This window comes from Tympanuchus pallidicinctus, unplaced genomic scaffold (assembly GCF_026119805.1).
Source record: "Tympanuchus pallidicinctus isolate F22 unplaced genomic scaffold, pur_lepc_1.0 scaffold3, whole genome shotgun sequence".
Lineage (NCBI taxonomy): Eukaryota > Metazoa > Chordata > Aves > Galliformes > Phasianidae > Tympanuchus > Tympanuchus pallidicinctus.
In genome coordinates, this window is record NW_026294747.1 from 30979281 (window position 1) to 31051369 (window position 72089).

The 72089-nt window shown below is 34.4% G+C and overlaps 1 long non-coding RNA gene across 1 annotated transcript; it reads left to right on the forward strand.

Annotated features, from left to right (window-relative positions):
• The first annotated feature begins 27040 nt into the window (after nucleotides 1-27040).
• Nucleotides 27041-56235, forward strand: LOC128085919 (uncharacterized). Its single transcript, XR_008209161.1, has 3 exons — nucleotides 27041-27051; nucleotides 47070-47124; nucleotides 55382-56235. It is a non-coding gene; the product is annotated as an uncharacterized LOC128085919 (long non-coding RNA).
• The last annotated feature ends 15854 nt before the right edge of the window (nucleotides 56236-72089 follow it).

Below are 72089 nucleotides of genomic sequence, written 5' to 3' on the forward strand. Positions count from 1 at the left end.
GTATAGAGAAGGGGCAGTAGAATGTGTCTGTGAACAAATCTGAAATAGCACTACAAAAAGGAAGGAGCAGCTTGGGATATAGTGCAGTAAGCAAACAAAGCACAAGACGCGCATACAGCCACGCAAAAATCCCAAGCAACAACAAAAAAAAAACTCCAAATGAAACAAAATCAGCTTCTTTTGTTTCTTTTCCTGAGTCAGGAAAAGAGGGCTAGATAGATAAATGCTCATTATCAATGAATGGAATTATATAAAGATTCTGATTTTTTTTTATTTTTTTTTTAGTTGGTGAAAAGAAAACGCACAACTCTGAATTTCTGTAAGCTGTTTGGGTAAAAAAGCAGTAATATTGCCCTAACACAGTAGCTTGTCTGTCCACACTTTCCCTACAGAGCCTCTAAATTTTTTCAGGTGAAACTTAAATGTTTACAGACTTATTAGTTTTTCTCCTAAACCTTTTCATTTTCTGGATGGTATCCAGGAAGATTATCAAAGAGACTTAAGAGTTACATTAACATTCCCCCATGCATTCTTGTGAGGAGTGGCCCTTGCAAGGCAGTTCAATAAACAGATAAATCAAGGGAAGACATTCATAGACATATCAACGGTGGGATATTTAATGTAAGTTACAACTTCCTTTCTTCACACTAGCAAGCTTTATATAGTATTTGATTCTTCTGCTGCAAAATTATACTTTAATTTTTAAAGAATGACTCTAGACAAATAAAAAAAATTGGCAATATACCATTCCAATAATTTATTTTTAAATTGATTTCACAGTTACAGAGTTAGCTGTTTTGTATTTTAATAAGCATACCATTCAAGTTAAAAAGAGTTGTATGGAACTAAATTTGGTTTTGAACAAGAAAATTCAAATGACAAAAATTGGCTAGGTTGCTGCTTGTTTTTTGTTCATCTCACCTTTACAAAGTGACCATATGTTATATCTTCATTTCTTGGCAACTGTAAGGGTTACATGCAGATACAGTCCTTCTGTTGATACTCTCTTTTTCATTGTAGTGCTTCTGTCTAGAGGCGTCATTTTGTGAACAGCTGTAATGGTGTTATTAAAAGCAATACATATATTTTAAAACAAAATAGTAGACATATGTGCCTACTGTCAATGCAAGCAAGTCTATCTAAATGTCATGTCGAGTGTTGTAATGGCTGTAAAACAAAGCTGCTTTCTCCCATTTGCATTTCTAAAATCAATTTTGTGCTGGCTTACAATCTGTCTGCTTAAGAAAAATTATTCTGGGAGATGCTCAGGTATGAACTTGGCACACAGCTATGGATCCAGAACTTGTTTCTTCACTGTCTTGCTCCCTTTTTAACCTTTTACCCCTGTGGAAAATAGGTACAAAGCACAACTGCTCATTTTCAGTAATATGGCATATTCATTTTTCATAAGTGATGACATAAGATGCAACTAATTTAAGTTACAAAGACTGATTGTATTTGATGTTTTTTTTATTAAAACTGTTTGGCTGTTCTAGCACTAACTTTAAATAAGCCCTCCTGATAATCTGTGACTGTGAAATTTCCCACAGTAAGGGTCAAATGCAATATGGCTATGATCTCTTGAAATTAATATTAAAGCCTGCAAAATGCCATTGGTTTTCAGATCAGTTTGCAGTTTTGAATATTCTTGTTTATTACTGTCTGAAAGATCTTTGACTAGAAAAACGTTTTGCAAACATGCAAAATATGTGATTTATAATCTTACATTTTTGGACAAATCATTATATGCAATTATGGAATTATAATAGGCACGCAATAGTATTTACATTTTATCCTGCCTGTCAAAGTAATAAAACCAAATGTTAGTTATATGTGTAAATTCAAATTCATTGTTGCTAGGTTAGACTGTGAACATCTGGATTATAGATTCATAAACAATACTGTATGGAAATAAAAGCATCATTTTGTAGACTTTCTTTCTGATTACTATTACTCTAGTATCTCCAAAAATGAATGGGAGTTGCAGAACAGATTTTTGAGTAATTTCATATAATTCTGCAGTTAATAAACAAAATCTGAGGATTGCCAAAAGAAAGCTTCCTTCTTGCAGAAGTTCTGACAAAGCTGTTTTGTTTTGTTTTGTTTTGTTTTTTTACATTCCCTCAGAAAAGACTGCCAAGTTCAAATTTGCAGCTGGAACAGTCTGGCTTCCTTACAGGCAAATCTAAGTAAAATCTTATGATGAGTATTTCTAGACTAAAACAATCTACCTTTGAGAACTCTCAAGAATGCATTGATTTCTGTATTACAGTATTCTTAGTGATGATGTATTAAATAAAGCTATGGATGACAATATTCTCAAAGAGAGTACACTGGAAGAAAATCCAGATATATTAAGACACCACAATCCTTCTGCTTTTGCCCTTTTAAAATTCTCAGACAAGTTAATAGCATTTATTTTTTCCTTTATGTTAAGTTTATTAGATTCCCTTCCATGTATAAATCTGGCATATCAAACCACAATTTGCATTGTCAGCTCCTATGAGTGAAATCTATTACAGTTACAGAGCTGTCCTGCTTTTGCCTTTGTAGCAACTTTCAGACCACAATAACCATCATCAGTTTAAAGCAAGCAGATCCATTACATTTCCTCTGTTCCTACAACCCCACATTAAGCTAATATTATCTATTTCCCAAGTGAAAAAAAGCCCTTCCAGTCCTATCAATTATTAATTCCTTGCTTGCAGCTAATGTTTTGTTTGAATTATTTAAACACATCTTCATTTATCAATAAACATAAAATGTTAAACAAAGAATACTGATGAAGGGCATTATTTAAACCATAACATTTTATGAGATTATTTCAAGCGCCTTTTTTGATTTATTAGGACAATATTTTTATAATTGTTTTTCCATTTCTAAAAAGAAAACAAAACAAGAAACGCCATGTTTCTGGGTATCATCAAGAGATTTGGACTCTTACTGTGTGCTTTCAGGAATGTTACATTTTGGTTTGCTTTTTCAGAAAGAATTTATAATGCAACATATACTAAATTCCCAATCCATTTGCTGAGAAAATTCAAGACATAGTTAAGATATAAGATGCCTGTGATTTATTGTTAGAATAACAGTTACTGAAGTTCACTTCAGTCTCCATTTCTTTTTTTCTATTTTCAGCCCTTGTATCAGAAGCTGACTTGAACAGCAGAGCTATTGGCAAAAGACTTAAAATTACAAGGGTTGCAGTAAAATAAAGCAGTGGCTCATCCATTTTATTACCTTCATATGCCTATTTTAAAAGAATAAGGGGAATAAAATCAATATTTTTGTATTGATTAGTTAATTCAAATTAATTCTGTCAATTTAAATAACCACTGATGAATGTGGAACATTTTTAAAAATGCTGTTTTTTTCTTGGTTGGTCATAAAATACGTTAGAACAATTTTAAGTTAATAACACGAGCATATAAAAGTAATATTACTTGAAATTTCTTAAGAATACTTGAGACTACAAATTTTACCCCATGTTCACTGTGAGGTGTGTATTTTCATGTTGCTACAAAACTTGGAAGAATCTTGTTGAAAACTGCAGTTGAATCATGACCTTCAGACAAAGCCCTTCATGATCACATACCCTTTTTAAAATAAAAGTAACCTTGACAGACTTCTCTATAATAGAGAATGACTGTATTGCTTTGACGATCCAGATTATAGTATATATACATTATGCCCATAGTCTTAACACAAATATTTATCTCTTTAGTTTATCCATTGAAAAACAATCCTTAGAAATAATTACTTAAGATCATTTTAATATCATTTTATTATTTCATCAATTTTAAGAACTCAGGAAAGGCTTCAACAACCATCAAGGTCCTTTTCAAAAATATGCTTTCCAGAGGATTATTAGTCACCTAGCAAGACAGACAAAAGACAAATTTGGGAAGCTTTGACTGCTCAATTTTATGATAGGCAGCTAGTGTACTCACTGAATAGTTTCACTGATTAAATGTGTAGTGAAAGAATTTCTTGTGACAATAGGCTGCATGGTTTGATACAAATACTGTCAGCATCTCCAAACTGTATTCATTATTTTCATTATTTTTAACCTTGTGAGTATGTGGAACAGTTGTTTCCCCCTCATTCTCCCACTGTGAGCTATAAATTGCTGAACCTTTGTGCATATAATTGGATTTTAAAGAGTAGAAAGACATCTGAAGGCCTGAGAAATGCTTCTGAAGTACAGGAGGATAGAGAGAATTTCTAAAAGATTTCAAAAATGCAGTAATTTTCCTTCCCGATTACTAAAGCAAACCAAAGTGCATTGCTGATGTTTTTCAGGAGCAACAGTTTGTCAGGAACAATGTTGGAAGTTCAAAAATACTTTATGTTAGTTTTATTTGAAAATATTTCCATTTAAGGCTTTTAGCACTTAACTTTGCTACAGAGAGCAAATATTAATATCCTGCAAAATACTTAACGTTGATGCTCTGTGTTTGTATGGTGTGTACTATGCATATGAATTAAAAATCAAGAACTGAGGAACTGAAGTTGCAGCATATCCTGCTAAAAGCAACAGGCTCATTGCCAAATTGAAAATTGCTCATCCAAGGAAGGCATGAACATGGGATACTTAGGAAGAAAAAACTTATCCAGTTTGAGTTTCAAGAAGAGTTACATAAATTAATCTTGAAATACTTTGATAATAGATTACTCTGGAAGATTATTTATTAAAGGCACACAACGAAATAAGGTTGTAGGGTTTGTATTGTTTTGGCTTTTAATGAACTACATAACATTTTCTGTATAACAGCAGTATTTCATGCTTGGAAAAATACTAATTATGCCCTAAATACATTTAGTGTGTAAAATGGATGGGTAATAAGCTGTGATTTCCAGGAAAAACAAGCAGATTATGCTAGTAAATGTTATCTCCTTTCTATTGTTAATTTGAATCATATAATTGTGGAAATATTGATAGAAAGGAACTACTGGAGGTTACTTAGTCCAATTTGCCGTTCAAAGCGTGATTATCACCACCAATTTGTAGACTTTTATAATTTTCTGTGAAATGTAAGTGTTAGGTGAGATTATGAGCACAGTACTCTTCTCTGTTTTGTCTACTGTAAAATAAATGCAATGACTGGAGTTATACGTGTACCAATGAATGGGTTTTTTAGTTTGATTGTCCAGGAAATGTGTCTTGGCTTGACTCACTATATGAAATTAAGAAAACTGTCTGCATCTAAGACTAATTATTCTAAACCAGACAGTTACAGAGCAGATCATACACAGGCAGTGTGTGATATGTGAGGAAATATAAGAATATGGCAGATGGCAGTTTTGAAGGTTCCCATGGGAAGCATATCTGTGAAGTCGTGTCCCTCTGTGTGCAAAGATGAATGTTTATATGCCTTCTAAACTCCTCCTAGACACCAGCAAGCATCATCACAGCTTTGATTTCATTCCCAGAACTACTAATCTCCCACATCAATATTTCCTGGAACAGGACCACAGTGTTGAAAAGCTGACTGGCTCTTGCTGTAGGCAATAAGTCATGGAAAATGTAAAGCAGAGTGTAAATATACCTGCACATATGGGCATAGGAGTGGGATGAGGGCATCCTCTTGTCTCCACCAAAAGGTAGTATGTCAGTAGATTCATGCTTACCCCTATTTAAAAAGATTTTCAATATTATTTATCAATTTAAATGACTCCTTAAAACCATGATACAATAGTTAATTCCTAAATTACTGTGAAAATCCTATGGAAGTACATATTACAGGCACATTAATAACACATTAGCTCATCATGATTAATGCTACTGCAATAAATGAATTAATAATGATTTGCCTCTTTACCAGGCTTTTTTTTTTTTACCTTGACATGAAGAGGATCCATGGCATTGATTATCACAAATATAATGGATTGATTCATCATTTATGGGAAAAGGAACTGCTCTTCCCATAAAACTTATTCTTTTATTGCTTTTTGTCCCCCTCCTTTCCTCAGTAGATGTATTATCTTTGGCAGGAATTCAAACCATCTATAGATCATTCGTAAGAGTCAATTCAGCTTCAAGTACTGTGATTTGAATGGTAGCTGTGAGACAGTGAGTGGAACTCAGGCAAATGGGTCATCACATATAAAGTCTGTTGGGAAAGAAGATACTTCTAGATAATGAAGGCATTAATGGTTGCCTCTTTACAGTGAGATTAGGTGTTGTTGCAGCTGTTTTATTTTGGGTAAAGTTGATTTACCAGTGTATGTTGTGATATTTATATACTCAAAAGTATCATGATGACATACAATGCTTCTGTTTTGCCAAGCAGAAGAAGACTTATGTCCTTATAAAATGAGAAGATATTGAAATTAATCTCTAGATAGCTTCTGTGTTCTCCTTAGCAGAGGTCATTAGTGTTCTCATGCACACGATCATATAAGAGGGCTGATGATGCCTTTGTCCTGCTCCAATTATAGGAGGGAGAGAAGGTTCTTTAATACATATGTGTACTCGATGGTGAGATTAAGACACAACAGGTCAAATGTTAGCTTGATCAGTTTATTACAAATCCTAGTTGCTTAGGGACATGTGGAAGAGAAGAGAGGCGATAGAAAAGAGATAGGAAATAGAAGCAAGAAGTCTGTGTATGAAGCAAGAGAGACAGTCACCGCCATGGGTCCAGTGTGGTTCCTAGTGCATCCATTGATCTCAAAAACTCTTCTGGTCACCATGGGAGATGGAAGAAAGACAGGAAGTTTTGCATCATAGTAACAAGCTAGCCCCAGGGTGTTCTTTCCTATGAGATTTTTTTTCTCTGAGGTAATTCCTCTGCCAAAGGTTTCTTTTCTTTGGGAGATCTTCTCCAAAGTATTTAGTTTAGAGGGGACCTTTTATCTCCCCACTTTTCAGTTTCTTTTTTTTCTTCTTCTTTTCTCTCCATTAGCGTGACACACCTGGTCCAACAGATAAGCTAGTAGAGAGTGGTGCCTTCGTGGCCATGCACAGGCACTTTTGCCTTTTGCAGTGGTCTGCTCCTTCAAGTCACACCCCTGAAAAAAACCGCTTGTCACATTTCTGTTTATCTTTACATTCATAAGCAGAAGTATTGTGGCACAGTGACACCCACCAGTTGCCCCCATAGATATTTGCAGTAGTCAGTTTAGAGTCTTGTCACCAAAAGATCTCACAAAGCAAACTTTGAGCCAAAAAAAAACAGTTTTGTCTTTCACAGCCTTCTATTTTATTATGTTGGCCCACAGCGTCAGAGGCAAATGTTGGTATGGCAGTAGAGGTTGAAACTTCCCACCAACATCCCTCCGCATTTTGTTTTCACGAGACAGATAGCAGCAGAGGGGCTGTCTGTCAAAATGGTGTCTGACATGGAAGCGTGTATAAGGCAAAGATTTGTCACTGAATTCCATGAAAAAAAGGTGGCACCCATTCATCAATGCTTGTTGAAGGTTTGTGGTGACCATACAGTAGATGTGAGCACAGTGAGGCAGTAGGTCATCTGTTTCAATACAATGACAGTGGATCACCTCCACTGGTGCAGATTTTTATGAGCAGCATAGGCTGGCAAAAATACATAGTTAGTGGTGGTAATTGTGTTGAAAAATGTGTTATAGATGAGAATTGGCTCTACCAAGCATTGCCTTTGTCTCTATTGTACTTTCCATGGAATTAAATATGTGGTTCTACTTTTGGAGTGACATACCTATTAAGAAACTTGCACTTGGACTCATTTTTCATCGCAATATTTTATGGCTATTTAAAAAGTGGTAATTGTGCTTTTTTTTTTTTTAATATAACACTAAGAAACAGAAGAGATTCAGTATTTTGGATTTGTTTTTACATCTTCAGTCTTTCAAGAGCTTAGTAGCTAAAAGAAAGCTGCGAGAGCATAACGGAACTCAAAACATTGAAGAAAATATGGCATAGTTTAAGAATGTAGGGTTATGCATAAATAAGATCTTACTCTTTATATAAAGAGTTTCCACTCTGTCCTTATGATGCAAATGATCTTTCACTCTACTCCTTTTCTAATTAGAAAATAAACTGTTTAGTTGTCAGAGATCATGCCAATAGATACAAGTTGAAACTTCCAGACAAGTCAGAAATATAAGACAACAATTCACAAAGGCATCCATCTGCTCACTCCAATGTCCTACTTCTTTAAGTGTGTACAGTAGAGAGGCAAATTTTCCATGCTGGTACATGCAGTGACATTGGAACTTTATCAGCAGTATACTTAAAATACACATTTAAATGATCAGCTGCTTTTAGTCTTTTGCTGTTCTAAATTTTACACTATAATTCTTTCTCAAAATCAGATGATACTTTGATTGGAGAAAACATGTCAGTGAGAAAAAAACTGTAAATATACCAATATCTTCATACGAAACATAAATTCAACAACAACAACAAAACAGTTTTCCTAAGTATTGATTTTGTGTAAAGTTCTTTTGCCATTACTCAAGATTTTCTCTCCCAAATTCCACCACATGCTGATAAAAATTCTAAGTATGATATATCAATGGATGTCATCCATATCTTGATGTTTTGCTTTGCATATAAATTCTGTTTTTGTCCATCTTTCTCAGTCTGATTTATATAGGGAATCATTTAAAATACTTTGCAGGTATGCAAAAAAGAAATAGCCTCATAAATTCGAAAGGAGACTGCCTGTGAGATTTCCCCATCTCCAAAGATGAAAAATAAAAATAAAATATGACTACAGTATGTTGAGTTTTCCATATTGTTTCCAAAAGTCAGAAAACCATATGTTTAACCACACTGTAAATGATCATTTTTCTGATGGAGAGGGTCATATAAAGGTCATTTCCACCTTGAACTGAGAGTTTAGGAATTCATTGAAAGCCTATATATTAACAGTAAAACAAAACATGAATTTTCCTTGAAGATCAGTCTGACTTTCAAGATCTGAATCTAGAGGTTGTGATTACATAGTCTGCTATTATAAATTCTGGTCACTTAGCACCTGTAGACAAAAGTGTATTTTTTTTAATTATTTTTAAATAATTTTGGAATAACCAGTTAGTATAAATTTTTTCACTCAGTGGCTGAATTCTTTTAATACTGCTGGAAGTGAGGCAACGTATTTTTATCTACTGTTTCTTTAAACCTCTGTGAAATGTTCATTTAATCAAGGTCTTAAGAAAGAAGCTCATGTAATTATTTCAGTTATATACATGTAGGTCCAGATTCACATCTATGGCTGCGGCTACACATTGATACAACCCAGATATTGAGGACTTCTTTAACTAACCCACTCATAATATTTCTTCTCCACAATTATTGCACAATTATTTTGTATCACTTAGTAGTTCATAAGCTGAATGTCAGGATGAATACCTAAATGAATCAGACACATTTATAGTGGCTAGAGGGAGAAATGTTAAAACATTACAACTTATGTCTCCCCCAAATCTGTACTGCAAAAATAACTGAAATGCAGTTGACCCTTCTGAATGGGATGGTAGAAAAGTCATAGAAACATACTACCACTGTCTGAGTGGTAGTTTTTTGTTTGTTTGTTTGTTTGTTTTTTAGTAAAGTGCATTAGCCCTATTTCTGATGAAAAGGCTTGGACTATCCTTCCAGAAGACTTAGTAAGAGAATATTTAGTCATTACTATGCTTTTTTAAAAGCCAAACACTTCTTGCCTAGAATCACATTAAATTTCAAAATCAATTAAACTCATTAAAACATCTCAGGGTGTTTTCTTAATTTTTCCCTTAACACAGTAGTAGCTTAGATGCCTCTCTGTTTTATAAACATTTTCAGTTGGATTATTTGGTTTCCCTAGCTGAAAGGAATCAGTGTGAGCCATCTTTTCTTCAAAACAATAATGTATGAGGAGATTTGTTTTGTTTTTCTCCAGTAGTTATTTATCAAGCCATAGATATGGCAAAGCTACAGAAACATGTCAGCTTATTCTATGTATCAACCTACTGCATTGTTTATAGTTAAGTGTTTTCCTGTGTCTTAGAACAACCCCAGACATCAAATATGCATTATGTTTAGAATTAGTCAACACTGCTGAATGTTTATGTTGTCCTATCAGCCACAAAGTAAGTCTGAATTTTTTTAGTCAGTGAAAGTGGATGCCGCTGCTATATTAATTGCAGAATCTACTCCACAAATATCTTCGAGCAAGTTCTGACCTCTGTCTGAGAAAATGCTGGGGCAATAAATGATTACAAATATATAGCAGAAGCCCATAGCTACAAAAGAATATATTGTTGATGTATCCTTGAAGTAATATATCTACAAGGCAGAACATAATGGGAAGCTACAAGTATAGTGATCTACAGAACAGCACACCCAGTCCAAAAAGACCAATATCTATTGCAGTATAGAGCTTGAACAACTTCTTACATCAACTTGCTTTGTTGACATCTTATAAGCTGATTACTCAGAAAATGTAATGAAACTGTGGTGAGAAACCGTGATGAGAGAAATGTCAATTTCTTTATGGAGACAGTCATGTGCAGATTCCTCTGCAAAAGAAAGGGAAAATGTGCGAGCAGTAACCTAGGATGTAACATTTCCTGACAGAAGAGATTTTTGAAATATGGTCTCTCAAAAGTGGACAACACTGCAAGTGCCAAAGGCAGATAACAATATGTTACTTTGTCTTGATCATTTGACCTAAATTCATTCTTACATGATTCTTTTCAGACTTGCTCTTTTATTGTATGCGTTGATTCATTTCCCTGAATGTAGTAGATATTTTATATTATATGAAAGCATATTTTTCTGTTTTTTTGATTGAGGGATTTCTTAATTTTTCAGGGTGAGAATTTAAAAAAATAATCCTTTATCTTTGATTTTATTTATTATACAAACCTGACAACCTATTTTGGATTTCCAACAAATTTGGATTTTTAAATCATATTTGTCCACACATGGCATTAATTTAACTTTGTCTTGCCTCCCTGCAACACAGCAACAGATGTTGAATATTTCTGCTTTTTAATATTCTTCTGATCTCATGAAGATTCTCTTCAGGAATAGGCAGAAATATGTTTTTAAGTTTCAGCTCATTTACTGAAGTGTCTCTGATGAGGTTTTGTTTGTTTGTTTGTTTGTTGTTAACAAAATGGATTTCATTCCTTTTTCAAATATTCATTTTCAGAATTTGAAGGGAATTTGCACTGGGAAATAATGTAATGCTTAAAAGTCATCTTTTTTGTTCATGCAATTAAACAAGACATGGGACTAGAATGCTGATCTATATTCATCAGTTCAATTGCTACGGTGTATTTTAACTTCTTACAGATGTACTCTTGAAATGGTTAACCTTTACTGTCGATCTTCACTAACATGACCTTATCTCTTCAGATTCTGATTTTTAAGGTGGATATTTTAAAAAATTGTTGAAAGGTTGTATTTTCTTATACACTTGGGACAATTTCAAAGGAGGTATTTGCCAAGTCTCATCAATACAAGTGGACCGATTTGTTTGATGTCACCAAGTCAAAATAACTGTAATCCATCTGAATCACTCAGATGAGACCTTCATACAGCTGGCTTATATTGGATGTAGCAGTACAAAAGAGCTGGAATTTATTGTTGAATCTGACCTCCTATTTATTAATAATTTCTGTGGTGCAAGACGTATGTTACAGGGGTGTGTAACAGCAAATAGATACATATGCAGATACTTGCTCAAGTGCTATATGAATTATCTGTTATGGGTAAAAAATAAAAAATTCACTATGTTATTGACTAACTTGAATTAATAGCATCAGGGAAGAGAGCCATATCCCCCCATAATCACACATTTTCTCATGCATAACTAATGATACTTAAGAAAAAGTATGGGGAGTGACCATTCTGTATCCAAAGTAAAAAGAAAAATATTATGCATCATACAAACTTTACAGACTTATACAATTAAGATAGAGAAGGTTTAGCTCTGATTTTTTTCCATATATGTATGTGCAAAGTGCTTATAAATATCCATCTCGGGAAGATGTCACTAATGACATAAAACCTTGAATTAATTTTACAGTATTGGGAAAATAATTGTTTATGCAATTATTAAAGCACAATTAGATCATATTGTTCCACTAATATTCATGTGAAATATTATTTAGACATCTTGAAGCAGATTCCCCAGTTCTTCATGTCTTCTTAGGTCATTTACATCCTTGAATGGGGTTTGGGGATGGTCATAAAATGCTCTGATTACTACACACAGAGAAAGAAAAAGTAAGAAAGAAAGCAAAAGAGAAAAAAGCTAAAAAATGAAGATGGAAAACTTCAAAAAATGCTACAAAAACATGAATATCACTCTACTTGAGAGTTTTAAATTTTCAAGTAAAACTTAGTTCTGAACTGGAAAACTAAAGTTAATATAAATAGTCTTCTTTTTCCCATTTCAGTCTATAACTGTCTGAAGTTTGCTCTCAAACCTTAAGTAAAGTTCATCATTTCGCTTTTGTTAAAGTAGTAAAATTCAGCTTTGTCAAAGAGCATGCTTAAAAGGGTATCATTCTGCATAACAACTGTTTAGGGAAGTTAGTTTTTGAGCATGATAACTAAGTATATAACAGAATATTAGCTTATTTTATATAACAAACTAGACAAATAATGCCAGCATAGTGAACTAAAGGTCAATATGTTAAAATATTTACAAGATTTTAAAAGTTTTTTTTTTGTTTTTTTTTTGGTTTTTTTTTTGTGCTGGTGCACTTGTATATAACCATCATGTAGTTTATTGTTTTGTTTAGCAACCTGAGCAGCATCCAATTAATTTCAAGGGAAAACAATAGAGAAAAAAATAATCTCTTTCTGAAGGCTTTGCATATGAGGGTTTTTTGTTGCTGTTTATTTGCTCTTTGTGTGTATGTCAGATGCAACTGGTGATGTCGGACATAGTCTCCCTTATATATATTATTGCTCAAGTAAGCTTTTCTCATATTAAATTTCATTATCTTCGGGAAACACTAAGTAGATAATACACATAGGGATCTGGAAGCCTTGTTTTCCAATTTGGTATGTCATACGGTACATTGCAAGTAGGTACTTGTCTCTAAAATGAGTTTTCATAGTGTCTGGATATAGTGGATGTAGTTTTCATACATATATATTTTTGAACCATGTGGCCATGTTTGTACTAACAGATAAAACATTATTGGGATATATGGCCCCTTTTTTTTAAGTAGTATCCCCTACACTGGCATGCTGTTTTACTTTTCCACACCTCCTTGCCAACAACAGCTCTTGATTTGGGGAACTGTACATGCAACTGTCTGTCCATCCCCAGCAGGTTGTTTTAATGGGACCACTCCAGTTGAAGAGTAAATTTGTGTGATGGTTTAGTAAATAAAATCTATTACTTAGCCTCAGGGTTTAACTACATTTCCTAATTGGTTTTATTTAGCAGTAGAGTGACTAGAGAGGCCTATTTAAAAACTATCACCAGTGGAAAGCTCTGTTGGAAAAAATTCCTCTTCAGTCACTCTTACTCACTCCTGGCCTATAAGTCACAGAAAGAAAGAAACTACTTCGTGATGATTCTGAGATACCTGAGATGAGTAAGAGCATAGAGCATGGTATAGTAACTGAGAAAATAATGTCTTATTTTTTTATTCATCACTTTTTTTTTTTTTTTCTTGGCATCTTTTGGATGGAATGGATAGATTTCCTAGAAGTTATTCTCAACTAACATTTACCTGGAGTAGAGTAAGTATTATTAAAAGCAGAAAAGACGCCTTTTTTCTTTACACTGAAATAATTATTTTCTCCACCTTATTTGCATGATACTGGGGAAGAAAAAAAGATAGTGGCAGCTACAATCAGAGGTTAATTTCATATAAGATTCTTTCAAGAAAGATTGATTAGCTGTACTGGTGTTTTACAATTTTATTTTTGTCTACTATTAAAATAATTATTTTATTTTTCTATTTTATTATTTCTACAAAGCAAGGTAATAGAAAAGAGGTAAAGTATAGGAACGAAAAATAAGATTTGAGAATACTTCAGTCACTTTTAAAGAAAAATATTTCAAAATTAAAGGACTTAAAATTCATTTATGAATGGTTTTTCAAATATTTTGCAAAACATTATTTTTTATTTATTATTTCGCAAACTATTTCATTGTAGTAAACTAATTAGAAGAATTTCTTTTCTATCTTGATAGCAATGCAGATCCACCACAGGAAAGGCATCTTCAGAGAATAATCTGAAAGGCATGCTCTTTAATGACAGGTAAGACTGATCTTTCATGATTAAATGATACCTCTTCTGTTTAAATATTGTAAGAGGCATTATTTTTTTTATCTCACTGGGCAGTATATACAAATCTTAGAGGACGATTGTTTACCTTGCTTCTATTTTCAGATGCACAGTGAATTGAGTAGCAGCATTCAAAACTCAGGAATTGTGCCCTGCCCCTAAAGAATCATTGAGGCTGTGTTTAATGAATGTCTGGCACAGCTGAGGGGAATAATAGCTGACCAAGAAGACAGATAGCTTGGTTAGAAAGAGCTCATGCTCTAACTCGGAGATTTCCCATCGCTAAAAATCCTTAAGAATGAGTTAATTAAACAATAATACCAGGGCGATGATTTTAACTATTTACTTCACCTGCCTCAAAAAGCAATAAAATAAAAGTCCTACTTTAAGATTTGCATGCTGGTATGTGAAATTTTATTTGCCTTTATTAATAAGTGCTTAAGGATAATTTCTTGTCAGGGATCATAATTTTATCCATTCCTTGTGGATAAAAGCACATAACTCAGTGCTGTCAGGCTTACATTTAGAGGCCAAAAAACTTTAGCAGTGGAAGGGTGTCTATTTCTATGTTATTGATAGAATAATGGATTGATCATCTGGAACTTCTAGGAAAGATTTCCAGCTGATTAACCCAGAGACCTTACCTTCACTTATTGGTTTTGTATAGATTGACCAAAATCCCAGCTAATGTTAGGTATTAAAGCCAATAATTGCAAGTTAAGTGGAAGATGAAGGAACCTAATCACAAACAGAAGACAGTGTTCATGGTATTGTGTTATTAACTGAGTCTGATCATTTTATTCAAATCATGATGTCAGCAGCAAGCCTCAGCTTCCTCTCCCCAAACTTCTATCCAGTGACACTTCTGTACTTCATTTTATTAGCTTTCTGAGGCTTTTATTCTGTTTCTCAGGTTGAAAAGGTGACCTTAGTACTAATCACTGTTAATGACATGTGTTGTTTGTTTTTTTTAATTGCCAAGGAAACATAAATAGCAAAATATGTGACATGTTAATGTATCCCTTTGCAATCCAGAACAATAAGACCCTAATGTGCCATACAAATTTAAAGTGAGATCGCTGGGTAATTGGGTACATATGGTGATCCTAAAAGAAAAGTTACTATGGAGAATAATTAAAAAGGCCTTTTAAAAATTATTTTTGCTGCTTAGATATTAGTTTTAGATGTAAGGAGGGATTTACTTTTCCTTGCCAGATGTATTGTCATTTTATACTCTGCAAATTTGTGGTTTTAGGAGGCTATCATTAAAATGTCTCGATTTCAGAATGAAAGCCTCAACTTTTAAAGGATTGTCCTGTCCATATCTGCATCTCTTTTCTCAGTGAATGTTCTGTGATAGAAAAAGGAAGGCAATTAAAACAAACCAAAAGTCAGCTCTTAGATTAGAGCTGCATATCTTTTGTACTGCTATGAGAATAAAAGAATAGTTAAGTGACCTTGTCTTTAGTACCGAATTTCATTCTACCCAGATGAAGAACACAACTGCAGGTCATACCTGCAATTAAGGACTGAATCACCAGGAATTGTGCTGTCCCCTCCACTCTCTGTAACGGATGCCTGTTTTTAATGTGAGTGATTGCATTGACAGTTAAGAGAGGTGAATTTAGGCCTCACTTCTCCACATTTTTCATCTGTTAGTGATAACTTGAAATCCAGAGTTGTTTGATGCTTTATTAATAGACAAGTATGTATGAAAACTGTCCATTAAAAATTGCTGAAAAGAATTATTCATAATTGTGGTTACTGAGAGAAATACTGATGTCATAGTGTGAAACAAGTAAACCATATTTTAATCTGGACGAAGCCCAGTAACATTATTACAGCTGTACACGGTCTGGAATTGCTAGACTTTAGACATTGGGAATGACCTTTTCAACCCAGAGGCCAGAACTTCTTTAACATGTCAAGTGTGCTCTCAGAGGAAATCCTGCATATCATGAGAAGCCCCAGCTTGAAGAACTGAAAATCTTGTGCTCAGTTTCATTCTTAATTTTTTGATGTTGAGTTTTTCATCATGAATAATATGTTCAGAGGATTATAGAAGGGATCTGAACTGTGGTATATGTAAAGCTGAGCAGGTTCACACTGAGGTGGAATGATGTTGTTCTTTGTTATGCTCTTTAGGAATTGACTGAATTGGAAACAAGTAAAAAGGTACATCTTTTGAACCACTGACAAAAAGGCAAAAAAAAAAAATTATTTCCTTTCCCAAGTAGGAGGTCATGTTTATGTGTTTGTATACCCTTCATATTGTCAATGAGACGATAGTGGGGAAAGTCTATTTTGATTCATCTTTCCTAAACTCAGTGAAATTTTACAACATAGTATAGAGATCTAGGACACTCAGACTAGTCAGATGTAACTCAGCTTTTGAAGATACGTGTGAACTGAAAACTAGTTCAGCTAGTCCTCTACCCTAAATGTATTCTGAAAAGTCTGGAGAAAGTTTTATTGAGTTTTAAAATAAAGAAGTGGAAGTTTGAAGAAGGAGAACACATCCTCATTTGAATTTGAAAGTATCAAAGAAGTAGACCATAGAAATATCTGCATACCCACAAGCAGTCACATAAGGATCTGTATGTTCTAGTAGAATACTTATTTCCAAGAATTCTTCCCTCAAGTGTAGACATTTTTAGAATAGAAATGAATCAAATAGAGCTGGACTATCAGAACCAGTCCTTTTTTTGTTACCTGTGCTGAGGGATATGTTATAGATGAACTTGTTAAGCAGAGTATAAATAACAGTATTTTTTCTGGCTTTCTTTCTCATGTGATATCACAAGCTCTTTGTAAGAGCTACTAAGCAGGTGGAGCTCCATGAACATGGAGCAGGCCCTGTGAACTAGTTGTGTGTTAATTAGATTTATACAACTTTCATGATACACTTTCATGTAGCCTCTAATACTGCCCAAAGAAACCTCAGGAATCAAAAGTACTTCACAAATAATTAATTTCTAGTGTTAAGTTTTATTAGGTAAATAACAATGCTTCATTAAATAAAACAGAGCTTCATAGAAAAGGTAATCATAACCTTTTACTGGAATTAGTTTTCAAGCAATTTCCTGAGCTTGATCTTTACAAAAATTGGAAACAAAACATCATATTAGGTGGAAGCAACTGAAGCTTCTAATCCTTCTGGTTTTTGTTTTTTTTTAAACACTCTCTAATTTTTTGTTGTTGTTGTCACTGTTGTTGCTACTTGTATCAAAAATATTTTCTTCATAATGAGTGCAAAGTTTAATTTATTATCCTTCAGCTGTGGTTCTTTTCTGGAATTGTCATCATATTTGAGAGTTGAAGAGAACATCACTCATACTTAATAACAATAATAAACTGACTTTCTAAAGTAAATACTACTGACATTATATTCTTTACAGTTGCTAGCTGGCCAAGAATTTTTACAGCTGCATTATCTGTCTGGCAAAGAAACAAAAATTATATTTCATTCTCAATAAGTACCTCATTTTTCTCTCTACATCCACATCATATCCTCTGTTTAAGAAATAGTAATGACTGAATGGCTTGAAGTGTCTTTTGCTTCATTTACATTACATGCAAAATCCTATGATATGGATTCAAGTAAGATAAATAGTTGGTTCTCTATAACCAGTGAAACAATTTGCATGTAGTGCACCATAAATAACACGTGTACATTCACAAAGTAAGGTCATGGTTGCCTTAATTCCTAAAATTGATTTTGAAAATTTTGAAAACCTTTTATTGTGTATCGAAAAGTTGAGCAATTTCTCAAAGGAGTACCAACCTATCACAGCAACATTTTAAAAGTCATATACGTACATATATATGCATTTATATATACCTATATTTTTTCTGCAAATCTTGCATGTATGACATTCATAGATAGACATATGACACTGAATCTATCTAGAAACATGTTGTTTTGCATGGTTTCTTGCAAGTATCTTTCAACAAGCACATTTAATGTCATACCCTCTTGAAAAGACTGATTTAAAAGTAGGATTATTAACTCCAACAACAAATGAAGAACAAGGGCATGAGCATGGATTAGTTGTGCTTTCACAACTGTCCATTTGTTCTTTTTTTTCTTCCACTTTTCAACTATAAAATAGTTGTGTTTCATGCTTAAGTAGGTAGACTTAATTTCTTACAGGTATGTATTGATGTTTTCTTTTTCTTTTTTTGAGTTTGTGTAAAGACAAAGAGAACAAGTTGATAAGTAGTAAATGCTAGTTGTAAGAATAAAAAATAAGAAAAGTGAATCACTGATAGGGGGTTATCTGTATTCACAGTAAAGAACTTCTTCACTCTTCACTAACCTAAAGAAAGAAAAAATTTAGAATAAGGCCATTTAGAATAATTGTCAGTTAATGAGAATATAAGCTCTTTCCACAGCTGGAGAGATAACAAGTTCCCTTAAAAAATGGACTGAAATGCTGAGATGCTGTCTGGAAGTACAGAGCTTCTCAGTGGAAGATTCATCATAAACTTCAGAGATTTCAAGTAAATTAACCCCTGTGGAAACATTAGATTTTAATACATTGTCATCAGAAATCATGTGTAAGATAAAGTAGAACAAGAATAGTGCTTTCCAGTTCAGATTAGTCTGGAAATGAAATTTCCTAAATTGTGATTGTGGTAACTAGATGAATGTGCTTTAGCTGAGGTTCAAGCTGGATGTTAAGGAAAATTCTCAGAAAAGGTGATAAGACATTGGAACAAGCTGCCCAAGGATGTGGTGGAGTCACCATCCCTACCTAGACTTGTTCAAGAAATGAGTAGATATGGCACTATGGGATATGGTTTAATGGGCACAGTATTCTATATGGTCTTCAAGTTCACTATGCTGAACTGCTGTTAATCATAGGGAACCTTTAAAACCTATTGCCGTCTCGAAGCAATACTTATTAGTCAGCATATTGGCTGTGATATTTCTGTTCTCAATGATTAGTATTTTAATATTTCAATGGCCTTCCAGTCCATGCAACATTTATTATCTTCTGTCAAGATAATAAATACAGTCTTTTCTTAGATAGCAAGCACAAAAATATTCACAAAGTCAAACAATGATTGAAAAACTTTGTGTAATTAATGCCTTATTAAATAGAAGTACAATCCCCTAAACACATAAGCAGCATTTCACATTTGAATGGAAGGATTAAAAAATTTCTTACCTTGTTATGCTGTGCAGCATGATTTTTCTCAATGATAAGAAAGTTTGAGTTTCCAGAAAACACTAATTAAATAGTGGAGCACAATAATGTAATGGTTCTACGATGATAGGCATCTACGTAGCATATGAATCTTAGTGGTCCTATTTTCTAATCTTTACTTGTGTCATAATAATTATCATTATTAAATTGGATATGTATGTAGAAAAGACTGGATATATGACAGTAGCAAAGTAATATTAATGCCATACAAATATATTTTGTAGAACTCCTTACACAGTTGTTTTTTCCTCTGACTGTCACTGTCATGACTATGAGAGCATTAGCAAGCATTACTGACCCTACTGGGTTTGATGGAACAGGAATGACATGACATGGAGTAGCGTGGCAGGGGAAATCTGATCCCAGGGAAATCCATGCAAGACTCCAGCACTGAGCTGGGACAGGGACTGAAGGTCAATGCCTGACCACAGAAGATGAAGCCTGTGGGCAGGACTGTGTGTTGAATATCTGTGTGAGGCTAGTCAGGACCATTAATGCTGATTAATGAACACTTAGCGCCCTGTCAGTCACTTTCTCCTTCACAGTTACGCATCTTGACACAAAAAGGTGAACTAATAAAGAGATCACTGACAGGTGTTCTTTTCTTTTTTTCTCTTATTTAATTTCTAAAAAAATATTATTCTCATTTAATCTGCAGTGCAACCCAACAATTAGGTTAAACTCAACAGGCTATTCTTCTGATTTCTGAAGAGGTTTGTACGACAGAGCTGCTTCTACAACAAAATGGAAACCAAATCTGATTTGATCTGTAATGTCTGACCAGTTGGGAAGCAGTATGCTGATTTTTGTCTGTCACTTTTCAAGAAATGAATAAGTGATCATGAGGAATCAGGTTCTCATTATTTCTTTCTCTCTCTTTCTCTCTCTCTCTTTTTTAAGTAATAAAATAATTCAGTATCTTTTCTTTTTTTTTTCCTTAAGGAAGTAAACGTGTTGATGAAGCACTTCAAACAATGCTAATCAACAATGTGAGAAGTCTGCAAGAAAGGACATTGACAGGAGAAGCTCTATTACTAATTTATTTGTCTTATTATGGTTCAGTTAAGGGAATATCTTAAGGAGTAAAGCACATGTCAGTGTTGTCAGATGTTACATAGTAGCTGTCAGAGTTTTGACTGATGTACAAGGACTACCTGCTCATGTTTGCCCTTCCTTTCTGTTGAGGGCACGTAGGTAAGACAGCTTGTTGGTAATTTTTATTTAATACTTTCAATATTCGCAGCTGCTCTTTTATTGAAAATTCTGACAAGGAGAGATTCCACTCCTGGAGATTTCCAAGATTTTCAATGCAAAAATTTAATCACTTAAACAAGGTAACAAGGTTTTCCTCTGGGATTAGAACACTTCGCGTTCTTTTTCTAACAGCTTGTGATCTCAGATGTAACTATTTATATTTTAATACATTAAACTCCTCTGAAAAGCTTGAGCTCAGGAGTGAAAACCATAGAAATTAGGTGTACAGTGCCAGACCAAGTGTTGTATGTTTGTTTGTTTGTTTTTTATTTTGTTATAGATACATTCCACCTTACCTGGAAGAGCTCAACTCATTTTGAAGACCTCTATTCAGAAAATAACTGTGACTATCTGTCCAGGGAGGTATGGCTGTCACACAATAATTTTTCAGCCATATAATTTGAAATCATATATAAACATCTCGATTAAAAAAAAAAAAAATAAAAATAATAATAATAATAATAAAAGCAAAATTGCTTTTTAAGGTGCAAAATTGGATTACATCTTTAAACATAAATTGTCAAATGGCAATATTTAATTTGTAAGGAAGTGTGATAGGAAGTCAGAACGAGAGATTTTTGAAGAGGTAAAGTATTCTTATGTTAGGAAGCCCAACTATCTTTTTTGCTGACCAGTTCAACTTTTGAGAAAAGTTTCACTTGTGCCAGGGAAGGAGAGAAGGTTATACTGAGATGTTGAAGTGATACATTTAGAATTCATTTAGAAAGTTATTCAGAAAATACAGAAAAATTTTGGCACACTATCTTAATGCTATTTCTCCAGTATTGTGAATCCTTGTGAATCCTGGCTTTAAAGGAAATGTCCACATATTGAAAAATAAATTAAAATATTTTTCCCTACTTATGTAGTTTAATTTGGAACAGAAATTCTGTTTTCCATTTTTTTTCACCCCTGTGGTCTATCTTTACATTCTGTTTTTATATCCGATTTCCACTCTGGTTAGCAAGGGTCAGTGGAGGAGAATGTGAATGGGCAGTAATCATGCATATTTCTCTTAGACTACTATTTTACTTATCAAATATTACAAATGCCAGTGTTTTGCTGAAAAAATAAAAATTGTTGCTTTCCCTGATGAGAAAATCAGTTTTTAACGTAACCATAGAAGCCTCTGTCTCTGCTGTGGCTTTTTGTTTATTCCCTCCCTACCCCTCCCCACCACTCCTTCCCCACTTTTTTTTTTTTTTTTTTTTTTTTTAATATATTGCTGTTTTTGTTATTCTGAGACCATATTTGTCTAGCTGGGAGTCATTTTTCACTCAAAGGAATGTCGTTCTGCTGTATCTCTTCAAGGAATCATAGGAGCCCCATGGTTTCTATGAACTAAGATGTTTTCAGGATATCAGCTGTGAAAATCATGCATTCACAAGAATTGAAGCTGCCTGACAATCCCTGGAGGTAAGCACGTCTGCTTTTTGAAGCATGAGTAGGAACAGTGATGAAAAATGTGGGCATTTGTGTACCAAGCAAATGCAACTCTGCTGAAAAATTTATCCAGTCTCCAGGTTGATTCTGATAACAGTGTAGCATGAAAATAATAGTGGAAGCATTCATAACAAGTATTAATAAAAGAATAAATCAAGATACTGAATATTTAGGATATTGACAGAATTGAGAGTCATGCAAGAAGACAAGACCAACTTTTATCCAAAGTTACAAGTCTTGCAGTGCAAAATGGAATTTCTTAATGCCAGCTCCGTAACAGCTCCATAACTTTAATTTGCTAATTTAATTTAATTTAATTTAAAAAAAAAAAAAAGTAAAAAAAAAAAAAAGTAAGAAAAAATAAAGTATATTATTCTCCAGTAACTTTATGCTAGAAATTTTTTAAAATGTTTTTATGTGGAAAATAATAAATAATTACTATTACTTTAGCAGCAAATATACTTTTGTCATTATTATTTCCTAATTATAACAAAAGAAAAGCATTAGTTATGAGAAAGATAGATGTGAATATATATGGTATAGAAATATCTCTGCATGATAGCATAGGACAAAACTGTGTCTCTCTTGTGAGAGCTGGCTGCTCTGTAATCAATCACTTGTGAAAAATATGGGGTTGGAAGGAATGGAATACTTTTAGTAATTTTCATCTTTGTGAAATATATGGTTTGGACCATGAAGCTGTACATGCAGGAGGCCAAACAGCTGGAAAGTGGTGGCAGAAAAAGACCTGATGTGTTCTTGTGGCAGAAAAAGACCAGCAGTGCGGTCAGAGAGACGATGTAACTCCTGGCAAGGTCACCTGATGTGCTCTTCTTCATTGACTCTTCTTTGTCTTCTCTTCTTCATCTCCCTGCTGCTCAACTGGACTGCGCATCTCACCTCAGCTTTATGGTGAGGCCTATCCACCTTTCAGACATTCTCTCTCGTTATATTTGACTTATTAGCTTCAATTCTGATTATATTGTATTATGGTGTGTTATCTTGCATTCCGATACTATATTTAGTAAATTAGTTTGTTTCTCCTCAGATTATTGCTGCTGTTTTTAATTATTTTGGGGTCCCCTGTTCCTTTTTTCCAGAGGCGCAGATTTTGCGAAATCCCTCTGCCCCTCTAGTCATGGAACTAGGCTGCACCAGCCCGTAAACTGTCGACAAACTGGAGCCAGAAAGCAGGCTGGTATCTTTTAGATTTGAGTATGAAAGATTATTTAGTCTTTAATTTAATTCAGCAAAATGGATTTTTATTTTTATTACAGAAACTTAACATATGCATAGCTCTTAAAACATCCACAGAATTGAGGAAGACTATGGCCAATGGCATATGTAAAAACAGGACTTCTCCATGACTTATTCTATATGAGAGTGTCCGGAGGTAGGTGGGGTGTCATAACACAAGTCTTATAAGGAGTGGCTGAGGGAGCTGAGATTGGAGAAGAGGAGGCTCAGGGGAGACCTTATCACTGCCTATAACTACACGAAAAGAGGTTGTGTTGAGGTGGGAGTCAGCCTCTTCTCCTTAGTATCTAGTGATAGGACTAGAGGGCATGACCTCAAGTTGTGACAGGGGAGGTTCAGGTTGGTTGTTAGAAAAAAGTTATTTTCTAAAAGAGTGGGCAGGTGCTGGAATGTACTGCCCAGGGAGGTGGTTGAGTCACAATCCCTGGAGATGTTCAAGAAATGTTTAGATGTTGTACTAAGGGGCATGGTTTAGAGGGGAAATACTGGTGCTACGTGGATGGTTGTACTGCTAATTGTAGTGTATGTATCTTTCCCTCACAGCCTAGTGGATAGTCCAAAGGTTTCACAGAATCACAGAATCATGGAATTGCAGGGGTTGGATCTTAAAAGATCATTGAGTCCAACACTCCTCCTAAAGCAGGTACCCTACAAAAAAAAAAAATAGTTGCACAGGTAGGCATCCAGACAGATCTTGAATATCTCCATAGGAGACTCCACAACTTCTGTGGGCAAACTATTCCAGAGCTCCATTATGCATAGAAGTTCTTTCACGTGTTAGTAAGGAACTTCCTACAGTCAAATCTTAGGCCATAACTCCCTGTCCTATCACTACATACCACCAAGAAGAGCCTGACCTCATCCATTTGCCTCCCACCTTCCTTTAGATATTTCTTTATCTGTTACATTTCTGTTATAACTTACATTTCTGGTAAAAAAAAAAAAAATGTTGGATTTAGTTATTAATTTCCACTTGCACATCAACAAACACACACACACACAAAAAAAAAAAAAAAAAAAAAGATAATCTCAAATAAATTTCAGGTCTGTAGTTCTACAGTAGAAGTGGAGTCCCTTCAGGATTTACAAGAAATAAGCAGAAAACCACATTCTGTGTACTAGAATTGAAATACAAAAGAAGTATAAGTACAGAAGAAAGAATTTAATGTTTTATGTAAGTAAAATGATATAAATCTTTGTGAGAAGGTACATGGAATTTTTAATAGATTTTTACCTGAGCAGCTCTGAATATTTTAGTTTGCAGGGCCTAAAAGGATTTGAAGTGGTTTGGAAAAAACATCCGAAGTTGGTTCTTTATGTAAATTTCCAACTGGAAAAAATATAAAGTAGTGACAGTATTGTTTGTCAACGTCCTATAGTAATTGTTAGCAATGCATTCTTGCACATATTGTTTCAGACAAAAAATTAGTATTTTGCATTAGCAGAGGATAATTAGGCAATAAGATACAAAAGAGAGTAGGGTTATCATGAGATAAATACACACATGGGGTATTATGAGGCACAGCCAAGTATCTGCAAATCCCTCTAGGGTATGATTATCTCGTGATAACCGTACACCCTGGAGTTGCCTTATTGCTGTTATAAAATATATTTATTATAGGAAAAAATGCACATTTTTGTGCTGAAAGAAGATGGAGGTGGCTATTTAGAATGCTGAACAGCTGAGCTGTGTGGTTTACATAGATTAATCTATCCCATTGGAATGTTTCCTCAGCCAAAAAATGTTACCTAAATCCAAGCAGTCATAATCTGTAGTGATGTGCGGCTATTCGGAGTATTTGAGAAATTCCCTCCTTGGTTCTTATGCTGTTCATTTGACTGCAAGGTATGCACATAAAAATATGAGGACATGGAGAAGAGTTAACAGGATGCTGAGCATTTTGAATGTTTGGTAATATTTCCAATGTCTGGATTCTTCCATTTCACTTTTATGCAAACTCTATATAAACAATTGAAAGCTTCAGAGAGTTACAAATGCTTCCTAAACTAATTGAAAACTATTGGGAGAGAGAAGTTACAAACTACAAACAATGTCAACAGAGCTTTAAAAGCTGGTAAACTGATGAGCCAGAGAGATACAAGGAGATTTTTCCAAGCAACATAGTGATTTTCCTACCAGGTATAGAGATGATGTAGCAAGGTGTAAAGGAGATGGATAAACAGAGACTGGCTTCTTTGTACAAAACTGAAGTTTTGCCACCATCTTCAGAAGACAAAGGTTTCTATAAGAAAATACTTAGCATCAGTCCTACACTTACATACATAATAGACTAGTCCACGTAAATAGCCTCTCTGAGTCTTATTGCCTATTTTTGTAGACACAAGTTGGCAATTAAAATAATGAATTAAAATAACTTTGTTTGCTTGGTTGCAACTTGGTAGATGCAAAAATCATGTCTCTGAAAAACATTTGTAGAAGCTCTTATAGTTTTAGATATTTCATCAACAATTATGCTTAAATATTTATTTTATACTATCTATTATTAATGAAAAACATTATCATAGAGTTATAGAGTGATTTGGATTGGAAAGAAATAACCATGCTCTAGTGTACAGTACCAGTCTCCCTGACATGGGCAGGGACACCTTCCATCAGACCAGATTGCTCAAAGCCCCATCCAACCAGTCCTTGGTCACTTTCAGAGATGGGGCATCTACAGATTCTCTGGACAACCTATTCCAGTGCCTCACTATTTTGTCCTCCTATCAAATTGAAATCTACCCTCCTTTAGTATGAGGCCATTACCCCTTGTTCTTCACTCCCTGATAAAGAGTTTCTCTTCAACTTTTTCATAGTCTCCCTTTAGGTGCTAGACGGGTATATTATCATATTTCAGTGCAACAGTAGGAAATTGTTTCTTTAAGTTTGTAATATTATTGAACAAATATTAAGAAGAAATAAACATTGAAGTAGCTTACAAATTGTGTGTTAAAATGTAATCAATATTTGTATTAATGTTTGGGCATAAAAACACAGAAAGAAAGCCTTGCAGAATTTATTTCTGCTTAGAATCTTGTACCACAGCCTTCAAAATTGTCAGCTTTAATTTAAGATTGGTGTTTAATATAGAATATGGAGATCAATGCAATTGGTATGATTGAATAAAAAAGTCCTTGTAAGGATATATGATGCACATTTTTAAATGCAACAAGTTCAATAATTGGTTTAAATGTAAAAATAAATTGTGTCTAGAGATATCTATCCCAGCCTGGGGTGATGCTTTATTGGTTTTTGCATTTCACTAACTGATGTGCTTTCATGTAAAATCAATATTATTCAGTCAAATATATTTTGCTTTGTTGTAAAGTAAGCTCAGTTAGTCAAAATAAAATATTAAATATAGGATACCTAACCTTTATTTTAAAGTAAACCTTTTGTGAGGAACGGAAGGTAAATTTTGAAAAAAGACACTTTTAGCTTCCTAAATGTTCTATAGAGACCCTTGGATAATGTATAGATTTTTCATGTGCTTCTCTAGCATTTTAGTTTGCTAACTCTCTGCCTTTTAATTAAGTCCCTAGCCATTCCTCTGAAGGTAATTGCCATCTGTGGAATATTAGACACCGTTTCAAGTGAGGCATATATACCTGCTTAGCAGAGCTGAGTAAAAAGAGATATCACACTTTCTAATTGTACAAAAGCTATTTGCCTTCTTTTTAACCTATTTTGAAGAGAAAACGTTGTGGGTTTTTTTCCATGTAGACAATTTCAGCACTTAAAATACAATTTTGGCACTTTAAATACAATTGAAAATTGAAAAAGTTTTAGAAAAAATCCTGAAGTCTTACTTTTTTTTTTTTTTAATTATGATGTCTGCCTCACAAATGGGAAAAGCCAAGGAACAGATCAGAAAGGGAATTTCCCATACCTTACTCAATCTCACTTTAAAAGTTACCTAAATGATCAGAAAAACCCACTGCCACCACAGAAGTGTTGTAGTAGGTGACAACACAGAAGATCTCAGCAGAGATAGAATACTGGACAAAAGAATTCTAATACAGCTAATCAATTCAACAGGATACAATGAATATAATTATTTTTAAAATGTCCATGAACAACTTTCAGGTTTTTAAATTTTGTTCCTCATTCATCATTGACTAGACTATTTGAAAAAAACATTTCTGTTTTCTAAAATCCAAATTACAGTCCTCCCTTTTTCTTATGGCAGAATGACGAGTACACAAATAGGGTGTGTTTTTAGCCTCAGTATCTCTAAGTTGTCTTGAGGAAGTAGGTACAATTTTCTGGTCTGCTTTGCAAAGCTGTAATTATTGGAGCAATCCACATTTTCATGTAAAAATAATAAAAAAGTATTTTCTGTGCTATAAAGTTTTCATATAGAAAATTGATATTTCAGAATATTTCTTCCAACCCTACAATTCTGAAACACTCAAAAGGTTAAAAAAAAAAAAAAAAAAAAAAAAAAGAGTAATTGACAAAGGAAGTGAATGTACATACTGCTTATTGAATTCAGCGGAGCAGAGAATTTTTTCTGGGCTAGTGATTTCATAGACCAGTTTTACACTTTTTAGTCATGCTTTAAAACAATTGAGCACATGCCATAAACATCGAGTCACTAGAAAATGAAGGGTGGTGAACCATTCACAACCTAACTGAACTAATATGTCAGAATATTATAGCTTCAGAATGTGTGAAGTGAATCCTAAACCTGCTGCAAGACATTTTGATCAAACAGTTTTTGAAAGATATATTTGCATAAAATTATACATTTACAGTTATACAAAATTACCAGAATGTAAAATGGTGGTCTTACAAAGACTTTGCTAAAGGAGGAATTAGACTTTAATCCATTTAAATCAAACCTTTGGCAGTTATTTAGGACTACTGGGATAGGGATGCCTTAGATGGCTACTCATGCAATTGAATATGGTTGAGATGTTAAATGCCTGTTATTGTCGTCGTACTCAAGATAATATTTTCACTTTTGTCTTGGCTATCAAGTAACAAACAGAGCCTAGGTAGAAAGTCTAGACTGATGAAGACAATGGTAACGAGAGAGAAAAATATTTGAATAGATGCCTTGAGAAAAAGAAAGCATTGCAAATTACAAGACTTTCTCTTAAAAATAACCTTTTCAAAAGTTTTACAGAATAGTATTCAAAGAGAAGAATTACCCAGAGAACTAATACTCCTGGAACAATTTCTTAGAACTAGAAAGGCAATGAAATTTGTAAGACTCTGTAGAAAAGCTAATCAGGAGGAGGAAAAATAATAGAATAATGAACCAGTAAGGGAAATTTAAGAGTCAGATTTTTATTTTTTTTTTTAAATTCAACTGATTTCTCTTTATTAGAAGTCAACTAAGTTACACTTTTATACGTCTATTGTAATGTCGTCTTATTGAAGAGGAAGGGTTAAAGCAAATTTCAGGTGAGGTGCACATGGCATATTTTTCCGTATATTAATGTCATAATTATAAAGGTACAAAAAACCCTTCCAGCTGAAGCTCTGTTGAGATTGTTTAACTACCATACCCAGACAGAGCACATTCCAATGGGAAAAGAATGACACAGAATGGAGCATCTCTTGCTCTTGCACATGGCATCAGCTGCTGGTGCCAGCAACTCCAGAGACAACAGCTCAGGAAACACAGAATCTATTACACGAATCGTATTCATGCTCTTCCACAGATCAACAGCATTTTTAACAATGACCTACTAGATAAGTATTTTCAAAATTGTGTTTATTGAGTTAGAAGTCAGCTGAAGGGCAAGCAGTAGGAATAGCTCATACTTAATGTGTTACAAACTATGTTGGTGAATTAGTTTCCAAGAGTCCAACTGAGTTTTGTAGTTTGAAAAAAAAAATTTAAATGTTTCTTTTTCACCACCAAGGATGAATCTAGAGTAGTATCGATAACTGAAGATATCATGGCAGCAAACCTCTGCATGCACAGCAGCTTCCACCAAATGTAGCTCTGTTTTCTTATTCATGCAGCTGTTGGTGTTAGGGAAGAGAGATTTTTCAGTTTCTTTTAGGTACAGCAGGTACTTATTCTTCTTTATGCAAGAGATAACGTCAAGTAAAAAAAGTCTTAATTCAAATCAGAAGTATCTAGAAAAGTTGCTGACATATGTATGTGTGAAGGAAGAAGAATTCCAATTATATTTAAAATTTATTTGAGACATACTTGTATGGATGGCTCTCAGTTTTATCAGGACTTTTTCCATTTTTGTTCAGATATTAAAACTAGAAACCTCCAAAGTCACTGAGTGGAGTGCTTCACTCCTCCAGGGACTAAATTATCAAGATCCCTTCAGAACTACAATGAACTTCCTAGTAGCCATTAGTCTCCCACATTCTGCCAAAGGAAGACAGCTTCAGAACTTCCCTGTTCTCTTCTGTTTTTTAGTTTGAATGGATTTTGACATCAGCATTTGTTCTTCAAATGCTTTGTCTCTTTGAATTGTTCCTTTTTCCTCATTGGTATGTATACCCTGATACGTTTGTTGTCAGCAGTTTGTAGTCTCAGCCTCAAAAGTCATTCTCAAGAGTGCTCTCAGAGGATAGATTTTCCATTTTCCTGATGATCTTTGCATCTTGTTTGATTTGTCATATAGCTTACAAAGTAGAATTATTACAATTATTTGATCATTTTGTTGAAGAGAGAGAATAAAAGCAGAAAAAAGTACTTTGTGATAGGTGAGACTGAAATACTCTGATTTCCAGAAATCCGATACCCAAAAATGTATGCTGCATGTCACAAAGAACTGATCAGATATCCAATAATTCAGGAATAATTCTGAACAAATTTATTTCATTTGTTTATACTAAGGAGTTTTTGTGATGTAAATGTAAGATATTGGTTAATTTTCACAACAACTATCATTGTCTATCCCCACTACTTTCTTCTCCCTTTTAATAATAGGAAAAAACAAAATGAAACAAAAAAAGCAGGCAACGACAAATGGGGCTTGAATAATATGACTGAAATATTTTTTCTTGATTTTCATATATTTTTCTATTTTGATATGCTAAGTATAGCTATCCATTAAATTTGTAGAATTCAAGAACTGGGTATCTTTCATAAAAGAAATGTTCAAGTCCGACTAATTGATTCAGCTAGTTAAGTGGAGTTGAGTGAACTAACTATTGCTTTGATGGGGATTCTAGAAAAGTTTCATTTCCTTCTTGTTGGCTACTCAGAAAAAAAGGCCCTTGTACCTTCAGGCATTAGTGGAAATGTTTCTAAGATACTTAAGAAAGGCATAATATTTTGTAAGTGAAATTTTAAAGTCACAAAGAACAATTTTCATGTTCAGTCTGAACAGTTCCTAAAGTAATGATTTTTCCTAATACGTATTAGAAGAAAATATTTCTATGGTCTTCAATGCATTTATTGCAGTTTTTTTAGTTGAAACTAGAGAAAGACAGCATTAATTTGCAGTACTGTACAATTATAATTAACAGTTACTAGAAAACTCATTCTAAACAAGACGATAGGTTACAGTTCTTCTAGCATATTGGTAAAGGAGTTTATATGGGAACGTTTTCTAATCACTACATTATTTTATATTTTATTTATGTGATTTTCAACAGTCACCATCTGTTTCTGAGTTGTGTATTCAGTATTCAAAACTGATCATTTCAACCAACTTTTTGTATATCACATTAATATCCCAATTAATATGTATAATTGATAATGTTAGTAAACAAATGGCATAGGTGACTGGAATCAAAATAGAATTGGCTTCAATGCATTATACACTATACTTTTTGTTTATTTAGAATATCTATGTTACATGCATATATATTTTTTTCCAAAGAATAAATAGTACAGAAACGCACAAGAAACCTAGTTTGAGTAAATGTATATTTGACTATGTATTGCTCTATTCATAATCCAGATGAGTGTTTCTAGTCATATCAGTAAGCAAAACACAGAATATCACACTGTGGTTGGCCATTTTTATTTTTGAAACCTCCCTTCTCCCCAGCATTAAGCTACAGTGTGTTCTTACGAATGTAACTATATATGTTGTTTTCCTGTGACAATGATAAACAGAACTTATTACTGCCATCAAAGCAGCAACATAAATCAAAGAATTAGCAGGAAGTCAAAACAAAAAAAATCCCCAACAACAACAAAAAAAGCCCCAAAACATTTTTCAGCTTTTCTTATTACCTTGCTTGTTAGGAATGTTTGCAGTAATACTGGTTTTATGATGCAATTTTATTTATGTGTATTCTATAGGACTAGATATTGCTGTACCTGGGAGTCCTAAAATTGATCTAAATCTAAGATCTAGCAAACTCCTGTGCTGCTTTCCAGGTCCTGTTGACTCAGTTATTGTTTGATCTACCTTGTTCAGGGAAGGATGCTTTTCACATGTTGTCTTCCATCTGAATCATATACATAGAGTGCGAAGTGGGCAGGAGGAAGTCTGAGTTGCAGCTCTAAACCTTTCCTGTTGTTCCCTCCATTGCCTCTGTAGTTGCTCAGAGTTAACGGCTCTACCAATAATCTACCACTAATCACTGTTCTCTCGGGTAAGGAAGAGCCACTCAGTAGTGAAAGCTGTTGATTGCTCTGTCATAGACTATTATGGTTCCTTCACTAAGGCGTCAAGATGCTGCTACAAAATGAATGCTCTAACTCACAGTGAATGTTACAATCACAAGACAAAATGGAAATGATAATTTGACACAGACAGATCTCCCACCTGCCACTGAGTGGGCAGAATCTTCCCCCTCCTTTTCTTAGCTGTCTCTTTTGTGTTACTAGGACAAACTTTATTGTGGCCAGTCACTGTTATTTACAAATTACCCGTGGCTGATACAGCAGCAAGGAAGCAGCAAGGAAGAAGGTGGAAACATCTTCCTGGTCAATGTCTGAGTGATTACAGTGAAGAAAATGATGGTGTTTAAATTCTGCCTCTATCAGTGTCACAAATATGACATTCAGTTTCAAACCCAGAATACAGTACAAAATAGAAATAAAAATAAATAAAAATAATAAAAACTAAAAACTACCCAGTTCATATCAGTTCATACTTTAGAAGGCTTGATAAATACACTAATGCATTAAAAAGACCTTATTATAATCAACTTCACTGGCTTTTTACACAGAAGAGACTAGAGATTTTCAAACAGTTTTCCTGTAGAAAACCATAAATCAGAGTCACACACACAAAAAAAGAACCACTTGGAAACTTACACATTTCAACTTAAATATTCCAAGTTATGATAAATGTATTCTATTTCTTGGTAAACTGCTAAATATAGTTAATTCTTCTTGTCATCAAAAATAGAATCTTGTTTCCAGTTTGCACTTTGCTGACTTTCAGTCATTCAACATTATGTTTTTGTCTGCAAGAAGAAATAATGTATCAATATAATTTCTATACAGATATTTACAGATCATAAAGATGTACACTGTATTTCTTTAACTTCTTTGACTATTCCAATAAATACATTTCCTAATAAAATGTATACATGAGAAAATGAGTTATCATGATATACAGTGAAACGAATTTAATTTCAGATTGATATTTGCAAATACGTTTAACAAAGAAATAGCTCAAGTAACTAGGTCAGCTAGCCAGCCAAATATAATTCTATTATGAACAGAGAGTCTTTAAATATTATTTCGGTTTTCTTTCTTTGTTTCTTAACTGACAAATGCTTATGAGTTTTTGAATGGAAAATATGCATATAAACTAAATGTTTGCATTGTTTAACCTCATAGTTTGTAGTTAAAGTCTTGATATTTCCAAGACATAAAATCTTTAAAGAAATTATTATGCTTTTTGGTAACGGGGGAGGCTGGAGCCATAGTACTGATATCTTGTATACAGAGGATGTCTGATCTGGGTAGCTTCCTAGATGGTAAATCTAAAAAGGTTTCCAAATGCATTCTTTTGTTTTATCATGAATTAAATCCCCCACAAAAATAAATAAAATTAAAAAAAATCCAGTTCCTTGATACGATAAGTAAAAATATTTGAGACTAACTAAACTTTTTATTTCTCTTTGGTGTAAAATTTTAAGCCAACCGTATAGCAGAAATGCTAAGTCATGGCCTGAAACAGTGATTGAGCACCTGATGGGAAGGCAGGGCCAACCCAGAGGAGCTCAGCTGCATGTAATACACCTGAGTGACCAGAAGGGGTGGATCCTGGCTCCACCCTTTCCCAGACTTCATTTAAGGGTTGACAGCGGAGATGAAGGTATCTTACCTGGAGATCCTTGTGTACTGGAGGTTTTCTAAGGGCAAGGAGGTTTTTTTTTTTTTTTTTCCTTTGTTTTTGCATCCATGGCTGTTGCACTTGGGCTTGTTCTCATTTATTCCAGTCTAGGATTGTGCCTCTCTACTATTATTGCTGGACTTTTCGTTACTTTACTGTAACTACTGCAAGCAGAACACAGAGATTTCTCTATCTGTTTTATAAACAGAATTAAAGATTAACGTTCACCAGTTTAAGTTTGTAAGTATGCAATTGGCCTATTCATATAGCTGTAAAGCTTATACTCAGCAGTGAGTCTTCTCACTGGGTCTAACGTTACATCATCCTCTTTCATACACTGTGAGTTTTACTAAATTTCCCATCTCTTATTTATTACAGTGCCAACTCACTTTGCAGTTGGTATTTATTATGCTAAGTAATATGATATCGTTCAGACCCTTCAGAAGGCCTTTGCTGTATCACAGCTCCAGATAAATCTGTATTACAGTACATAAATATGAGTAGTTTTGAGATGTCTTAAGGATACAAAAATATTCATGGAAGGAAAATAAATATTCACAGTGAGGTTTTATTTGTTCCTGATACAAGCATTAGCTATGATTGGGTCAAAGAGTACAGTATATCTGAACGTGAACCAAAGTTATTGCATGTTTTGTATATTAAGTATTAGTTATATAGCAAAGTGTGTTTTTTTCCAAATGTTGATTCACTAAGAATTTTTTCTTGCGCTTTAATTATTGCTAATGTTTAATAAACCAGTAGCAAGTTCTTTGCAAAGACAGCAGAATTATGGCTTGTAGATGTTGTTCTAGAGGTCACTGACTATAGTGGTGGAACTATAACTATGGAAAGCTAGAATTAAATTTGCTTCTAATTGCTGCCTTCTTAAACAATTAATTGACATGCCGCAATATCTAATGCTGACAATAGGATAGCCATCTCATTGGAGAATGGACTGGGGCATTGGTCTTGGGCTGGGAGGACTGTGAATCCTGTAACATGCTTAAGTTTTTTACTGAGAAGAATCCTCGAAGGAAGTATATTGTTCTTCTGATGTGAGATCTCCTTGTGAATCTATGCTCAGCAGTTACTTTGCAGAATAGGTGGTCTCAGCTTGATTCTGCACATTCTAGTAGGAATCATAGAATAACTTGGATTGAAAGTAACTTCAGTGATCATCAGATTCTAACTCCTGTGCTGCAGGTAGGGTTGTCAACTGGTAGGTCAAGTATTAGATCAGTTTGCCCAGGGGCCCTGTCCTATCAAGCCTTGAACACCTCCAGGGATAGGGTATCCACGGGCAGTGTGCTCCAGAACTTCACCATACTCTAAGTGAAAAGATTCTCCTGACATCTGGTCTAAATCTCACATCTTTTAGATTAAAACCATTGCCCCTTGTACTAATACTATCTACCTATGTAAAAGTTTATTTCCTTCCTGCTCATGATCTCCCTATAAATATTGGAAGGTGATGATGAGGTTTTCTCATACCCTTCTCTTCTCCAGACTGAAAAAGCCCAGCTCCTTCACTGTAGGATAGAAGAATTCTATTTTGAAATTACTTGTTGTTTTTTTTTTTTTCCCCCTCTTATTTTCAAAGAGAGTTTCAACAGCACAAAACATTTTCAAAGAATTTGAGAGTGAACTTTGAAAAGGGCACTTTTGGTAGAAACAACAGATCTTATAACAAATTGAGCATTAGGAACAGTTCTCTAATTCTCAGTAAAAATTCAGAAGTTTTGCTAGTTCCTGGTCATATGTCGAAGCTGCTACAACTGTCCAGAAGGACTTGATATGAATGAACTGTAACAGTTCCTTCTGTGAACCCTCCGTCAGACATCTTCAGTAAATGAAATATGATCATTCTAATAGAGGTCTGGGAATCTGGAGAGCAGTGGTTTATAAACTAATATAGTAAAGCATTAGGTTAGGGGAAAAAAATTAAGTAATAACATAATTTTGCTTAATAAAATTACCAGCAGATAACCATCCTTTCTATTGTTTTTTGCTTTGGTCTGTTTTTTTAATCTCCTCACTCTCTGATTCCAAATACCTTGTCTTTTGGCCTAGTTGCTAATGTGTGCTTCAGTTCTTTCTTATTGAACATCAAAAAGTGCAAAAAAATGAAACTTGGAGTCCTGGAGAGCAATTATGAAAACTGAGATATTGATGCTACTCTTGACCAAAACCAGAAATCATCTACAAATTATCCTAGCACCCCTGAAATTAATTTGCATACAGTTTTAAGAGACATTCTCAACTTTACCTTAAATGTCTTATCATTCTTATGCTTTTGTACTATTGATTAAATCTGTTTCCTTAACATTTTATAGGCTTAATATGAATATGCTTTAAAGAGTATCCAAAATCTACTTTACTTTAACATGTGGTTTTCATATTTTCTTTCTGTGATTTCCAACCCATCTCTGTGTTGTTTTTTTTTTTTCCCGGTGAATACTGTGCCAAAGCATTTATGGAAACCATTATGGGCATTTGGCAGGAAACCATGTGATTTTAAAGAACTGTTGTCAGAGATTAGATAGCCATGAAACGCAGGTAACTTTTATTGTCTCGGATATAAATTTCTTTCTTTGATACTTCAGTTCTTGCACATCCCTATCTCAAATGTTTATACAATATCATCTGAGATTACAGTTTCTGTTTACGTTCAAGCTGCCACTCAAATATGATTTCACAGAACAGTAATTAGCTGTGTTACCCAATTAGAAAAGAGGGAAATATCTTGTTGGCACTCACAGTAAGTAATACTTTACAGGCAGCTTGAGTGTAACTTCAATTCTGAGTTTTTTTTGTTGGGGTGGGGAGAGGGGAAATGACTAAACATTGTACTGGACAGATACTAGGAGGTTGTTGGGTTTTTTTTGGGTTTGCAAAGCTAGGAAAATAAGAGAGTACTTATTGCCATTTATTTTATGTATCTTGAAAGCACAAATTTATCCTTAGCATTGTTAGAAACACTCAAAATCCTACATTTCAAGTTAGGCAAGGATTTTAGTGACAGCAGCAAAGTTTATTCGTTATTGCAATAACGGGCGCACGCCCCCTATTGACAAGGGAGAAATTGCGCGCTGGTCATCAAAATTCATTCATATAACCTAAACCTGACGCAGGTAATGCTCTCCTGGTGCTCGCTCATTGGTTGAGCATCTCAGGCTCACAGTCTCTCTGCTGCTGTTGCTATGATACGTTTTCATATAAGGCCCCTTACCAACCTGCTGTTTCTTGGTGTATTATATCCACAGAGATAGGAGGGCAATAATTCCAAGAACAAGTACCTTCATTCTGTCTTGCTCTAGGCTCTCCCTCGGCCCTGAATATTTATCTTATCTTGTACCTGGCTCAATCCTACCCTGGTCAGAGCACCCCAAATCTTAACTTTTTAATCTGTTCAGCAACTTTTCTTAGTGGAAGAAAAACAGCTATTTTGCAAGAGGGTTATAAGTTTAAATGCCTATACTACGTAAAGGAAATACTGAAAGCTACTGCAAAAAAAAAAACAATCTGCCTCTCACAAACTGTATTGTCACTCTTGCTGTTCTGTGACTTTGCAGTAGTGGAGAACTGTCCCCATACTGGTCTTGGAAAAAAAAAAAAAGTAGTTTGTGAAATGTCAATTAATATGGTAAATTCTGCATTAACGTAAAGTGTATGCATCATAAACATGATCCACTTTCTTTCATCTGAAACTTTTCTGAAACATAAGATTACTGCTATTTAATTTGTGAATAAAATAATTTGTAACTTTAAGTACAGCTGTAAGAGAGTTGGATATGCATTTACCAGAAAATTCTCAGGAAGGCTTAACTGGGTTATCTAAGCATGCAAATCTAGACCTCACTTCTTCGCTTCCCTGCAGGACTTGAAAGCAGAGTGGTCTTATTGCTAGAACACTACAAAAATGTTTTCACATAGAACTGTAAAGCTCTTTACGTAATATGCTTTACATTCACACCTTTCGACTATTTTTGTTTAATTTTCCCAGCTTCCTCAGGATGATGTGCTCCATGTTCATGCATATCTGCATGAAGTGTAAGTCTGCTGTTTTGTCAGTGTGCTTTGACAAACCATGAAGAGAAAAAGCTTCTTAAATAGAAATTTTAAAGATTCTTTTTAAAAAGTTCATAACAGGAATTCAAACCTAATTTCATATTTTGATTTTTTTCTTATAACTTTTTGTTATTGCAAATATATTTACTCCTTGTCATATTTATCACTTGGAGCAAAATCACATATATCTTTCAAATGAAAGGCTACTGTATTTTACTTATTGCATGGACAATGCACTATTAATTCAAATGCATTCCATTTGATGTGAAAAGGGATTTGCACTGAAGGGCAAACATCACCTCCTCATGCTTCCAGACTGCATTACAATCTTATCCCTCTCATTATACATTTACAGGTGACAAAAAGAAGTCCATATAAAAAAACTGATTTAAATTTCATACATTTTGAGTTACCAAGTACTTGGTTAGATAAGCATGAACTGCAAAAGAAATCCTTTTGGAACATTAATATGTAAGAAGCTATGAAAATAACATGAACAGGAGTTTCTGTATTACCTTCTCTGTATTCTTTGCTGTTAGGTGAGTTTTAAACTAAAGCACGTATCATTAAAATTACTTTTAAAGTTTTCTGGTAATGCATATTAGTAAATATAACAATTACATCACTTCTTGATTGGAAAAAATTGCATAAGACAGTGATGACTTAGTGTCCATCAGCTGTGAACTTACCATACATTTGAAAATTACTCATCCTGGGGTATGTTTTCAAAAGCAGTGTGAATGGTCTCAATTATTCATTAATGGAATATCTATGATATCTATATCTATTTATGCTTTAGAAAATTGTTTTCTAATTGTCTATCATAAAAATCTGCTTTATTTCCTTATAGGCTTATTCACAAATAAAAAAAGAAACATAAATTTAAGTACTTCCCAGTGAGAGAAAATTTTCCTTCCCTTTCTCAGTCTTTGCAGTCAATTTTGCAACAATATTTTCAATTTGCTAATTAGCATTAATATTTCTTCATGTGAAAAGTAGCTTAAAAATAAGGACTTTTTCCTTGTCAGAGATAATATTGGGGGGGGTTTTGTGGGGCGGGGAGGGGGGGAAGACATACAATACATTTTAAATCAAGTATTATTTATATAGGGCTGTCCTTTTTAAAAGTTGTGCGGTAACATGATATATCTATATAAAAATAATATTCTGTAATTTTAGATGAAATATCTATGAAAGATGATGCACATATAAACATCTTACAGTATTAATCTCCAACCAACAAACAAAAACCAAAGAAGTTTAATCCAATATTATTACTTATAACAAGAAAAATATGAGGAAAATATGTACAACATTGTGGAAAAAAATGATGGAGAGAAGTGAAAAATAGTCCAGTGAGTCTTCAAACCTCTGATCCTGTGGATATGGCCTTATCCTTTCAGCATGCAGTTGTGTGCAGATACAGTTCTGGTTTTGGTAAGATCTTAGAGGAGGAAAAGGCAGTATGGTCATGCTATGCATTCTGTAGTTTGTCCTTCCCCCTACAGTAACTCTAAGAAGGATTTTAAGCAGTTTTGATGTAATGAAAGAGATCTGAGAGATAGTTCAGAGAGTTCCATGGAAAAAAATGTATGTATCTGAGCGCTTACATCTGGGATGTAAGACTAGTCCACAGAAAACACTCTTCATTGGCTGGGATGATCATGGCCCAGGTTATCATACTGGAAATATGATACGAGACAGACATGGAGAAATAATTATGACTTGCCCTAACAGTGAAACAACACTGAAGTAATTTTTTTCCTTTCTATTAATTCTCATCAGGAAGAAGAAAAATATTTAACCAACACAGGGGAAACTTGTAGGTGCAAATAGCCTGTTGCACAGCCGCAGGCAGCACTTAGCACTTAGGTTTTGACTTGCAAACCTTAGCTTGAACTAGAGTTTACTGCTCTTAATAAGAACTGACAAGGTGTGTTGTTTTACTGTTATACAAACCAACAACATTTTAAAAAGTCTTGAGCCTCATCCAAAAAGTGAATATTAGATTAAAAAATGGGCAATTAGTTTGTACACAGGGAAGCTGCATCTATTTTATATGATGTTTTCTTTATTCACTCTGGCCTAATCAAAACACACTACTAAGCTGATTAAAAGCAGGAAGAAAAAGTATGAGATGGTCTTGATGAGTGAAATTTTCAGTTGTCTTTGAATCATATAGCCTGGTTAAAAGAATTGCAGAACCACAGAACTGCAGGAGCTGGAAGAGACCTCTAGAGAGTTCTTGTCCTACCCTCCTGCCAAAGCAGACTCCCTAGACCAGGTTGCACAGATAGGAGTACAGGTGGGTCTTGAAGAAGAGAAGAAGATTCCGTGATCTCCCTGGGCAGCCTGTTCCAGTGCTCCATCACCCTTACTGTGAAGAATTTCTTACATAAATTTGTGCAGAACTTCCTATGCTTGAGAATGGAGAACAGTATTTTAAATAACCCTCATTGTTTCACAAATGAACTCATTGCTGGTTTAGTTTTATTGCATGTTTCTTCATTTGGGTAACAATGAGGTCATATCTTACTTTCAAAAATATTTAATTTCTTTAGATTGCAGTCACTGTAGTTAACTGTAATGGAAACTACTGTATGATTTTGATCTTTTCAAATGAAAACTTAGCAATATCATGATAATTGAATGATTAATACTTGGAAACATAGAATTAATATGGCCTAGCTGTATCTAGGTGGATAGGTGCAAAGAAATATTGATATGAAAATGGGTGGATAAGGGTATGGATTTGAAAATGTAAATAGATGAGATGGGGGAGAGTAAAACCTTAATAGGTATTGGGTGCCTAAATGTTGGGCTAAATAGCTAAGTCCCAGAGTTCGCATTAGTGACAAAGACAGCCACTGTGCTGGAGTCCAGTTGGATAGTATCTGGATACTAATCAAACCAATTCAAACTGTTCAAGGAATTTTGTCTACAAAACAGTAGCTGCTATTCTAACATTGCCGTGAGTGACTTCATAGCACTTGGTCTGACAGAACAAGATATCAATTACTTGGCTGGCCTTGTTGCAACCTAAGTCTTGCTGGCACTCAAATGGAAAAAGATTCATTGCTTACCTGTTCATGCTTGGCTAGGGAAAACAGCTACAATATATCTCTAGGCTCTGAGACAAAGGTAAGTGAGGAAGGCTCTCATGGTTATTGAATGGACATGGCAGATAGCCTTATTGGGCAAGCTATGATTGGAGGCAGTATAAAAAGGCAGATCAAGACTAAACAGGCTATGTTGTCTGCATGTTTTGAAAGTGTAGATAGCCTGCAGGAAATGTTTGCTCCTGAGGATAGCTGGTGCTCTTGGCTTTACGTATGCCAGGTATGCTATACTGCATTTCCTGTGTAGCATATCTCTACAAAGAGACAAAGTCAAGAATGTAATTATTGATAATGTTCAAGATATGGTTATTGAAGTATGAAGGTAATGGTGATGTTGAGTGTAAATACCTGATTAATTTTCTAATGTGTAATTTTATCATAAACCATGTTTATGTCATACAGCAAATATGGAATGGAAAAGCAATGGATAAGGGGGAGAGTTAAGAAAATTGATTTTTCTGTCCCTGTCCCATACTTTCTCTCCCACATCTACTATTACCTTTTGACTCCCTATCTGCTGCTGAGGTATTCTCAATTTTCTCCACGCCACTGTCCTGTCCTGCAAAGGCATGGGGATGTGTTAAGGCATGAAGCTCACCAATGTGCTTTCCAATGGACAATCAGAGTGCAGAAATGTTAATGAAGTACATCATCAAACCCATATGTTTTGATCTGTTGTAGTTTTTCAATAGGACCACAGAAGGAGGTCTGAAAACTTTGAATGTTGCATTGGGTTACAGCATATTGTTTTGCTTTAATTTGATGTAGCTGTTGTAGTGGGGAATGTTTTTCATTTGAATGTGATTTCCTCAGTGTAGTCTCTTTCTGATAGGAATATATACCAAGACAGCTGTGAACTGATGGATCAAATCAGGATTAACGGATTTTTTTTACTACTTATTTTATCTGTAAATCTAGAACTAGAAACATTTTCAGTTTCTCCTCAAAGACAATGCTTCTTCCAGTTTAGTTAATAAATCCACATTCGCCTTCATGAAAACTTCATTCTAATCATTGTAAGATTATTATCATTATTTTTAGGAAATGTCATTAAGATTAGTGAAGTATTGCAAGAGAAGATAAAAGGGACAGTGTGGAGCATGACAGTGAATGCTTGAAAAAAAATAAAAAAACCTCTGATATATACTTTTTCTGGGCAAAAGGGAATGTGATTTGGTAAAACTAACATGAGAAGTAAAAAAAAAAAAAAAATTATCTTTAACAAAAATTATTATACATGTAACAAATGGCATAGTAAAACGTGGACACTACTACACTTTGTCAAATTTCTGCAGACTATTGAGTTCCTGCAACCAAGTGAATACTTTCCAATATATGCTTTTCTTCATGTGGTCTAACAGAGCATAGCTTGATAGTAGGTTTAGAAAACAAACTAAAAGAAACCATACCACAACAACTAAACTATCTAAAAAAGCATGTTTCTGAGAAGGTGGCAGCAGTAAGAAATTGTACATGGGTATGTACTCTACCTTCAGATGCACATCTTAGAGCATATTAAAAACATCGGAACTTGGGCAGAGGGAACTCTTCTCAACCAAAATACAACAGATTGAACAGGAAGGCACTTTTTAGCTGTGCAAGGTTCTTGTAAATAGCCCATGCTGTGCTAATAAAACCATTGTGACTGGATGCTTTTGCAGTGGAAGCTGACAGATGAAGCAGAGTTAAGTACTTCTTCAGACAAGTTACCACAGTAAATCATTAAAGTGTGCAAACAATCATCCTTCATCAGCCTGTGATTTTTTTTAATAGCAATTGCAAATCGAAAACAATGTAAACAAACAAATCGACAACTGATGAACATTCCTTCCACTGCTCACTGTAAATAGATCTACAACTTTAGAAGAACACTTTATCCAACACATTGTCAACTCATTGTAAACACATCTACAAGACATAAACAACTCATTACCCAGTATGTTGTCACCTCGTTGCAATTAAAGTTGAATGCTAACTGTACTGAATTTCACTGAACTGAATCAATTCGGAAGCCTCTATGAAAATGTCTAACCATATTAGTTCAATAAGTTTCAGGACTTTTAAGACTATCTTTTCAAGGTATTGGGAATTTATCTTGCATTTTTTAATGTGAAAATTGTCAGAAATCACATTACTTTTTCCAACTCACAGCTAAGCTGATTCAGTTAGATTTCCCACTTACATGTAACAGTTTCTATGGAAATTTTTGAGATGAGAAAAGGATTCCTCAGGAGGCTCTAAAACTTATGGATTTCCTTGGAATTTATATACTTGAACTTCATCTGACAATTCTTATTTTCTGATGCCACTTAAATTTCTAAAGCATGGAAAGTACTAATTTGAATAAGTTCTATTGAAAAATCTATTTACCTTGGGAAAAAAAAGGTAGTGAAAATAGCATTCTAAAGTGTTTCCTTAGCTTATATTTTTTTGTGAATTTTAAAAAATTTACTCTGTAAAATCCTATTTCTTCTTCTATCTATGGTAGCAGTATTTAAATATTTTTATCCAGATGATATACTATAACTATCCAGAGAGATAATTTCAATTACTAAGTTTAAGATATTAAAGGTAACTTTCATGCATGCTGGCTGTAAATCTGAGTTTCTTCTGTTAACTTCTGAATTTAACATCAAATTACGTATATATTAGTTTACTGTTTAGGGCACAGTTTACGAGAACAGGATGTTCTCAAAAATTGGTTTTTGTAAACTTTTCTGCTAGACTTTGTACCCAAATCTGTTTCTTCACAAGGAATCTGTAAATTGTTTTGGGAAAAGGATTGTCCGAGTCTTCCATGTTTACAGTATTCTTAGTACACAAAGCCATAGCAATCTTTAGGGTTCCAGTGCTACAACTAAGAATGAATGTATGTAGTGGGCAGTCCATTCTATAAAAATGTGTTGTTATAATCTTATTTTTGAGGTCAAACTTCTCTGCTGAACTTCTCGATTCAATTTAAAAACACTTCTTTTATATGATGGAATGTAGTATTAAGACTGGAGATGCTGGCTTATAACTATAGCAGGATTACGAGCTTAATCATCTCCTCACAAAAATGATTTTTAAAAATATTAGTTTGCAGAATGTATGTTAGTGTTTTATGTTAGACTGTTCAAGATCTGTTTTGTGTGTTGCTCTCACATGTCACTTTGGCATCCAAATAGCCTGCAATACATAAATTGTTTTACAAGTGCAAAAGATCATAAGCAAATTAAACTGCTCTGGTTGATAAGCAGAAAATGCACTCCACATATAGAATATGATACTTTGCAATCTTTTCTCAATAACATTTTAGAAGTTGTGCAATTTTCAGTCGCCTTTGGAGCAAATCCAATCCATTGCCATTGTGTCCAGGAAAAACTGATGAAAATTTAGTTGTTTTACTTGTTCCTAAGTGCAGTAGGAATTATAGAATGGTTGAGATTATTGATTACAACTTGTGTGGTCAAAGGAAGACTTATTCTCTATGTTTATTATGGATTACTCACTGTTCAGCAAAGGAAACATTGAAACAGTTTGCTTAAGGATCTGATGTGTTCTCCAACACTTCATGCCTGTTTAAAAGATGTAATTTAACTCAACCAGCAATTATGACATGGATGAAGGAATTCCTTAATCATTTTTTGGAGGAGATAAGTTGTTAATTGTGTCCTGATTGATTGTAGTTCAGATTAGTCTTAACAATATCAAGAAACTTAAGAGTTTAATGTATCTAAAAATTCATGAAATACAGGGGGGGGAAATGTGGAGTTGTTTTACTCAGGTTGAACTCAATCCGAAACTGCCTTTTGCTATTTTCTTTCAACATATATTTACTGAATAGCTTTTTACTTATTAATAGGTTTACTTCTGTATCACTGTTTGTGGGTCTTCTGTACCAGTGGAAATTATTCTCACCAGAATATCATAACCTGTCCTCTGTGTTGTTCATTTTAAACTAGCTTGACAAAAGAGAGAAAGGACACTAGAACTTTATGTCTTTCCACATACAAAAGGCTTAATTCATTCAGAAAACAGAACTTCATATTCCTCTCAGAAAGGAGACTCTTATGACTCATTTTTTTCCTCAGTGGAGCTGAGTAACCCACTAGAAGGAAATTATCATTTTAAAATACGCCATTCTCTATGTTTGTGCTTTTACTTGATCAACTCTGTAAACTATACAGATAAAAAAAATATGTATATTTGAAGATTGCTTCAGGAGAATTTGGCAAATTTAAGATAAACATTATTCAACTCCTAAAATATTTATATACCTACTCCAAACCCATATCAATAGAAAATTACTCTTTAAGTTCAGAAGACTGTTGATCAAGCGCCTAATATTTATGAAATTTTCATTGTAACTTTAAGCATTTCTTATTCTAGCTTAAAATGTTGCTAAGATTTTGAATTAAGTGCAGTACTTTCCATTGAAGACAGAGTTAATATTTTTGACACAGGATTATTCTCAACAATTTTAAGAAAAATGTCCTCTTATTAAGATATCCAGCTCCTTTACAAATCATATTTTATTGTTAAGTATTTCCTTTTCTATCAATGCAGGAAATCTACAGCAAATCCAAAAACCTTTAGAATAAGTGATCTCTATTTTCCTTAATATGTGTTCAAATTGTCACTGTTTTGTCAGACAAAACATTTCTCTGTAGACTTGATTACATCAGAGATACTGATTTATTTTGTATACATTGTCTGAATTCTATGTTTGAATCTCACAATTCTGAGGTGTCACCAATTTTTAGCAGATACCTTTTTACCACTCACCTATATGGACAGGAAGACAAGTGTATATGCATATTTTTCTACTTTTCTAGATATTTCAGCTATTTAATTCACTTATACATTATGTAGAAAAAATATATTGACAATTTCACAAAGAACTAAGCTTACTCGATATTGTGTCAACAGATGTAAAGCTCTTGATGGCAAAATAAATCTCCAGTGGTAGCAGTGAATGCCTTACTGAGGTGGATTCTCGATACCAGTAATACTGTGCAGCCTTGGTGTCAAGACTGAATTCTTCTGTAAAGATTTTCAAAATAAGTGTTAGATTTGATGCACAAAATTCTGTATGTTATATGATATTGTTTTAAATGAAAAATTACAGTATGAAAGAAAGAATACAACTTCTCATTAATATTTCTGACAATAAACAATTTTTGCTTTGCCATGTACATGCAGCAGTACTAAGTATTTGTTGATCAAGAAGGCAGTGCAAGGTAGTTGGAAGTTGGATGTCCCCTAGTGACTCCATGATCTTTATTTTCATCTGAAGTAAGCATTGTGCCCACATGTTCAAGTTTTTAAGTTATAATCTCTTTTGATCTAATTATTACTCAACAGGTTAGACCCTGCCACAGAGAAGTCCCTGCTACATAAATGACTATTAATAGAAAATAAAAATAGTCCAGCTGTGCCAGACAGATTTTTAACATGCTTTAACACTGGAAAAAAATACATGACAGCTGTGCATGGGCAGTCTCTCTCACTGTAAATGAGAGAAAGAAATGAGGTGAATTTTCCACTACCTCAAACTTCATCTTCCCAGGAAATGTTTGCTTCCTTCATTCTTACTAAAATTTCAGTGTTTTGCCTCCCCTCCCAACTTTTTTTAAATTCATATTATCTATGTCTGATTTCTTGCTGGTTTGAAAGATAAGCAGTTTGTTGATAGGAAGGAGGAAGGGAGGGAAGGAAAGTTCACCAGATTTTAAGATGTTTTACACATTCTTACCATGAAGTTGGTTTTCTTGTCTCTCTCGTATAAGCTCATATTCATCTCTCATAGTCTCATAATTATCCTTGAAGAGATGTGACTAATTTTTACCCAATTTTTATTACAAGTATCCCTAATAGTCACCAGAAGACTGAGAATTCTATCAGCTTTTAGCTTTTGTCTGCAATGTCCTCTTGAGCATGTATTTGGCATTGTTTACTTCTAAATTCTTATCTTCCTTCATCATCAGTATAATAATTGAGTAAAGAATCTAAAATGGACCTCCTTTGGGAAATGATTGCATTTATATATATTTATCTGAGCTAAAAATTTGTATTGTCTTAATTTAAAGCTGAAGTAAGTAATTACGGTATACATCAGTGCATTGTTTTGGCCAGTGGATGTGAGGGCAACTCTGACAGTAATGCCTCTTATTTTGTTATGTTGATTCACAACAGCAGAGACAGATGTTGGTGGCATTGCAGTAGAAGTGGAACCTTTCCACTAATATCCTGTTATGTTTTGTTACCTTGCAGCAAAGGGGCAGTCTGGCAAATTGGTACCTGATGTGGAAGTGTGCACAGAGCAGAGGTATGTCACTGAATTCCTCAATGTAGAAACAATTCAACTAATTGACTTTCATTGATGCTTGCTGAATGCTTATGGAGACCAAACAGTGGATGTTGGCGGTGGGGTGGTGGATGGTGAGTTTCAGCTGGGGTGACAGGGACAGTGGGCCACCTCTGTTGGTGCAAATCTTTACAAGTGCAGCATGCGTTCTTGTTTATCACTGCCGAAAATACATAGCTAATAGTGGGGACTAATGATGGTTAACAAGTGGGGTTTTTTTTTTAAGCTGAGAATTTGCTCTATCAAATGTTGTTATTGAGTTCTTTGTACCTGTTGTATTTCCACAGAAATAAATGGCATTACTTTTGTAGCAACCTACTTTTGTGTCAACTCATATATTCGTTTTATTCCCCTCCTCCCCCCCCCCCCAAAAAAAAAAAAAAAGCTACATAAGCTTTCTGTCTATTTCAAGCTGACCAAGTCTTTGGCTTTTGAAGTATGCTGAGTGAAATATTCTCTCACTGAAATCATTGCCTTAAATCAGAGTTCAAATTTGAATTTCATTTTTTAACGTTAAGAGGTTTTATGCAATCTAAATAATGTCAAAATACTGAGGCATCTTTTTCAAATTCTGCATTAGGATATGTGTTTTATTTGCTTGCCACAGTATGTGGATGTTATATACAGCTGACATAATTCATGTATGATGAGATGACTTTTTCAGTTTGTAGGAACTGGAAGAGATATACAGGTCAATAGATTTGGAGACAGAATTCAGGGGAGAGAATTAGCCAAATGCTCAGGGCAGGCAGTGGAGAGCAAGTAGGTACAGGGAGTGTGTGCCTGCTATTTAAGGGAGCACCTATCTGACTATTCATTTTATCTGTTTGTGAAGGGCTGTAAACTAATAAGTTGTCACTGAAAGGTTATCTCCAGTACACTTTAACTGATGTAGCTAAATGACAAAAAGTGATTTCCACGTTACTTGATAACAGTGAATTAAATTCGGTACAGTAGTATTCTTTGTTCCTGTCTGAGGTTTCAAGATAAAAAGAAACAGACATTGAGCTTTGAAATTTCAGTTCAGGCAACTGAAACAAAGAAAATTGCAACATTATGTGCAATAGCTAAACCTCTTTTTATATGTTGCTGTATTAAATATAAAACATTGCCATTTCCTTTGTATAGGAAATTCAGTAGGATCTGAAAATGGGGTCAACCAAGTGCTATGACTCCTACTATAAAATGTGAGTGGTGCTAATATTCCTTTTTCAACTCTCATGTGACTACAAATAACAAAACAGATAAAATATAGCTTTCATAAAACTCGAGGTTTGGTAGAGAATTAGCATGAGAGTTGTGCAGGCAACTTGAAAATGGAAGGCTGGCCAAGAGCTCAGATTTATGCTATGAAATTTAAATAGTTTTCTCATGAGGTTTTCTTGAAAATATGAGTGCGTGTGGTCACGTTGGTTTACTGGCATATATTCCTGGAGTTATTTTCAAAGTGAACGAGGGAAGAGAAGGAGAAAGGGACCTGATCCTTTAAAAGACATTTAACTATGTGAGCATTAGGAAAGCATATAGAAATGCACATTATAAACAGCACAAAATGGGAATTTTAAATATTCATGTTTATCCAAATTTGAGTTAGGGAATATTTCTGAAAAACATTGGGCACGTGGTCAAAACAGGGTTGAAAATTTTTTCAGATGGACTGTTTTTAGTGTTACAGATTTTATCTGCATGTATTTAAGTTGTGATGCACCAACGCTAGAGAATGCTAAGGATCAAATTTTCAATTCAAATGTGAGTTATCAAAGATTTTTTTTTTTGCTTGTCTAGCTGAGCTTCGCACGGAATTCAAACACAGGTATTTAAGTAGTCAAACTGTGTTTTTCCTGGTATATCCAGTACAATTTTAGCAACTCAGAAATAAGAGATCACAGACCAAAATGAAGGAGGAAGCTTATAAGCAATACAAGCCTATAAGCAATTCAAGCAGAATTTAATTACACAAGGGGTAGCTGAATTATGGAACACATCGCTGAAGGCAGCAATAGATGCACAAATTATAAATCAGTTCAAGAAAGAGCTCAGAGAACGGAAATCAAAAAGTAAAACAAATCAGCCCTTTTAAAAACATCCTAGGGTTAAATGGGGCAGCCCACAGTGGACTCAGCAGTCAAGCCCTTTTCCTTTAAATGTTCCAGTGTTTCCAAAGGAAGAAACTAAATAGTCCTTCCATTGATTTCCATAATGGCTGTGGTTCAGTACCAGAAATACATTAGTGTATTTTTGTTCCTTACCTGTGCTTACAGAATTTTGTTGCATTTCCTTACATTTCAAAACTTAATTTACATTCCTACTGTTTTACATGACTCAGGCAGTGTAAAACAGCCATGAATTAAGTGCAAATATTATTATGCTCCCTTTACACTAGCGAAGTGATGTATAGAGTCCTTAGGGAATGTGTGAATCATGCCTGGTGTGTGTGGAAACAGACACAAACTCTGTTTAATTATATTTAATGAGCACATTTCTAGTTAATGCTTTTTGATATCACTTTAAGACTCACTTTTATTTCTTTTCCTTAAAGTAGACTGACAGAACTGAATCCAGTGCTTTCAGTATATTAATATTTTGTTAACCTTATATACATTAAAAACGATGGTTTATTCCTACGTATATAGAAAGGTCACTATTAATAGATAGCCCTCTAATTTTTCTCATCTATAATATTTAAAGTCATAAGAATATTAAATGTAGAAAGAGTCAAGTGAACAAACATTTCTCAGGATGATTGCAGTTGTGTCATTTTGAAATCAAAACTAAGAAGTTCAAGATTGATTACAAAATTGGTCTAGTACTGCACCATATCCTTCACATGATTGCAGTGTTGATCTTCAGGCTGATTAAAAAGAAAGAAAGAAATGAAACTCACTATGCATCTGAAAAAAATTTTCTGAGAAACTGCCTAATTTGAACATACACTTAAAATAGCTTCATGAAAAAGGGTGAAAAATCAGGTACACATTTTTCTGCAGATATATTCATGTATTTCTGAATGTTGGCTGTAGGAGAGATTGTGGTTGAAGCCAGCAATGGCTGGTACTTTGGGCCTCAGTATTGTTTCATTATTTGAATGTCATTGTGGAAATAAGCCTCTGTGAGTGGTGGTTATGTTGTTGCCTAATGTCCCTTGATATAAGCAGTCTAATGCCTGAAGTTGTGAAACAGAATCAGGTACTTAAAAATTAAAACCTTTTTTTATTTTTCCAATGATTTTTAGATACTTTCATAAAGATTTAAGATGCTGGCTCTACAATGATTGGAATATTCATTATATGTTCAGTAACCTTGTACTGTTCATATGAGATGTTATTATCATCAGAACTGAATCCCTATAATTCCTGTATCATTCAGAAACTGAGGTGAAAAGTGTTTCTGCAAGCCAGACATTTAATTCTGTTCCTATATAGATTATGTCCATACAAATGTTTACAATATAAATAAAGTCAATGAAGTAAAAAATATCTTTAGGATCAGTTCTTTAAAAATGAGATGCACTGTCATAGAAAGTATCAAACTGTGGAAGTTAAATTTAATTGTCTTGGTTTTCATAGTTTGAAAATATATTTATGAATCTTTGATATGTAGGTTTTTTTACTGAAAAAAATATAGGAATCTTATTTGTTCATTGGCTCCAAAATGGAAACTGCTTGATTGAAACAAGCAAAATCATAATAGATCATAATTGGTATTAAAGTTAAAATGGAATTCTAAAACAGATGTGCATGACAGCCGTGCTTTATGCCTATGAATTTATGTATTTATTCTCATCAGAGAGAAAGAATTAAGAAAAACCCAGAAGAATAATAAAAGTGAAGAAACTGCTGCTTTGTCCCTATATGAGGAACAGCATTACTTTTAGATTTATGCATGGGAGACAAAGAAATCTATGAGCTCCTGCCTGTATCTTCCCTCCCAGCACTTATGGGTTTTTTTGTTTTGTTTTAAAGTAATTGCTTTAACATTATTTTACAGAAACACTTGTTCATTCTCTGCTATTGATTTATACCTTCTCACTTTCCTTATCCTTGTCAAAACTTCATGCATGCCACCTAAGCACAGGAACAGAAACCAGCCTTGTCTTGTTTTGACTGCCACTACCCTGTGATCTTAAATGGTCCCTCAACCCTTTTGCCAATAATTATTGATGGGATCCACAGGCACTCTGATCCCACTCTTGAGGGATATAAACCAATGGTAAGTTGGAAAGGGATAGAAACGGGGAGTCTGCCCCAGGGAAGAGCTGGTTAGGAAATATCAGAAACACTGGAGCCATTGACAATATGTCAAAAATTTCAATTCCTTCATTGCTTCTCTGGATAGTACTGAGCTAACCAGCACCATTCATCTACCCCAAAAGCAGAAACAGGTATGTGTGTACAATACATACATATGTCTACCTCCATGTACGCACACAGAAGCAGTAGTCTGCAAGTCTGAAACTAAGTGATGCTGATTAAAACATGTACAGCAAAAGTTCTTGGATAAATTAACAGTGCAATTACATTACATGACACTGCCACAAGATGAATGAGGAAAACTTGGCTGGTATTATGTTCGGTTTTCAAATTGCAATTTATTTGAGGGTTCTAATGGATGCCTTATTAAAACATCTCAGTATTGGTCAGGTTTCAGCATATGTCAGAGTTTCCCATGATTGATGACACCCTCTGCTGCTTCCTTTGCACATTTGTGGGGAATTTAAGCAAAGAGGGAATGAACAGAGCCTGAGATTCATATTGATCGTGTGAAGGTGCACTGCCTGAGAGCACAGTCTAATAACATTCTCTTAGCTGGACTGCCTCACATGAAGACACTTATTACAAGAACTAAAATGTTATATTGCCCAAGATAAAAGAACGCTGAACTAAAAAAAAAGTAAGCAATGGACAAGATAGAGAAGGAAAGAAAAAGAGAAGAAATACAGGACTTTAAACGATAAAGTGTTACTATTTCTTAAAAACATACTTCAGTCAATTACTGTGATTTTTTTCTTGTAATCAATTTCATTTAGATTATATCCTGTAATTACATTGGTAGCAATGAGCACGGAGATCAGAGCTAGACACGATTAGAGTTTTGAACATCTGAACAGATAGCTTGATATTAATCATTTGGTCATCCAATGTCTTTCTTCATCACTTTAAGTACTATATACTGTAGTTAATCGATCTGACTGTCACCCATTTGATAGGTGAAAAGCACTTGCACCTAACCAACATAAATCTTAAAGAATCTTTTATGCTTCTATAGGGCAAGATTTTGATACACTGGGATTAGATCCTCATAATGTAAGAAACATTTCCTCTTGTGCTGTGAGATTTGTAAGCTAAATGATTGAAAAACAGGAAATTTCCCTGATCTCAAACTGCAAACACTGCTTGCTTTTACCTCCCAAAACACTTGTTTAAAGAAATTCATGTAAGCACTTTTTCATATCAGCAATATTTGGTTAACTGATCCATTTTTTTCATTGTAGTCAAGCTGAAGGTAAAATTAGACAATAAGTTACAGATGTGGTAGAGCGGGTTAAACATTAGAGTGCAATTCTTTCAGATGCTGAGTACCTGCCAGTATCGCTACTTCTGTTACATTCCGTTCACTTTGGCTTTCTTTTGTCCTACAGGAAGCGCTCTGCATCATCCATCATTGCATCTTTAGCGCATCCAAAATACTTCCCAAATATCTGTGCATGGGTCTTGGTGAAGTACTGTCTTATCTCTTCCATCACAGCTTCTGACTGTTTGCAACTCTGATACCATTCCAGCTTCAATTCCAAGCCTAAAAGATCATTTGTTTGACCTGCCTTGCTCATCGTTATCAGAGCTGCTAATTATATTATTCTATTTGCACCCTGGCCTGCATGGTATAAAGCTACACTATAAAAGTGTAGCTTGATTATATCAGAATCATTTGGCTTCATAGGCTCAGCAAAGTACAGCACTCCCACTCACACAGCTATGGTAGCAAGCAAGAAGCAGTAAAGAAGTGGGGGGAGGGAGGGTAAAAGCTTTAAGAATAATAGGAATAAAAATGCCAGTGCAGTTGAGGAACTCTACAAATTCTCACAGGTTAGAGATAGGCAGATTTTGTATGAGCCTTTCTGAGTGATTATGTAATCAAAACAATTTTTAAAAAATAGTAGCAATAATCATTTAAAAAGTATCAAAACTTGTGCTGACTAGAGGACTCAGAAGTTGTTATATCTCTAGGAGTTTTAAGATCTCTAAGTCTCCAGTCATCATGAAAAAATGACTAGGACAACTTAGAAACCTTGGTCAGAGTATTAGGTCTTGATCTGAACTTAAATAACTTGCTATGCTTTTGCTGTTCTGTGTTCAACATTCTCGTGTCTTTCTGCCACAGACTCACATTTTCCTTTTTTTTTTTTTTTATAGTTCTCATTTACTGAGCACCTTAAACAGGTCAAATCACTACTTATATTTTTGTAAGTTTAGTTTAAGTATAAACCTATTCTTCAGCATTTCCCAAATTTGTCCATCCTTCATTAGTCCATCCTTCAGAGTATTGGTGTCAGAGGAATTGCTGTATCGTCCTGCCTTTCTTTCTCGGTTTTACTCTTAGTCCTTTACTTTCTAAATATAGCTAACCAACTTCTAAAAGGAAAAAAGCTAAGTTCAAACTTTTCAAGTTTGAATAGTTTTCCCACAGAAGTTTCGGAGTCTCCTTCTTTGGAGACAGTCAAGACCTGTATGGGTGCCTACCTGTTTGACATGTTGTAAGGGAACCTGCTTCAGCAGGGAGGGAGATTGGACTTGATCTCTAGAGGTCCCTTCAAACCTCTGTGATTCAGTGATAGTTCCTACTATTTTTTCATGCTTCAGAGCTGATGGTTGTTTTATTGGAGAAATGCCAAAATGGCTGTTTCCTGTTGTAGATGTTGTGTAGCGTAGAAAAAAAATGGTTTCTGAAGCAGAAGCATTCATATGATTAAATCAGAAAAAACATACCCTTGTGATGAGCCTCCTATGACCATTTTAGATTAGCATGTGCGTCATGTGAACAAGCCACGCATTGGTGACCTAAACAACCTCATTGTCATCTCCAGAATAATTCCATATTTTGAAGTATTGGTTTCAAATATTTTGGGGATATTTTAATTCAATTTCCACTGTACTAAAGTAAATGAAGCAAAGTAGAATTTCAATGTTAATAAACATTGACTTTCTCATTCATAAGTATTGAAAATCTATTATTAAGCTTACCTTAGAAGATTAGAAGATGTAGCCCCAATAACTTCAGTTCTGGCAAGTTGCATTGCTCTCAGTTTCTTGATTAAAAGCAGTAATGATGTATACTATAGATAATATAAATAAACAGATACTTTCTGGCAGTTTAGTGCACAAATGCAGCCTCCTAACCCTAAGCATCAAAAGGTCAAAAGCTGAAAAACCTAGTCCATTAACCTTTGTAAATGGTTATGATATAAAAAACTGACTCTCAATATCCTAGGGTTGTGATCCTAGTGCAATAACCATCAGTAATAAAGAATTATGACTATAGTACATTATCCATCTATAAAATGGCCATTTATGACACTAGCATATTTGCTATACAGGAATGGACAACCTGTTTCTAAAATCATTATGCACTTTCAATTATGGGGTCAGGATGTAAACTGAGAAAAGTTTTAAAACAGATCACAGAAGTAATTTTTGTACATTTAACAAAACAGAAGAAAAACCTGTAGGCTAATTCAGCTCAGTAGAAAATAACAGTTTAGAAGATTTTCTATTGTGACATAGAAATTTCAGATATAATTAGATATCACCTCATTACTGGAGATCTTAGGACAGGCAGAAGACTGTCAAGATGCAGAGGGACTCTTTTAAGATAACAGTCAGCTGATTTATGCTTGAAGCATCTTTCCCTTACAGAAGCAACTTTTCCCTTAGCAGAAATAGCGACAAGCATATAGCAACCTGGATTTTAATGCTGTAAGAACCTTTTTAATTACAAAATATCTCTTTTTAATAAAGTAATGTGGAAGGTATGCTAATTTAAGAAATGTGATAAGTAATTGTGATACAGTTTGTTAGACCATTAAAAATAAGTCAGAACTGGTCAAAAGTACATAAATTTTTTGCTGCATTATATGTATGTGTGTTCAAATACATGTAGAGGGCTAGAAGATACTTTTCATTCACATTACATCTGATTAAATTTCTGTGATGTTTTTCTGCAGAAACGGAGTCCGGTGAGTTATTTGATCAATCACTAAAACTTTGATGATACATCAGCTTGGAAGACCTGCAAAAAATCCAACCCACTCTCCCTTTTAGAGAGCAGCTGGTCTTACTAATTAAAATGGAAAAACTCCATCCATCTTCATTTGCAGACAAGTCACCCAGAGAGAGACAGAACTCTGTTGTAGTTTCACAGGACAACTGAAAAGGACAGAGAAGAATTGGAAATGATCCGTTATTTTAATTTTGACAACAGATACAGAGAAAGTTCTTATTTGTAATTAGATGTGAGAGGTTATCAAAGCTAAAAGCAAGTAGCATATCAATTTTGTTTCCTCTTTTTTTTTCATCTACGTGTAATGAATAATATATCCAACTATGGAGTCAATGACTTACTTGCAGGAATGGAATTAACTATCCCTGCATATTCTTGCCATTCTGTTTCACTCTGAAAAAATAAAGATATTCTCAGGCATGTATGATGCAGATTTTAAAAGCCATTGTTTATTGAAGTTTTTTCCAGAAGTTCTCCATTTTTTTTTTCTGTAGTTTCTTGTGATAATAATAAACTCTCTGTAAATAAACTTTCTGTAAATTTTTCTGCTTCTCTTCCACCAATAATCTTTTAAATTGTTTTCTCCATCTATGAAACCAAAGAAACATGGAGTACTAAGCATACTGCCTGACTAGACTGAGCATGGTACTGGGACTCAGAGGAATAGCATCTACTCATAAAACAGTTAAGATGAAAATTATCTACAGCACTTATTTGTATAATGTTGCCTGCAAAGAGCAGAGAAGTGTAAGAGAGGGGCCCCCTGGTAGTACTCTGGAGATAGCAATACACTGATACCACACAGGCCAAAAATAAGCTGCAATTGAGTTTAAAGACTTTCTTTTCTGAAAACTGTGTGTATATAGGGTAGCACAATTAGCAGCTACTTGTATCTCTTCCATGTCTTTACTCATTGTAGTCCCTGAAGGCAGAGGTCAATGGAATGTGCATCCTCTTATGGCAGTGGAGGCCATCAGATCTCTGTTTTCCTGTCTTTTGTTCTATCTCTGCTGCACAAGCAACAGGACTGATCACACTAAAAGATTAAAACACAGTTAAAGAAGCTGAACGCGTTTTGATGCTTTAAACAAAAAGCTAAAATTCAAATTGTTTCTCTAATTGCTGAAAGTGTATAATTTTATTAGCACCGTTGGATCAAATTTTGAAAATAAATTACAATTATTTAGAGTTAACTGCATTAAAAGAACAGAAACATTCAAATATGAAATGCAGCCAAATAGGAAAGCTATATGATCTCTCAATTCCAGAATGTACATATATTTCAGCAAAGCAATTACTGTAATTATAAACTCATACAATATTACTAAGATTTATGATTAATGACTTAGGCTCTAATTTGGCAAGGACAAAGCTTCACTGACATTTCTTCGGATATTTGCTATATTTTTGACATTTTCTTAGTTCTTTACAAACCATGTCTAAAATCATGGTATATTTCACAGAAATATTAATAATATATTTACCAATTAAGCGAGGTCTGCTTTGCTCAAATCAGATGCACTTTATATATTTTAATCTGTCAATAATGCTAGAAATAATAAGTAAAAATGATAACAAAAACATATTCCCATAAAACATTTTACTATAATAAATAAATAAAATAGGTTGATTCTTTTTTTTTTTTTTTAATTAATGAACACTGACTTTCATTTATGAGGAGGTACTGTCAGGTCTTTGATTACTTTGTATAACGTGTCTGACAGAGCATTTTGTTCCCTCTAGAGCTGTACAAAACTGGGATAAAAATCTGCTTTGTAAAATTATAGGAATTTGATATCTGACTAAGCAGGAATATGTATTAAAACACACTTGCTCATAGGTGCTTGTGCAATATTCAAGATTCTTCTTTTTCACAAAATCTAGCTATAAAATAATCCTTAGATAAAATGCTAGAATCCTTCTCAGTGGAAAACTGCTGTAAAGCAACATGGAAGACATACTCTTGAAACCTGGTATATCCCTAATAAACTCTTTTCTTATCTCTCACCTTGTAGCAGTTGAATGTTGTACTTTGTATTTTATTTTATTTGGATGTACCAAGAGTATGTTGCGTTTTTATGTGTCTCTTTATTTTATTGATCCTCTCCACACTCTTAAAAATAATGGGCTTTTAGAAACCCGGTGCTACTAAAATTTATCTTTCTCACTTTCTTGCTCATTCCTTTTTAAAACAAATACATTTAGGGGATGATCTTTTACATGATGAGACATGATCAAGCAATTAATAAAACAGACAAAAAAAACCCCATCACCCTAGACTTGTCTATTAGAGTTTATTAGAAAAAGGGCACATACACAGTTATATGCTGCTTGTTGTCCCTCTGCTACTAGACTAGTAACTATTTTTCTGAAATCTTTGTTGATGCAATGCTGTGTGATAGGCATGTATGTCCTCCTCATGCTGCTGAATTAAAATTCACCTTTCAGTGAATAAGATAAATTGCCCATTTAACCAAAGCTGGATTCATCCTCTTATTGGGGCAGGGGAGGGGGAGGAAGAAGGGGGAATGCTGAAGGGCCGAAGGTGGAAAAAGCTAGGGGCAGAGTGCCAGCTAGGCTGCAGTATTCAGTTACATGTGGAATGATTTGTAATTCTGAGTAATCACTTAGGACAAGCCCTTGCACCATTTTATCTATACATGACTCTAGGCCAAAGTCAATACTCATAGTAAAATAATGAGATGAATCTAACTGAGCCCTTTTATTAATGCTCCAAGGAGCAAATCTGATGCTTGAGCTTCTCCCACGGAAAGTATCCACTTCTTCCTAAAAATGAGCAAGTGGGTCATGATGCCCAGTAGTAACCAGGGTTCTTGTCTCAAAAAAACAAACAAACAAACAAACAAACAAACAAACAAACAAACATGGACCAAACCCAAAATAATAATAATAATAATAAAAAACAACAGGGAAAAATCTGCTTTCTTATCTGTGCACCATATCATGCTTTGCCCAGCTGCAAGTGGAGACATATGAATTTTGCATTACCTGTAGGCTCATTAGAGAAATCTATCCCTCTCCTAATAGTTTTTCCTGACTTGGTGAGAAGAAAAAAAATCATACAAAGAAAGTACAATAAAAGAGAAGGAAAAAAAAAAAAGAAAGATGGTCTGTTTGAGATACATGTTTGTATTCTTTCCAATGCCGACACTATGAAACAAATTAGCTATACTAGGAAGTCCCTGGAAGTGGAGAGGAACACTCACTTGTTGTCACCGTGGTTATTTTATAGCAGGAAGCTTTTCATACTGCGACAATTAGCCTATTTATTTACAACACCATAATATTTTTGTCCTTATTTCTTTTGTGTCCGTTCATGATGTGAAATTGTACTCCATCAGTGATCTTTCACCATAGAATATCCAGTCTCTTACCTACTGCCATATAACATGTGACTCTCCCATTCTGCTACAGTTTTCTGTGTAGTTTTCAGTGTTCTGTGAGTGATATCTCTCTAGTTATACAGTAGCAAGCATTGGAATATCCCACACTCAATATATATTAGCCCATGTGAAATGATATGTGATTTTATCCATAAATGTAACGAGTACACAAATTTTCCCACCATTATATTGTATAAATTCAGAGGTTTTATTTAGAATACAGAATTTTAGTCCCTTTAAACATTCATTTTTTGAAGTGGCCATAAAAGAATTAGTGAGATAATTTCCTCTGAATTTTTATTGGGTACTTCTGAGAACCTTGCCTGTTTTTAAGAACAAGAAGTATTGCAACACCAGACAAAATGCTTACATCTCCAGATGCAGATTTGCAGATTTGCTTTTCAGATACAAATATAAAATGACTGAAGCAGCCCAACACCCCTTCTTCACAAATTCAGATTAATTTAAAGCTATTAAAAATATTTTAAGTATCAGCATAAAAACAAAAGTCTGATTTCTCACAGCATGCAGACAATTTCAAGCATGTGTATAACACATTGAATGATAATAGGCTTTAGTTTCTACTTCCCTTTCCTATAATATCATAAACTAAAAATTTAAAACACAGTTCTGTAGATTTTCTGTGAAATTGATATAATCTGTGATGATTTCTTTCTGTTGATCCCTGAGGAAGTTCATTTATTGGAAGGATGACTAGACTATTTTCTTTCAAAAAAATCTCTTTATAATTTTAACTTATTCTCAAAAGCACGTTGCTTTGAACAACTAAAAAAAATCATAATGTATTATTTTCTGAAGGAAAAAAAACTATTATTTTCATCACTGTAAAATTTCATTTATGTATCATTTTATCTTCATTTCATTTCAAACATGTCAATCAATCAATTATAAATCTTGACATGATTGTATGTTACTGTCTCTGAATATTGTGTAATATAGCTGCTCTAATTTATGGGTACTATGTACAGATAAAAAAATACTGTCTAAAATTCATGTAAACATAAAACTTGATTTACAAAAATTATGAAGTTGTTTGCCTTTCTATATACACTTTTCTGCAAGTTTCAGGCAGCTTTTGCTTCTAGATTTTTTTTGGGGGGGGGGGGGGGGAGAGGGGTGTTAAGTTAAAATAGACCTCAAACATTGAACTTTTATGTGCAGAAAGATTAATTTTGGCTTTAAATGTGGAAGTAATTAAAGAATTGTGTTATTTGCTACAAGTTCAGCCCTCTTCTAGGCCATAAAATTTCCAGAAATAATAATACAAAATTAAAACATGACTTAAGCCTAGCTAGGTCAGCTACGGGTTAAGAATTTTCAAAGAAAACAATACAGCTCAGCTAATGCCTGGTTCCTTGTTTGCCATGGTCATTAATTCTGAGGATAAGGAAGTTGCCCTTTTGCACCTTAAGTACTGGATACAATATGGATTACCTTGTCTTAAATAGATGCATCATGGAGTCAAATTTACTCTGCAATACCTGTGCAATGGAGATGAATAAAACGACTTGTATTACCCTCTTCAGAGAATCGCAGAATGGTTGAGGACAGACATGACGTACTCAATAAATGCATTGATTTTTTTTTTTTTTCATTTGCATCTTTAGGAAACAAATACCACTTAAATCTTATCTTCTCAGAAGAATAGAAAGAAAACATGAAACCAGAGTGAAACTATATATTTTGTGGAAGGTGGAAAAAAGTCTACATGCATCAAAAAACTTTATTATGTAGATTACAACAACTGTCTTTATGAACTGTTAGGTTGAATTAAAATGACTGAATAGAAAATTAAATTTAACTTCAGGAATCTTGTTATCAAGGACCAGCTCTAGGAAGTCTATTTGCAAAATCCTGGTAGACCCAGTAACCACAAAGAGGAGTCCTGTACAGTCCTTCAACAAATGGGTTAAAAAAAAAAAAAAGAATGGCATCATCTACAGCTTTAAAATGGATTTCTCAATTCCATCTACTTCCTTGTAAGAAACTTAGAAACAACACTGTCTTGGTGTGAAAACATCTATGTGGGGCAAATGCATCTAGGTCATGCAGAAACAGTATGTTTCCATAGCTATCATTAGTGTAATACACTTCACAGCAAGTCCTACTGTGAGCTAAATTCAGGCCCAGTGGGTGCTGCACTATTGACTTCAATGAAGCTGCACCTGCTTATACCCTATGTGAATCGGTGCTTGTGTGTACAATAAGAATAGTATTTCAATCACTAGCATTCACTGAACACTATTTCAATGGCTTCTCAGTGTGAATTCCTGCTGTAAAATAGCTATTGTGCCATAGCTGGCTATTCCTTCCCACCCTGCTTGCCCTTCCCCCCATCATTCCTCAGTACAGCCTGCACACTACAAACTGCTTCCAGTAGCACTGATCCAGTCACTGGGGCAGATGAAAGTTACACCCAATATAAGGAAATATTATTTCATGTCTTAGAAATCCATTTTGTCTGCTAATACAGAGTTTGGTCACTTCTAAGATGTACTAGGGGGACTCTTCCATTTTTGCAATGTTGACCACCTACAGGCTAGTACTGATTTATATAAACACTAGCAAGAATTATATAGTCCTCAAGTTGTGGAAAAACTTTGCTGCATATCTTTCTTCTCTCTGTGTGTTCAAATTGTTAGAATATGTCTGATCTATTATATCTCCTTATGGCTAAGAACACTTCAGAGGTACTTAAAAATGTCACCACTTGAGAACTAGACTGTGTCTAACAGATGTTTTTTCATCTACAATTTGAGGTGATCTCCACATTCACCCTTTTGTCTATTGCACCTGATAGCTGTAGCTGTGATCCTATAGTTTGTAATCTTAGCTATTCAAAAATATTTCCTGATTGCTTTTTCTAATTTTTCTCTCTCGGTATCACTTCAGTCCTGTTACATTTTGTCCTGGACATGTTCTCTGGTTTTCTTGCTTTTCAAATGACAAAGTAAGATGGATAAAATCTTATCTTTGTAGGAAAAAAAAAAAAAAAAAAGTTTTATTTTATTTTGAGACAATTTCCTAAATCTGATCGAAAAAATGGGAGAAAGTGCAAAATCTCATTTTTATGCACTTTATGATGAATGCTCTTCCACTTCATGGTGGGAATTCCTAAAGGAGAATGATAGCATGAATGTGAGACCACGGTTATGTGTTTAGTTCCACTGTAATGCAAAACAGTAAATACTCCATTCCTCTTTCCTAGGAGGTGAGGTGGATAGTTTCCTGCAAGTCTACTACACCTGCAGACTGTGGCACTGCCAGAGGGACTCAATACAACAGTCAGAGTAACTCCTGACAAGCACAAATGGAATCCAGTCCAGCACAGCAGAGATGGGTCTGCATACAAAATTCTTATCAAACTTTATTCAGAAAGATTGGAAAAGGATATATTTTGTCTGAGAAGAACTCTAAACTTTGCTTTTCTGCTTTCTAGATTAATGCCTTACCTGTTAGACTGGCATGGAGAAGATAGGAATCTTGTCTTCTTCCATGAGGGTGTTAAAATTTAAGTATAAACTAGTTTCCTGAACCCAGATGATCAGTGTTGGAACTTGCCTAATCTGGCTTTCAATACTTTGCGCAAGCATCAGGACTATTACATGAAAGCTTGGAAAGTGCCAGTAGAATAAAGCCCAATGACAAGGAACTTTACCCTGTCTAAGTCACTGGCTGATCTGTGTCAGAGACAGATTTTTAAAATAGCGTGAAGTTGCAAATTTGTGTGATTACTGTGTGATTTTAAACATCCCACCTACTTGTGTCTGAAAAATGTAGAAAACAGTGATTCTTCAGTGTGCATATTTACTATTTTATTATTATTATTATTATTATTATTATTATTATTATTTCTTAATAATTCTAGGAAACATCTTACACTCTTAGAAAATGCTTTTTAAACTTTTGTGCTAGAACTCCATTCCAATTCAGGAATCTATACATGTTCTCTGAAACTAACTCTTTCAATTGAGTGAAATAATGTATTTCCTATTGGATTTTGTGGTACAGAATGTGAGGGAAGAATTTGATGAATGTGAGACTTTCAGCTCTGGAGCCTCCTAGGAGTTGCAAAACTCACTTATGACCTTTTGGGGAGCATTTTATTTTCATAAAACTGAAATTTGGGAAGTGGAAAAGTGTTTGAAAGAAAACCTAAGCTAGAGTTTGAAAGAAGTTCAATTGTAGACAGCCAGATGTGCTTTAATAAGAATTGTACTTTGAAGGTTACCTGTTTGAGACTGATTGTCAGTCTGTCTGTCATCATAGAATGACATCACAGCAGTTTTGAGTCTTGCCTTAAATTTTTTCGGAACAATTTCTTTCTTCCAACAGCATAATACTGCTTTGTAATTTATGGACAGAAAAATAATTCAGTGAATTGCCCTCTTGTAAGGCTCTAACCTTAAAAGTCATGTAGCTAAAAGCCAGAGGATCTTTCAGATACAATTACGTGTACAAATCTAACAGTTCCAAGTTACTCAGTAGATGTTCTGTGTTTTAACTATTCAAGGATAAGATTATTTACATTTTTATCTGGTTTGTAACTTCACAACATTAATGAATGGAAGGAACACATAAAAAGATTTCAGTATTCGATACTTTTTATCATACAACTGTTTTCATTTATAACTTTGTATAATACTTTGTTAATCCATCCTGGGCAATGCTGTTTAACTTTACTACTATGACATAAAAACATCCTACTGAATTTTACATACTATTTAAGTATTTAGAACACTAGAACAACAGAGGCATAAAAAGTTAGACTGAGCACAAAAAGATGATAGCTTGCTAATATTTCTATTCTATAAGAGGTTTTAATTTATAATAAAAGTTGCTAACTGGATATTATATATCAAACTTGTCCAGACTACCCTATTTCTCCAGAGCAGCAGCAAACTTTGGATATGGCTTTTATTTTCAGTCCTATGAGTTTTCTCACTTAAAAATAAGAAATGACCAGCAACAATCTGGAAACAATTAACTTTAAAAAGAACCATTGAAAGTGTTTGATCTTCCTTTGATGAAGTGTGAACACTAGACCTCTTTCCTGGAGGCATAATTGTGATTCACCTTTCTTGAAGGAAGGGGGTGTGTGGGGGGGGGAGTGTGAGGAAGGGGAGTGAATCTGTTTTACTACATTTAAGAGAAACTATTTCCAGTGATCAATATATTTAGCTATTACTAAACATTATATTTCAAGTTTCTGTAACATGATTGTTACCAATATAATATAATTGTTTCTGTCAAAAATGTAATTCATCCTATGACTCTCAAAGTTATTCATAGTTAAATATTTGCCCAACTGATCTATATTTTTCTTAAAAGAAATGTAAAATAAAACAAATAAATGCAAAAATTCTTTATAATATGAATGAAAAACACAATTTTTAAGCAAACCATGGTTGAAAATATGGTTGTAAAGATCAATATTTAACCTGGAAAAATGGGGGAAAAGCCTGAAAGTTAACTCTGACTTGTACCAGCATAAATTGAGAATGACTAACTTGAATAGCATCATTAAGACAAATTCTATTTTAATTATGCTCTTGGTGCAATTGTTATACTAACATCTAAAAATTTCGGGCACAACATGGACCCCAAAGGCACTGTGGGAATTCTTAGTGAGAAAATTGTTTCTATCTGATATCTGTGCTGGTAATCATTCATTTATATATTTCCAAATCATGCTTAGGATCACAATTGTTTTTCTGATGAAGTGACCAGAACATCATAGTCAGTCATGTTAGAACATGCACAGATGGTAATAAGAAAAGATGCTGAAGTATGGAGGCCTAGTATACTGGTTGGTAATACAATATTACTGTGGAAAACAAACAAGATAGTACCTTCAAAATGAATTTACACTGGACAAGTTTTGTATTATGCAGCTGTGATGTTTTCAATCCTGCACTCAGTCTTAGGGCTAATGTTTGCATATTAAACTATAGCCTGTCAATCTAATTCTATAAGGTTTATATTCTACATAGAAAATACAAAGAGAAATAGAACCAGGACATAGAAATTTGCGAAGACTCCATGACAGATTAATGACAGACTACTGTAACACAAGTCTTCTGCTTTCTGAGCTAATGACTCATAAGCTGCTACGCACAGTGTAGTAAGATAGAAAAGATGTTTATAACAAATATTATGAATCAGTTCTGGAAGAATTGTGCTCTTCCTTAATCATTTTCTTTTGCAGTTTGATATATGGAGATATGGAACTGATCTAGAGCTATGATTTTTTTCATCTCATAGCAGCTATGCTATTTAGGCTACAAGATGTCTGTTGTCATACCATATTGTGTTAATAGATCCCAAGACAGAGGAGAAAATTAATACAAATTAATTGGGCCAACTCCTTGTGACTTCAGGATTCTTCATGCTAAAATCTAGCTCTAAATTTACATATAATCTTTGAAATACAAGGATTTAGAGGATTGTCATGTCTTCATTCTGGTCTTAGAAATTTTGAAGATGCATGATTGACAGTGATACTCAAATAAATTATTATGCAATATTTTCTTTCTGATATGTCATAGATTTTATGAGGACTGAATCCTTGCTGGCTACTTTTTGGACTTCAGATTTGAAAGTTAAAACTCACTCTATTCTAGAAAGCTTGGAGTGCTGAATTTCAATACCAGTTCTGTAACAGTACCCTGTGATAAAGATACTTCTGTACCTTGGAGAAAAAGTATCCATGAGTCATGGCAACACAAGTTCCAGAGAGAAGGGCAAAATGGTCTAAACTTACAGAAATAGAACTTGTCCATTTAGGCTAATATATTAATGTTTTTATCTCTTGTCATAGAAATTTTGCATATATGTTTCTGTACTAATATTATATACATTATTGGATATGATGAATTGTTTGTATTTACTTGAAGATACAGAAAAAAATCCAATTTTCTTTTTCTTTTTCCTGTATACACAGCTGACATATTATTTTAATTTTAATCATGTGGATTCTGAAGTGAATTGTGCTTCTAAGTTTACCCTAGACTCTCCCTGGTGACAAATAATATAAGCTCCCAAATGTGTTTTGACCCTTATAGGCTAAAGGCCAAACCTTCAAAGAAGATCTTCTAAAAATCTTCCAATGGAGCCAGTTTACCATAGTGCCACAACTCACAGTTCAGGTCTGTGTGAACACCTTTGACAGCAGATGATAGCTAAACAAAAACAGAATACGAAAAGATCCCTGTAAAAGACCCTTTTGGGCTGCATTTTGAAAAAAAAAAAAAAAAAAAAAAAAAAAAAAAAAGATCTAAAATAACTTCCCTCACATAATCAGATCAAGTTAATCAAAATCACTTTACAAATTCCATCTTTGATTTAGCCTGCTCCCTTTCCTCCCCAAAAAACAAACCTAGGGCACACGAATCAACAGCGTTTCTACTTGTTAATTTTGGTAACAGTGGAGATGTTCCAAGCACAGTCACACATTGTGTTTTTTTTCAGACACAGGCATAGAATAGCAGGACAAAGGCACAGAATGCATGACAGAAGATAAAAAAAGTACTGGCTGATTTTAGTACATTCTTTAAGGCTCTGCCTCTGAATTAAATGGGAGGTAAGGTAGTTTTCTAGCACTTTAGGGTGAATAGAGCCAAACTAGTGTTATTCTGTAATTCTGTTCTAATAGAGTCTTGGAGTGAGACCCAAACATGTTGAGAAGCTAATAACAAGTATTAAGGTAACTGAAAAATAAATAAATAAAATAAAACAATAAAACAACAACAACAACAACAACAACAACAAACAAACAAACAAACAAAAAACAGCCCTAAGAGAGGTGTGTGCCTGGAAAGGACATTGTAAATCATTCACTCCAATCACTTTCTACCAAAATTTTGGGTACCAGAGTTCTATAATCCCTTTCAGAAATTCATTAAAGTAGAAAAACAAATTTGTGAAAATTTGAAAAGCCTGAAAAGCAAGGCCCAAAAAAATGACTTTCCTGAATTCTGAACTTCTGTATGAGTTTTATGTTTCAGACACATAGCAATGTTTCCTATTTTAACTGTTTTTTACTAGTAACCAAGAAGCAAAAAAAAAAAATCAGCAAGATTTTACTGTTCTTGGCTGGAACTTCCCTAAGTGTTTAGAAACATATAATGCATTCCAGAATAATTAATTTTCTTTTTTTCATAATGCTTGAAAACAGTAGAAAGAGAAGCATTACCACTGAATAATTCTTCAGTCTTGTGTTCTAAAATTTTATCAGGAACATCTGGAAGCTCTTCTAGTTCCATCTGATATATACCTAATATCCTCAAGGTCTAGGTCATCCTTTTGTGCTTGTAAAATTGAATTTGACAGATAGACATCTTGCAGGAACAGATTTTTACATGGAATTAGATAATTCTTACTGTCAGTTAGTATTGTTTTTCTCTTAGCACTTCAGTTTGTTCAGTGCCAGAAAAGTGTATAATTAAAATAATTTGGTAAGTTTGTTAAGCTTTAGGAATCAACTCAGCATTGACATTTTATGTTTAATCTCATTACATCACAGAATCACAGAATTGTTTAGGTTGAAAAAGGCCTCAAAGACTGTTGAGTTCCAACCCTTCTGCCATGGGCTGATTTGCCACCCACTAGATCAGGCTGCCCAGGGCCCCATCCATTCTGCTCTTGAATGCCTCCAGGAATGGGGCATCTACAGCTTTTCAGGACAGCCTGTTCCAGTGCCTCACCATTTTCTGATTAAAGCATTTCCACCTAACATCTAAACTAAATCTCCCCTATTTCAGTTTACTGCCATTCCCTTTGTCCTATTGCTAGCAGATCATGTGAAAAGTTGGTTTTCCCTCCTGTTTATATTCTCCTCAAGTACCGGAAAGCTGCAATGAGATCTCCCCAGAGCCTTCTCTTCTCCAAGCTGAACAAGCCCATCTCCCTCAACCTTCATTTCATAGGAGAGGTGATCCAGCCCTTTGATTATTGTCATGGCCCTTCTCTGGATATTCTCCAACAGCTCCAAGTACTTCTTGTGCTGGGGTTCCCAAACTGGAACACAGCACTCAAGATGGGGCCTTACAAGAGGAAAGTAGAGGAGGACTGCTGACCATTTCTCTTTTGATGCAACCCAGGATACAGCTGCAATTGCACACTGTTGGCTCCTCAGATTTTGTTCACCAGAACACCCAAGTCTTTCTCAGCACAGGTGCTCTCAATATTATTCTCCCAATCTGCGCACATAACAGGAATTGCTTTGTCACAAGTGCAACACCTTGCACTTGCCCCTGTTTGACTTCATTAGTTCTCATGGGCCCATTTTTCATTTGTCCAGATCCCACTGGATGGAATTCCTTCTACTTATTGTATCAACTACATTACTCAGTTTAGTGCTGAGGGTGCACTTGATCCCACCATCTAGGTCACTGATGAAGACGTTGAAGAGCTCTGGTCTTGGGACCTTCCATCTCTGAAGGATACCTTTCATAACTGGCCTCCACCTGGACATAGAGCCATTAATCAAAATCTTAATGGAGTTAGCTTCAAATTATTTCAAAAACCTTTCAATAAGTGTTCTATGATCAAAGCAGCCAAAGCAAATTTAAGCCAAGCTTCTCTTTATTCCACGGAGAAACCAACAAGATCTGTAAAAACATTAATTCTTTCAGTTATGACTTAGTTGGGCAATGAGGTGTGCTCCTTTTTGCTTTGCAAAAATGTTGGCTGCAGGAATTCTTTTGCAGAATATTTTGTTGATGGTGAAAGGATGACAGTCTGGGGAGAAAACGGCAGAGTTTTGTAGCTGAGATTAGTCTCACATAGTTATCTGTAGAATTTTCTTTTACCACAATACTCAGACAGGAAAGCCTAATTTATAGCTAGCCACCGCAAAACAAACATCTGTGTTCACAGATTTCGAATACTTCAGCTCAAGACCTTTTGGCCTGGAACTGAGCACTGTCCCCTGAGACCACTGCAAAAGGCACCTCTGAAAGGCAAGACTTCTGTTTGCCACATAAACAAACTCTGAATATTCTGTCTGCTAGTAGGTCATTAAGGGATTATTTGGGAGAGGGAGGGAATTTGCATGCAGCCGGATGAATTGAGTATCCTTCCATTGCCTGTGCCTATTAAAATGCACTTTTGTGCTTCCATCTCAGACAATTTTCTCTCAAAGAAGCAAGGACTATTCGTGTTTAACAGCCGGTGTTTTATTTTTAAAATGCTAGCAGGAAATGTAAACAGAATCCAAGGCTTACTTTTAAGCTGCAGCTTTTAGTTTATTGACTGAGGAATCAATCCTGAAGGGTACTGAACCTTCTGGCACTGATCCAGAACAGCACTTCAGCACATGTCAACTTTAACACAAGGGGCCTAGTCCTATGATTAGAGTTAAGCATGTGTTTATGTGTTTTCCTGGCTTGCAGCCAGGGTGCTCAGCACTTTGCAAGATTATGTCTTCAAAAAGATGTGGCAGTATCTGAACTTCAAAGAAAAGTGTGGCCTATTGCTCTTAAATCACTTTTCACACATGCTAGATGGTAAAACCAAATAGCCTGCTCAGGCTATATCCTCCTCACACCTTTCTTTGTCTTACGTGTTTAAGATGAAGAAAAATGATAAAAAATGCTTCAGCACTTTCAGTCCACATTCCATGTCTTAACTCCCAACAGATATCATTCAGAATAAAAATGTGGTGGTCAGACTAATTGCCACCAGTTTCTCTGTACTCTTTAAGGTGAAATCTCCAGAAGTGAATAACAGATCCAGACTGCTGTAAAGTGTTGGTGCAGCAGCATTATCTTAAATGTTAAGAGTTCAGGTTTGTTGAGTATTTTGACTTTTCATCTATATGGAATAGTATACTACTGCAAGGTTTATTACTGAGTTCAAGGGATGCTCTTGGTTTAGCAGGAAGAGTAAGACCTAATATCTGAAAACAAAATTACAACATTTAGGGTTTTTTTTGGTTTGTTTGTTTCTTTTTAATTCCAGTGAATTAGCAATGTTTTATTGCAGGAATATATTCCACTGTGAAACAGACATTCACTTAGGATAATACTTGTTGAAACCAAATTATCACAGGTGGAGTCTGGGTGAATTTCCACTTCAGTATACTCAAGATGCATTAATAATAGTGTTAGGTAGTGCAAGCTAGTTCACCTGAATATAGGCTTTGGTTTAATCTCTTAAGCCTGGCTAGAGTTTTTGTTTTCCCTAGATCCTAGTATATTAAGAAACACAGTTGTCATGGCCTTTCTCCATTTCTGCTTTCCCTGTGAAGATATTCCTAAACCTTAGACTGATACTACATTCATCAGCTAAATTAACTTGGGAAAATGAAACTGGAAAGAACAGCATTTCTAGACATAAGCATCCATTTCTTAATACACATTGCCACCTGGGGAAACCTGAAGATACAGTATTTGCGGTAAAACCAAACATAACTAACCCTGGAACTCACAGGTTTCTAGAATTTGTTAAATATTTTATTTCCAAACAATTCTTGATTAATATTATCTGTCATAGTACTCTGGCATCTACATTTTCTCAGAAATGATAAATGAGTGAATTTACTAGAGGTAGCATGCATCCTGGATGTAAGGTAGATTATCTAAGATAATTAGAAGTAAACGTTGTCTATTTTACATTTATTTAGTAACTTATTTGCATGTACGGTTGTATTTGTAACAAATGGATACACTTGTCTGTGTTGATCATCTGGAAATATTTAAGGACTTCCTAAACAGAAAATATTCTAAAACCACTGAAAACATATTGAGAAACTTGCTGTGTAAATTGCTGTTTGATCCCAATGTCAGAAAAAGGCTTCTGAAAATTAAAGAGCTGCTGACACCTCATGGTAAACTTTAAAGAACATTCTCAGCAAACACAGCACAACTTCTGTTCTATCTTTTTATTTGTCTTGTCTTCTTTACAGTAAAGGACATTTGCTGGAAAACAGTATCTTTGTTTACTAAACCAACACTTTGCAATAGCAGCTGTGTCAAAAAAGATGAGATGACAGTGCCAACGGAACTTTCAATCCAGGTTAGGAATCACAAAAGCAAATAAACCCTCAGAAGAAAATTTCTTCTCCTCCATGGTTTTCCAGGATGCAAAAGAGTGGAAAAGAGATACAAAGACAAAACTTCTTTTGTTAATAAGAAAAAAGATAAGCTATATATATAAATTGCTCTACACTGGTCATGAATAAAGCAGTGCTGCTTGTACAATAAGTCCTTATATTCCTTTCAGTATTATAATTTTTTCATTTGGGAGTTATTATCTCAGCTGTTTCAAATCACACAAAGCTGACATTGCATGTAAAGTGTTGTCAGCAAGTTAAGCTTTCTAATGGCTCAAAGCTGCTGAAAAGTTTTAGAGCTTTGGAACACAGAACAAAAAGGTATTTTTGCAATGCTTCTGATGTTTTCTCTCCTCCTCCACCACACCTTTTTTTTGTGCTGTGAAGTATCTTGTGTTCCCTTGGATGATGTTTCCCGACAGAGACACCTTTCAATCTGCCACAGGCTAAATATGTGCCGGAATGTAAGAGAAAAATCCAAAATAGAAAATAAATTAATCTCTAAAGCAGGAAGCTAAAATGCAAACAACAGCTGAGACTTAAAATGAACAATTGAAAAAAATTGAGATTATGGAATAATTTGGGAAATTAATGACTAATATTCTTCAATAGCATATACTTCAGAAAGTAGCAGAAGGGCCTTTGGATGTGTGTGATTTATAAAGAAATTATGGACAGTTAGAAATTCAATTACTGTAAGAAATGAATGAATATGCAACCTGCCCAATAGCTTACTCCAAGGAAGTACGACTGTTTTATCTTTTTCATGAGTACAGCTGTAGACATAAACTCTTTAAGGTAGTTATTCCATCCTATAACTGTCTGTCCATTAGTGGTAGTGCTTTTCCTAAGATACCTGGTTATTTGGCAGACAGATTCCACCTACAAAATGAAGATAAAGTATATGGAACATATAAACTAAATATAAAAATAAATACTAAAATGGTGTTTTAAGAAAATAACTGAATAGCCTTGGAAAAAAAAGTATAAGTGTTCATCTGTTTTGCTGACCACAAATTGCCTAGTGTAAATTAGCTTAGTATTTTCTGATGTAGTAAGTTGCATCAGGAAAGGCTTCTGAAAGTTAAAAAGCAGCTAATTCAATCAATTACAAATAAATCAGATTAATTTTGTGTTATAGCTAAGTATAATATATGAAGGCTGTTCTGAAG